This window comes from Bombyx mori, chromosome 17, assembly GCF_030269925.1.
Source record: "Bombyx mori chromosome 17, ASM3026992v2".
Classification (NCBI taxonomy): domain Eukaryota; kingdom Metazoa; phylum Arthropoda; class Insecta; order Lepidoptera; family Bombycidae; genus Bombyx; species Bombyx mori.
The window spans coordinates 8,678,231-8,739,178 of record NC_085123.1 but is presented as its reverse complement, the minus strand read 5'-3'; the positions used below and the strand labels follow the sequence as shown (position 1 = coordinate 8,739,178).

The following is a 60,948-nucleotide window of genomic DNA, read 5'->3' as shown; positions in this document are numbered from 1 at the left end:
GAAACGCATGACTGCTTCACGGCAGAATTACGCAGGGTGGTGGTACCTACCCGTGCGGACTCACAAGAGGTCCTACCACCAGTAAAAGTATTTACCATAAAATCGACATGGAAATTATTTTTGTTAACAATTAATCCTTGATACCGCTTGAAATACAAATTGCAATGCAGTTATTAGTCAGAATAATAAATACATACATCTATTACTTTATCTAATAATTAGGTACATTTTAATTTATTTGCTGTTGTAAAATTAATTAATATGTTTCAGTTTTTTGTCATACGATTTAAGTATACATGATATAAATGCTTTAAGCCTTTTTTAATGAATTCACTTATTAAAATAGTAATCCTTGTATTTTAAATATAGACCTTATTGAATAGTATACAGAGCAGCAATCAATAATACAGAGAATCTAAAATGCACCTAAGTTCCGGGCAGGGATCAGAGCGTTTTGAACTGTGACTTGACTTCAGTTTATGATTGCAGTAACCGCAGTACTTGCCCAGATGGCTTACTGACCATTTCGATTTTATCGGTCTCAATAAATTCCGAACTGAAACTCAAATTGAATTTCTATGTACACAGCGTTCATTTTGCTAAATAGGTGGTGAATACTGCGGAAAAGAAATTTCGATCTTTTTCTGATTCTAAACCACAAAATATAATTGACTGACTCAGTGGTGGAGAAGTTAGCGCCCCTCACAATTCCGCCGGGGGCTATGGGTGCGATTTCCATAAGGGGCAAAACATTTGGGTGATGAACAGTTTTGTTTCCTTTTTGTCTGGGTGTTTATTATCTACATAATTATGTATAAATTTAAACGTATATAAGTATGTATGTCAGTCTCTTTTACTTATAACACACGGAATTCCAATTTAGGGGTGGATGACCGTGCGTGATTCGTTTCCAATTATAAAAGTTATTAAAAAAAACTGATTCTTTTCATGCGTTTACACACGTATATTATTAATTACACATTACATCCCAACATTACAGAAGTACATTATATACTATATAAGGATATACTATATACCTACCATACGTATGTATATCCACAGTCATATTTTTTTCTCGTAGCAAACGGTTAGTCTCAAAAGCATTTTCAGTTATACGGGTAAATTCCGCTGTGATCAATTCAAAAAGTTACCAATTGTCCGAATGTAGCAAGCATCGAATTATAAAGTTTTCCGCCTGCAAAGGCGAGCTCCGACGGCGGATAAAACTTGCACAGCATTCCTCTGCCGGAAGTTGGCGCCTGTTTAGCATATAGAATGGCCGTAGGACGTAGCCATATTTTTCTGCGGGTAACAAACATTAAAATGCAAATACACACCGCACTCAACAAACACTTTAAGTGCACTTAGATCGCAATAAAAAGGTATAACTACCGTATACAACTTAGGTTCATTTACGTAATTTTTCATCTAGCCTTATTCGGTTTTGCCCCTCTACCACTAGAACTAGATGGTTCCTCTTTTTCTAGAAGCTCTTCGTCGATGAGAAGATCGAAATTTCCCAATGCTTCGGCGCTAGGTAATTTATTCCAGCGCACATCCGGCACACCGTCCGGTGGAAACACCACACTCAATATGTTATCAATCAATTTGTATTTCAAAATTCTGTCGTTCACCGTTGTCGAAGTTAATGATGGAGAAGCATTCACTTCGACAAGCCAAGGCTTTAGTTGATTGTCGATAATAATGTCATAACCGTAACATTCAAAACAATGTCGATCATTTGCCATTACCGATGATACGCCTTTTAGGGAATGCACGATTAGCCACTGAATGGCGGAGAATAATTTATCGGTAACAGCTCTTCCTTTAGTGCCTTCTAAATACAGTCTTAGGTTCTGAACTGTCATTTTACCCCCGTGTATATTATTATAATCACCTCCATGTTTCTGGACACTGACGTTTGTAAGGTGCACGTACATGTTGTCCAACTCTGTTACGCTTGTGTCGTATTTGACAGTGCAAAACCTACAGAAGCCGAGTTGGAATAGATAAGCCTTCAGAGGTCGAAAAGAAGTGACCAACACGTAAAGACGGAGATCAAACTTTTTCCCTCCTATTAGTAGAGGATTGTCGATGTACCGAGAAATAACGTAACTTTCTTTACTCAGTTGCGGGTGAAAAGGAGTTTTCGCCTCACGAGACCATTTTTTCAATTTCGAAAGTTTATTTATGAGAAATATTCCTGTTCCCTGTGACTTCCCGCAGGGCTTCATAATCCAGGTGCTTTGCGGTGATTTGCGGTACTCTTCGACGAACATATTGTAATCCGCTGGCAGAACAAAAGTCACTGGTATAAAGTCTAAATGCACATAACGCGTGACAACTTGACCTCCATGTAGAACTACTTCTGCTTTTTCGGCTAAAGGATTGCCTTCTCGCTCGAGTTCTTTCCTATATCTCTTTATGTTCTTCACAAGCAGATCTTTTCTGGACAATTCGTAATGATTGGGAAAGTGATTAATCATTTGGTTGTCATTCATGCGGTATCCGCTTTCTACGCTGAATAGATTTCTGCAAGTCTGCGTAGATGCCCAATAAAAGTTCCATTCGTCGTCTGGTCCGACTTGGTTCCACCCTCGTCGCTCGAAGTTACTCATCAGAACGGACTTTTCCAAATCCGTACAAAAACTGACCCGGCATCTTTCTATAGCGGGCATATTAACTCTTCCATATAAATTATTGGCCACTTTCTTCGCTTCTTGATTCATTGTTGACACTTCGTTTCGCCTGCGTACGCAATATTTGCTCAGTTGTGCTGTATTGACCAAATATTTACGGCACAGGTGCGTAGTTACGTTGTCATCGTTTTCTGCAAATATCGTCCGCTATTGGCCGATATCCAATCTCGTACGTTTCGCTATGACTACGTGTAAACACTGCCGGCAGGTACCTATTGATTTTAAACGAGTTTTTTGTAACAGCACACGGTTTACGAGAACGCTTTGGTGTTGTATATCAAAGGAAATTTTTAAAGCAATCTATTCGTAGTAAATGAACGTATTTTCTTCGATGATGCTTATGCATCTGTAGAGATTCAAAAGATAATTAAAAAGAAAAGTAGCTACGTAACTTATTATTTAGGTGTATGCGTGTACATATTGTTTAAAATTGTTATAATTTCTAAGAAGAAGCCCGTGTCTTACGTGAAACAAATCTAATTATGAGTGTTAATAAATTAAATTTCATTCCAAGTATATTGAATCATGTAAGACAAGGGTTTATTTAAACTTCAGTAATTAAATCCCAAATTAAATATGTCTTCTTGTTTTAAATCGAAAACTTATTATCATAGTCGTAAAAAGTAGGAAAGTGAAAATGAATTAATAAAATTGGAGAAAAATAACAAATGCTGATCTGGTCCTCAACTAAGATTATAGCAACAACTAATGATACATTTCAGATCTCACTAATATCTTATTCTGCTTGACATTTCAAAGTGCAGATCTTTCAGAAACAGTTACCTATAAGTGCATATACAATACATGAGTTTTTTTTTTTTAATGATTGAAAGATTACTGGTGGCCCGGAGGCCTTTTCAGTTTCACCAGGACAGGTGGGCGAGCAAAGGCTCAGCCAGGAGGGGTGGGATTTGCTAACAGCTACCCGAGCGCCTCCGAAGGAGACCTAACAGCTCCAGGTTGCACGGCGAACTCTTTGTCGAGTTCGACGAGTACGGTTACCGAGGTCCCTAAGCCTGCTCCTAGTGTTAGAGCTGAAGGCGTTTAATGCAAAAGTTATTGGATCTGATGGATCCTTAAGGACGTGTCTAGGGCGTCGATGGTGACTGGCTCCTGCGTGATCAGGATTCGGGGAGTAGTCAGCGGCGGCAACGATAAGGCGATTATCATGACGCATAGCCTTATCGAAGTACCGTTCCGACGCTGACTTCATGTATTTCTGGATAGATTCGAGGCCCAGGTCGTCGTGTAGGTCAACGTTCCTCACGAACCACGGAGCTCCGACGGCTAACCTGCAAAAGCGGGATTGTAGAGATTGGAGGGTGTCTATGTGTGTGCGGGCCGCGTGAGCGAACACCACACTCGCGTAAGTCATGACGGGCCTTATGCAAGTTTTGTAAAGTGTCACCTTGTTCCGAAGGGACATTTTACTCCGCTTATAGATCATGGGGCAGAGTCTACCGAGAATAAACGCGGCACGGTCAAGGACTCATTTTATATGTGGGCGGAATGTCATCGATGCATCCAGGGTAACGTCCAGGTACTTGACCTTCCTGGCCCAGGGTATGAGTTGTCTAAAGAGAGTAATCGGGGGTGTGAGATTCCTCCTCCTAATCCGGGAGGAAATCCGTGTGGAGCTTCCCCTCTGAAATAGCACCGCAGTACTTTTCGCTGGGTTGATGTCTATGCGCCATTTTCGGAACCACTGTCCTAGGGCTAGGGCTGCGCTCTGAAGCTTCTTCGCGATTAGGGACTTATTTCTACTAGAATAGTAAACAGTCGTGTCGTCGGCGAATAAAGCTAAATGGGTCGGCGGCGTTCGGGGAATATCGTTGACGAATAAGCTAAATAAGAGGGGTGAGAGGACAGAGCCTTGCGGGACTCCAGCTGTGAAAGGTCGCGGGGAGGAGTGGGTTCCCTCAACTCGATATCGAAAAGAACGGTTCGTCAAGAAGTCCCGTATGATGAGCACGAGACTATCCGGCACGCCCATGTTGAATAGTTTGAAAATCAAACCGTTGTGCCAGACTTTGTCGAACGCTTTTGCGACGTCGAAGAAGAGAGCTCCCGTGTATAACGGTTTTGGTCGATTAAGCCCCACAAGAATTTGCTCCGTGAGGCGGTGCACCTGTTGAACGCATGAGTGATTTGTACGGAATCCGAATTGTTCATCGATGAGAATGCCCTTGGATGAGACGAAGTCTCTGAGGCTTTTGTAGAGCAGACGCTCATACAGTTTGCCTAGAGACATGAGGAGGCTAATCGGGCTGTAGGCATACATGAGTGTTCCCCATCCATCTGTATGCAAATATGGGGATCGACGAGGACGACAACGAGGAGGACATGAAGACGAGGTCTTTTTTTTTTTGGTCAGGAGGAAATCGTCGGACTTCCGCCCTCCACTGGGGATGGAGGGCGGGGCATGTCAGAGTCAAATTGACTAAAACCTCCTGTCGCTCAACAAGCCGCGTCCCAACCTCGCATGAGACAGAACCCATGAAAAGGCAAAGGGGGGAAAGTGAAGCGTTTAGTGCGGAGCACATCTCACCCATCACCCTCCCCCTCGGGACGCCGGACCGACGGTCGTCGGTGCCACGACCAGGCAGGTCGGCAGGCTATCCGAAGCCCGCCTAGATGGCGGTTAGAGTGAGCTATCCCACGGAATACCCCACTCGACCAGAACCAGCGTGGGTCGAGGATAGCCGGCCTTCCATCACCTGGATGCTCTTGCGTAAAACGCGTGCAGAGCAGCTTGCACGTCATCTTCTTAGGCCCCCCTCGCCGGTCCCCAGACCGACATGTGAGGGGTACCCGAAACACTTAGAGGGCCAGGGCTTGGGCGAGATCCGCCTCCCTGGCCGAAGACGAGGTCTAGGATGTTCTATACGTGTCTTTTGACTTAAAAAACAGTTATGATCTTTTAAAAAATTGTAAACCAGAAACGATTTACTTTTTAAGCGAATATTGGATTAATAGGATTGTTATTGAAACTTCGCCTTGTACTATTATTTGGTTTATTTGAAATGCAGCAATTGTCTTGTCCTATAAGATAAGACGCTCGGTGCATTCGTATGGAACAATGCAACTGTATCGGCGTTCGAATCCCGCAGGCAGGTACCAAGTTTTCGAATGAAATATGTACTTCACGATTAGAAGTCAATCGTGAACAATTGTTAATTATGTACGATGAAGGAATAGCATCGTGTAATAAAGATTGAACCCGTAAAATTATTAATTTTCGTTTTTTTTATTGCTTAGATGGGTGGACGAGCTCACAGCCCACCTGGTGTTAAGTGGTTACTGGTGCCCATAGGTATCTACAACGTAAATGCGCCACCCATCTAGAGGTATAAATTCTAATGTCTCAGTAGAGCTACAACGGCTGCCCCACCCTTCAAACCGAAACGCATTACTGCTTCACGGCAGAAATAGGCGGGGTGGTGGTACCTACCCGCGCGGACTCACAAAATGTCCTACCGCCAGTAATTACGCAAATTATAAATTTGCAGGTTTGATTTTATTACACGATGTTATAGCTTCACCATGGAAGTCAATCGTGAACATTTGTTAAGTACGTATTTCATAAGAAAAACTGGTACCCGCCTGCGGGATTCGAACACCGTTGCATCGCTCAACACGAATGCACCTGACGTCTTATCCTTTAGGCCACGATGACTAATTATTGATAGGAGCATCTAGTGAGCCCATACAGGTAGGTACGATGACTACTACGCCTACTCTAGCCACGAAGCAGTATTGCGTTACGGTTTGAAAGGTTATGCACCTGGTTTAATGTAGAACGGAGACTTAAAACACGTGTCCAAAGGGCAGCATTTACATTGTAGATGTCTATGGGATCCAGTAACGACTTAACACCAGATGAACTGGTTTACCTGTCTAAGCAATAAAAAAACTATATTAATCAAATTTCAGAAAAGCCATGACACATTATTGTAATTCAGGTAAACTGTAACAAAATCATAAACTACTTAACGGTAATAGTAACAAGGCTTCTAAAAATAATATATTCAACGCGAATAATTATTAAACGTTACCAAACTATTCAAAATTTAAAACACATAACGAAATAGAGTAAAATAAAATCCAACTATAAAACTGAACCAAAAATTTATCGTATGCTTTTAACAGACACGAAGAATCGTAAACTTTCATTAGTTTGATATTAATACGAATCCTAGCCCCTTTGCATCGTTAAATGCGGGTAGATTACTTCATAACAGCGTGCACAGACTATTAAACGTAGTTTTCTGACCGACCGGTAAAAGGTTTTCCTAATAAAAGCCATACAAATAATACGAGACCCAGGAGTCAGGTAAATATTGTTACAAGCGGTTGAACAGCGGAATATCGTTAAGGTAAGGAGAGTACAGTTTTTGATTAGACAATCGAAAATTGGCATTTCTAATTTTGTTTCCGATTACTGCGACTATGTTTTTTTTTTGAATGCCATTTTGCGTTAAATGGATCCCAGATGAATGTCGGTGTCGATCGAAGGAAATAAAGACTCAGCTGCTTAAAATATTAATAAAAAATATAAAATAATTGAAACTTCCTGCTGACGATATTCGAGCGGTAATGTTTTGTAGCTGAGCATATGGCTCTCCTATTATTTTAGTGGCGTTCATAGTAGTTTAAATATATAATTTTAAGCAATTGCATAGCTTTTATCGCGGGCCTTGAGCGCGGCGACCGAAATCATGAAATTCCGTAACGAAAAAAACCTTACACCCCTCACTCCGCCTACCATGTAGCTCGCGTTCAACACATTCACACGTTGCGCTTGTGTACTGTTTGTGAATAAGCGCGTGGTGTGACGTCATACTGCATGCGCATCATGAAAAGTCTGCCCATCTCTCTCTCTCTAGCTAATGAGTGTGAAGGGGACAGTTAAGGTTTCGCTTTTATTAATGTTTAATATAGCGTGGTCTTGTTTTATTATTGTTTTAATGTGAAATTATCATTGTCTAATTATATATCTAATTATATCCCCCTTCCTCCTTTGGATGTCGTATGTTACGGACGTGTCACAATTTTATTTAAATGTTAATTTATATTCTTACTCCGTAAAATAAAGTGCATAAAATCATAAAGTACCAGGCGACCAAAACTACAAGGAAGTGGTGTCAACAAATAATATGAGTGAGTGAGAACACAAATTCAGACAAATATACGTTTCCTTGCATCGACCCGGGTGCACTGCTCACAGCCCCGCCCACCTGCTTCTGCGACACACGGGCTTACCGGACGTACAGTGTCCAATTACATTGTACCACCTAACATGGCAGCGCAAAAAAATCTATCACCGACTTCTATAAGCTTACACACTACCACGTCTGAACCCTTTCTCCATATACAGTCAAAAGAACAAGACCTAGGGACAGAAAAATTTGTTAACTTCAGTCGGCGCACACGACGTGGACTCGATGATGATCATTTCGAGGATCACGTGACCGAATATCCTAAATTTCTAACCGAACTGACAAAATTATTCTCCGCTTTTGAATGTAAACAAGACCGGAAATTCGATTCCTTAAAAATTAAAATGGATGATATATTAGAACAAAACAACCAGATTCAACAGTCTATTGCATTTTTCTCCAACAAGTACGACGAACTATTAGTCCGTATGTCAGCGGCGGAAAGCGAAAACAACGAACTCAAAAAACAGATTGGCACACTGCATACGAAGATTGATTTGCTAGAAAGGAATTCCCGATCTGCTATGATTGAGATAAACAATCTACCAATCTCGAAACCTGAAGATAAGAACACCTTAAGCGAAAAATTATCTAAAATTGGCACAACTATTAATTATGATATTCCAACTACCCACATTAAAAATATATACAGAGTTAAACCAAAACATCAATCTTCATCTACTGGTACCGTCATCGTTGAGTTTGATACAGCTACTACTAAAGATAATATCCTGAAAGCTTCAAGATTATATAATAAGCAAAATGGAAAGTCTAAGCTCTCGACCGCTTCTATCCAGCTGCCTGGCCCACCAACGCCTATCTATATAACTGAATTTCTGACCTCTCAAGCCAAGCATCTATATTTCCTGGGGCGCAAACTTCAGAAAGAGGGAAAATGTGACAGCTGCTGGCCAAGCCACGGGAAGATTTTAATCAAGAAAACTGCTAGTTCTGTTCCGTATTGTGTAAACTCCGAAAAAGATATTCAAAATCTAATGTCTACTGCTAAATGACTAAACAGTTATGTTCAACCACTGGTTTGTCTACTTTTCCATTATTTATGTTCAAACAATTTTGTAACTTTCTTTTTTATACATAAGATATATCAGATACCCACAGACTATTACACACACATACACACACCTACACTTAATTTCACACACAAAATGATTACACATACGTCTGCATCTACAATAACATGCTATTACTTAAAACATTTATACAGCACATGCTCCCCATTCATAATATTAACATTAACATTTAAAATTAACTATCTGTACACCTATTTTTATCTGTCATATAGTTTAAGCGACTCATATATTATTACTTTATATATACCCTGGGAAAAACAAACATTATCACAATTTAACAAGGCAACAAATTATATTTTCCTCCTAATTAAACTTATAAACTTAATCTTATACTCATACAATATACAAAATTCGATACCCTTAACCATTTACACACTGATTTAGATCGAGTATCGGTGGCCGACGTAGTGACTTGTTCGATAGAAGACTGTCACCATGTTGCCAGTCTACACCAGGGTGCTCTAAAGCTCCTTAACCAAAACATTAGAAGTATAAATAGAAATTTTGATGGATTAACTACCCTTCTTGAACGTAGTGGAACGACATGGGACTTCATTATACTCACTGAATGTTGGCTACTTCACTCTCCCCCTATACCAGTTATGCAAGGTTATAATTTGGCTGCTACTAGCCGTCACCGCACTCAAAATGAGGGAGTTATAGTCTATAGCCGCACCCAGCTTCAAATATATTTTAAAGAGCCGGAAATTCATGACGCTAACTGCCTCGCACTAACGATAAACAAGGATACCGTAGTTATTGCTATATACCGCCCACCGGCTCAACAAAATTTTACATTGTTTCTAGAATCCCTTAATGAACTTTTAAAGTCTTATTCTTCTTATAAAAATATTGTCTTGGCTGGCGATATAAACATTGATATTTCCGAGAAAAATATCGATTCGCGTTCTCACGACTATCTCACGTTGCTAACTTATCACGGAATGTTACCTGCACACGAACTCCCGACCAGATTAAATCGATCATGCCTTGACCATATTATTTTAAAATCAAAAAATCATGCTTGTTGTTTGGTTGCTGATACTTCGCTGACCGACCACGACACGACACTTCTATTTCTTCATACCTCAAGCCAGTATAATAATTTAACTCAAAATAATAAAACAAGAAAATTTATTGACTATGACAAAATTAATGAAGAATTACTTCAAATTGATTTTTCCCTTTTATACAACTCCACTGACGCTAACGTAGCTACCAATTATTTTATTAACACTCTTAATACCATCATTCTTGAAAACACGAGTCTAAAAGTTGTACCACATCGCAAAAGGCTCAGAAAATTGTGGATGACTCCGGGGCTTCTGAGATGCCTCCGAAACCGGGACAACTTACACAAAAAAGTGAAAAAATATCCTAACAATGAAGTTCTTCAATTAACTTTTAAAAGATATAGGAACTACTGTACATCTCTTTTAAAAAGCGCTAAGAGCAATTATGATAGGGCCCAAATAAAAAATGCTCAAAACAATAATAAGAAGCTTTGGGAAACGATTAAAACTATAACACATACCAAAAAACAAAATACCCATGCGAACGACCTTATCACACACGCAGGACCCGCAAACTCTATTAATACGGTCAACCATTACTTTGCCAATGTCGGTAGTTCTCTAGCTCTAAATATTCATGCAAAAAAAACACACTCAAAAGTACCTATATTGTTTTCTCATTTAAGAACTTTTGCTATGCTGGAAACTGACCAATCCGAGATAGAAACCCTAATAAATAGTCTCAGAACAGACTGTGCCACTGGATCGGATAATATCTCTGGGATAATTCTAAAAAAATTTAAACACATCCTTCTAGCTCCAGTTACGTTTTTATGTAATCTGGCTATTTCTACTGGAGTCTTTCCCGACGTCTTTAAGCTTGCAGTAGTTCATCCGATCTATAAGGGTACGGGGGACCGACGTCTGCCGAACAATTACAGACCTATTTCTATTCTGCCAACCCTCTCAAAAATTCTGGAAAAAATTATGAACCATAGACTCATAAAATTCTTAGACAAATACAACCTTCTCTCCCCCTCTCAATATGGTTTCCGCTCTGGTATATCGACTAGCGATGCAGTTTTAAACTTAACTAATGAAATTGTCACAAAACTAGATAAAAAGAACAAAGTAATTGGTATATTCTTGGACTTAGCTAAAGCCTTCGACACGATTTCTATCCCAACTCTCATAACTAAGCTTGAAGCCGTTGGGTTGAGAGGCAATCAGCTTTCTCTTTTCAGGAGCTACCTTACGGGCAGACGTCAATGTGTCAAAATCAGTGACCTTATCAGTGACGAACTCCCTATAGCATATGGAGTGCCACAGGGCAGTATTCTCGGCCCTACCCTATTTTTAATATATATAAATGACCTATGTCAACTAAATATCACAAACGGGTCTATTTACACCTTTTTTTTTTTTTTTTTTTTTTTTTTTTTTTTTTTTTTTTTTTTTTTTTTTTTTTTTTTTTTTTTTTTTTTTTTTTTTTTTTTTTTTTTTAACGCTGGGGAATCCATTTACGGATACCCGGTCGAGGGGGGTAACGAACCGGGTTATGTCGGACTCCGGCGCCTCCTGAGAGGAAGAAGGGGAGAAGAGAAGGGCCGAGGTCCTTCACCTCCCCCAATTTCTCACAGGAGACTACGCCTTGAAAAAGGCGCGCGAAGCACTTGCCCCGCAGAACGACTACCGACTAAACCCCATCGAGCTCCACCACACCGACTACACGAAACTTACGGTACCGCGATGCGCGCCGAAAGTCTCGCCTTAGGCGGTACCCGTACCAATGTTAAGACGGGATTTCATCCCCGGGAAAATCCCGTAGAACCTCGTCTCGGGCGACACACCGTGAGCGGCGCACAGGAGCCACCTTGCACCGCTTCACCACCGGACCAACAGTCGAGTGCCGGGAGCCCCCGCACCCGGCACTCGATAGTCCCTACGAGGGCTGAGCGGCGGCCTCTCGCACGCGCCGTCCACCCCGCCTTCTGCGCTGAGGAGCCGAAGAGGGATCCCATTCCCTTTCGCGCTCCTCAGCCTCACGAAGCGCCATGACCAAGTCACAGAACCCAGCCATGGCCTCCCACGAACTCCGGTCCTCTACCATACGGGCGACGATAGCCCTCAAAGAGAGGTCCTGCCCCAACACCGCGACGAGGTTTCGCCGCGGGTGCTCCCACCGTGGGCACGCTTCTAGCGCGTGCTGAGCGTCATCGTTCGGGTGCCCGCACTGGTGGCAGCCCGGATGTGGCTCCCTTCCGCAGACTCTCCACAGATACCTCCCGAAGCATCCATGCCCCGAAAGGACCTGGGTGAGGCGAAAGGAGAGCTCACCATGTCGCCGGTCCGACCATGCCTCCAGCACAGGCACCAGTGCCTCGAGCGTGCGCTGACGAGTGGCCGAAGTTCGGCCGAGCTCCTCCAACAAGCGCTCTCTCCATTTGGCATACGCCAGACCACGCGCAGCATGCCTCCATCGATCGACAACCGACGGGCCGGGTGTCTGTTCCCGAGTCGAGGACTGTCTTCTCCGTCGGTATGTCGCGGCCAAGATTTCGGCCTCGAGGTCCCACGGTAAGGATCCGGCGAGGGCACAGGCCACATCCTGAGAGATGGTACGGTACCCCCTGATGACCCTCACCGCGAGCGCCCGCTGAGCTCTGAGCAGCAGAGCCGCGTTTCGCGCGGTAAGTGCGGGCGACCACACGGGAGCACCGTACAGGGCCATACTACGCACCACCCCCAGGTACAGTCGCCGGATACCGGCGCTGCATCCACCGGTGTTGGGAAGAAGACGGGTCAGCGCACCCGCCGTCCCCATCAGCCTTGGAACCAGCATTTTGAAATGGTGGTCGAATCTCCATTTGCTGTCCAACACAAGGCCCAAATACTTGAGCTTCGGCTGGACAGCAATGGTGACACCACCGACTACGAGATTCGCGCCTTGAGGCGGCCCCTCCCGAGCCGAGTGGAAGCACACTGCTTCGGATTTATGAAGGGCCACCTCGAGGCCGAGTCTCTTTATTCGACTCACCACAGTCGCTACACCTGCTACAGCCAGGATGGCTGCTGACCGGTAGTCGTCTCCGCGGGCCGTCACCAGCGTGTCGTCAGCGTAGCAAACCACTTCGACGCCACGCAGGTTAGCCCCACGGAGGACCCAGTCGAAGCCTATATCCCACAGGAGCGGACCCAGTACCGACCCCTGTGGAACCCCCCGCGACACTGTTTTCCGTCCCCACCCACTCCGCTCGGGGAAGACTACAGCCCGCCCTGAGAGATAATCTTCGATCAGATTGCGGAGACCGGTAGGCACGCGGTGAAATCGTAATGACTCCATGATCGTACTCCAGGGGATCGTGTTGAAGGCGTTGGCTATATCGATTGACACAGCCAATAGCACGCCCCCCCCAGAGCACGCCTGGTCGGTGAGGTCACGGACGCGCAAGACCGCGTCCACGGTCGACCGACCTCTCCGGAAGCCAAATTGGTTGGACGCTAGATTCGGCCCAATATTCTCCAGGTGCTGAACAAGACGCCCGGCAACGATACGCTCAAGGAGCTTACCGGCCTCGTCCAACACGACTATCGGGCGATACCCGGAGGGCTCATCTCTAGGGCGACCGTCCTTCGGGATGAGCACCAGCCGGCCCGTACGCCACGGCTCCGGGAACCTGCCCTCTCGGAGGCACTTGCTAAAAAGCCTTCGAAGTGCAGGTCCCAAACCATCTTCAGTTAGGGCGAGAGCCCATGCCTTGCTCGACAGACCGTCGGGGCCGGGCGCCGTGCGCTTCGAGCGCATCTTCGCCACCACCGCCTTGAATTCCGCCTGGGACACACCTTCCAGCTCTCCGCCGTCAGCGACCTGCACCGTTGCCATTACAGGAGGGACGAAAGCCGTTCCGGATGAGTCCGGAAATGGGTCTATTTACACCTATGCTGACGATACTGCTCTCGTATTTCATGGCAGTTCTTGGGAGGCAGCTTTTAGTTTTGCTCAATGTGGCCTGAACACCGTAACTGACTGGCTGTCTAAAAATCTACTGACACTGAACGTGGATAAAACTAAGTACGTCACTTTTTCCCTGTCTACGCGTGGTAAAATATCATCTTCGCCTTTTTCACTTATAGCCCACTCCTGTAACGCTCTTGGACAAACTGCCTGCCGTTGCCCCTCCCTTGCCAGGACAAATTGCATTAGGTATCTGGGTATACAGATCGATGACCTATTATCCTTTCATTCCCATATTGACGTTCTGTCGTCCAGATTACGCAAACTCACTTACATTTTTAAAAATCTGCGTCATGTTACCGACAGGAACGTACTTACACTCGTTTATTTAGCGCTCTGTCAATCAGTCACTCAGTACTGCATAGTGGCATGGGGCGGGTCTTCCAAAACACACTTTTTAAAACTTGAACGTGCCCAGAGATGTATTTTAAAAGTTGGATGGCGGCTCCCTTATAAGTTTCCTACAAATGATCTTTACAAAACCTGTAAAGTCCTTTCTGTCCGTAAATTATTTATTCTTAATCTTATTATGACTACACACTCGAAAACTCCATACGATCCGACATTGCTCGTAAGTCAGCGGCGCGGGCATGGTGTGCGTCCCACAACACTTTTTTCTACATCGTTAGCTCAACGCTTTTATGGCTTCCTAAGTAGCTTCATATACAATAAAATCAATAAGCTGATAAATATATACCCCATGACACAGACCCAATGCAAACATGCACTAACAAATTGGCTTCACGACCTAGACTACGAGCAAACAGAGAACTTACTCCAGACTGTGAAGTAATCTGCTTTTTGTTTTCGAGCCCAATTAAGCAAATAATTATTTATACCTATGTAATAGTAATAATAAACACGCATAGATGCAGATACTCACACATACACAATACAACATGCATGCGCGCACACGCTCATATATACACACACTCACACTCACTCACACACACACACACACACACACCCAAATACACACACATTCACACACGCACACACACGTAAAATGACCTTCTTAAAATATAACACCTAATGTTCTCTCAACACTAGTCCGCATCATCTGTTCACGACTTAACCTAACCTAATCTATCTTAAGAAGGAGGGAGCCTGGAGATCAGTAATACAGGTCTTTGAACCTAGTACAGACTTCAGCTCTTTCAAAGGCTTACAAAAGAAATTATAAGGTTAATTTATTTCCATTTGAATTTGTATGTACCTTGTACCTTTAAGAGAGAAATAAATAAAATTATTATATTATTATTATTATAAAATTGCATAAGTTGATAAAAAATGTTATGCAATAGCTTTACCGCGGCAGTTCCCGAGTGCCACACGTTTTTTTTTTTATGAAAAAATATGTTAACATATCTACTAATATACTTCTGAATATCGTAGCTACTAGAATAAAAAAGCTTAGATGGTGCACGCCTTATTGGCTTCCGAAGACTGGTTTTTGAGAATTTTCAAGAGAAGATTTCTAAATTGTTCTAAGACAACAAACGTGATTGGTGTACTCAATATTTCTCTTAGCTCGATCACCCTATTCGCCCCTATGATGTCTGACGATGGTGCTAATAATTGTGGCTTCTTCGACATATATATTAAGCCAACCAATAATTAGATCTGAACAACACAGAACGAATTTCGTAATATGAAGTGAACAGCGTAGCCGCTAAAGATATTTTACTACATTTCTTTTAATTAACCTTTACAATTCTTTATTTAAATTTTTATAAGTCGAACACTTATTTTTTGTAAGTCGAATATAAAAAGAAAAACATTAATAAACATTCTAATCTTAAAAAAGCGCTTCATCAACTCATAAGGGTGCCAACCGCGTTGCTAATTAACGTAAACAAAGACATAAGTCAGTGTTCCAAAGAATTTTTAACCTCAAGGCACAGGAAATAAGGTATTATTTATATTGTAGTTTTTAGAAACTAGTCAGCTTCAGATGCAACTTGAATTTTATTTGTAATTTTCAAGTGAAGTAAGTCTGAATGCTCTATCAATTATGAGCGAGCTTTCATTTTATCTTTTCCGACGAGAAAGAAAAACATGCCTTTTCATGTTTTTTATTTAAAAGAACAGAACTTTCACGATTAATTTCATTCTGTTAGTGTAGCATTCGTAAAACGTTACGTTTTCGTTACAATGGTGTTCTTATGAAATCAATTTTTTGAAGACTCTACGTTAATTCTTGTTCATGATTTAAGGTTTCTACCATTCAATATCTAAACAAATATCTAAACAAAATACCATTCAATATCTAAACAAAACAAAATAAGAGATTTCCTTAAAGAATGACTTTTTTCGATTCAGTATAGGCAATACGCTTATTACAAAAACGATCTATAAGGTAATAAATCAATAAAAATTAACAGAGCAGTATACCCTTACGACAGTGTTGCCAACATTTAATTTATCGATTTCCGAACGGAAAGGAGCAATAAATGGCTTTGTTTTACAGGAGGTTTGTTGGGTAAAGGCCAAGATCACCAAACATATGTAACTAAAATTCTACACAATTAATGGTGTCAAAGCCTTTTATTATTTACAACCTCACCACACTATATACCTAACTCGAGTTGTGATGTTGGTGCTAAAATGTGTAATTTGATAAACTTAAATAAACTTTGTCCAGTATCCACAAGATCTACATTTGAATTAACTTAAACTCCCAGCGAGTTTCATTTTAAATGTGCAAACTTCAAATATCACCATTCCGATCCATTTACCAGCGCGAAGCGATAGTACTGGGTGAACTTTTGGATTACATTACCCCGAGGATTTGGTATATACTGTAATCGGAGAATTTAAAATAATAATAATATTAACCATTGAACATGAACTAATATTATTTTCTATTTCGATGTAGCTAGTTTTTTTAAGCATAGTACGTGTTTTGTGTTCTCCACTTAAAACCATTTGCTTATTATACCTCTATCGAAAAAGGTAAGTACAAAAAATGTATATTCAACTAATCCAAAGTCGAGTTAATTTTATATTTGTCTCAAATATTTGTATAACAACACTTATCGCAGTGAATATTAAGATTACAATCAGAAAAACATCACGAATGCAAAACGGACCAAGTCTAAAGTTTGAGAGTCGTCGAAAATTTAATTCAGACAGTGAAACGCCCGGTTTTACGTGTACGCCTTGTGTAGTTTGTAACGTAAAGGTTAAATTAGAATCCGAAGGGCATTTTCAAAACAGATTTCATCTTGCCCAAATTTAACGGTTTCGTGTCGACGAATATTTTATGAGACGTAGATTTTACGTTCATTGTATCAGTGTCAAGTGGGTATCGTCCTCAGAATGCCGTAAAATGTCCTCGAAGGTTGCCGGCGGAAGCGATCTCGGGATTTATGTCTCATCCCAGTCTCGTATGGGCTCGTTCGATAAAGGGCAACTCGGTACAAACATAAATCCTGTTTAGTTTTTACACGGCTCTGTCGTTTTGCTCGGAATTGCGGCGCTGCGTTTGACATCTGGAACGGTCAAATAAATACGATTTTTTTTTGTTTTATAAAAATAAAATAAAAACGAACCGAAACTAAACGAACCGAATAGTTTCGGTTTTTTTATTGCTTAGATTGGTGGACGATATCACAGCCCACCTGCTGTTAAGTGGTTACTGGAGCCCATAGACATCTACAACGTAAGTGCGTCACCCACCTTGAGATATGAGTTCTAAGGTCTCAGTATAACGGCTGCCCCACCCTTCAAACCGAAACGCATTACTACTTCACGGCAGAAATAGGCAGGGCGATGGTACCTACCCGTACGGACTCACAAGAGGTCCTACCACCAGTAAAAAGTTCGCTTGTTTGTTATCAAATTGACAATATAGAAAATGTTGATTGTTAGCCTCTTGAAACTACCTTTTTTAAATAAAAAACCAGAATAATAACATATCAAAAATAATGTGTACCTATAAAACCCTCGCTTACGGTTTTACGATTGCGTAACACTATAGCCATACAAATTAAGTTATTTTGAATGTAATGTTTGGTTTATCCACTATGTACATTTTATGATTGTTTTAATGGGAGTTCTGATTAAAGGGCTACAATAAAACATTATCAAGGGAAGGTAGCTCTTCGCTGTATCTGAATACGCTATTATCATTATACAGACATTTAGAAATTCTTAAACAAATACATGAGCGGTATGTAGTAATTTTAATTGAGAACTAACTATACTGAGACCTTAGAACTTATATCTCAAGGTGGGTGGCGCATTTACGTTGTAGATGTCTATGGGCTCCAGTAACCACTTAGCACCAGGTGGGCTGTGAGCTCGTCCACCCATCTAAGCAATAAAAAAAACTGACTTTTTCACAAATTGTCAACGATGGCAATATCGCTTATCTATTTGAAACTAATGAAAGGTCTTGTATTATAGGTTAAGCTTCATTTACTTTTATGGTATTTTTTCTTATGCTATGCCATGATAATGCTTATTTTTCATCTGTACCCATAATTGAGATTAATGTTGATGTATTCAGTTATAAATGTTATGTGCTGGTGGTAGGTAGGACCTCTTGTGAGTCCGTACGGGTAGGTATCACCGCTTTACCTATTTCTGCCGTGAAGCAGTAATGTGTTTCGGTCTGAAGGGTAGGGCACCCGTTGTAACTATACTGAGACCTTAGAACTTATATCTCAAGGTGGGTGGCGCATTTACGTTGTAGATGTCTATGGGCTCCAGTAACCACTTAACACCAGGTGGGCTGTGAGCTCGTCCACCAACCTAAGCAACAATAAAAAAATGTGCTTGGCGAACAAATGAAATAAAGAAATGAGTTCAAAAATGTTCACAAGACTTCACCGATAAAAAAGTAAAATGATCGAAAAACACAATGTTAAATACCGTATAATTCAATAAATGAGATACTTCCGCGACTCCGGCAACCTAAGAAATGAACCCAAAATACAATTTTGATTTTGATGAATAATTTCATTATCGAGTATGACTGATGGTAAAACAAAGAATATACCTTATTATTACAATATGTTATTAGTATATAAATATTATATGAATTAATTCATAATTAATTAAAATACTAAAGTAATACATGTAAATGAATGTTTTGCATCAAATATGACTTCATCAGGTTCAGCTTGAATGTAAATGAAACAGTCCTAAATATGGATCCTCCCGATCCACTAACGCTGCTTTTAGGTACCTCAAGCACCGGTCATCGTTCTCGTCGAACCCGTCGCTCACGATGAAGGGTTCGACGAACAAATTAACCGACAGACAGCCCACTGAGTTTCTCGCCGGATCTTCTCAGTGGGTCGCGTTTCTGATCCGGTGGTAGATTCTGCGAAGTTCTACTCTGCTCTTACTAGAGCTAGTACTAGCAACGTCCTCAGGTTAGAGCCCCGTGAGCTCACCTAATGGTTCGGTTACGCTGGCATATCCCTCTAAGGCAGCGCTCGGGGAACCGGGGTAAATTACCCCAAATGGGGTAAAATGAAATTTAGCGGGGTAAAAATGAAACTTTTGTGAGTAAAAAGTATATATTGAAATGAAACTTCTTTAGAATCGTTAAATTTTTAGTTATTGTTTTCTTTTCAAAATTATCATGGGAGCTATAATATTAAAGATGCTAAAAAGAAGCGATTTCGTTTTTTTTTTGTACTTCCCCATGGGGTAATATCAACTTACACAAAAATATTTTGAAGTAATAATTGAAAAAGTTCCCCGACCGCTGCTCTAAGGCTACCAGATTAGGTAGGAAAAAAAAGCAAATGAATAGATGCCGGCAACCGCATATTTTATACCTTTTAGCACGTTTTTAGTTTCCGCTTCGTTTTGAAGTGACTGGTGACAATAACCACTGATGCAGTAGACGCAAATGAATGTCGCACTACATCGTTAGTAATCATAGCGCTGTTCCCAGTCACGCATGACGTCAGATCATACAGCTCAGCTCTCTGAAATTGCGAATCATTTTAGATTTGAAATCATTTTCTATTATTTTCATGAACTATGGAACTAACGCAAGCCTGTCCAAGTTAATTGTGAATGCAGTAATTCTATTTCTATTAGTTACAATTTTTTTTTTCTGTAGCAAGATAAACTTATTAAAAATAAATTTCAATTTATAATAAACAAAAAATATAACATTTTTTTTTAATTCTTACTATGTTACTTTTATTGACGTTTCTTTGAATTCAGATTATTCTTATAAATATTATTTGATGTTATTGTTGACGAAAAATTTACAACATTTATCATACAGGAGTATACATGTAGTAGTGAAATGTGGATTGGTTATTTCAGCCTGATTCGGCACTGGCTGGTATCTTTCTGCAGTCTATTCTTGACGCAAATCATGAGTCTTAGTTGAAGGGATGATGACAGCTTTCTCAAAGCAGTATTTTTGTAGTTATGGTTCAGAAAACTCGTTAACACATGAAGGGACGTAAGCTTCGTCTACTGGTCTTCGCAAATAATCATTAATTGTAAATTGTATTCATGTTTTAGTCTAAATATTTTAGATAGAGAAAATAGGTATGTATTTACGAAGTTGAGTAATTTTAATAAAGACGTAATTACCTAATTGTCTTTAATATTATTAGTAAGCTTCGTCTACCGGTCTTCGCAAACAATAACTAATTGTAAATTGTATTCATGTTTTAGTCTAAATATTTTAAATAGAGAAAATATGTATGTATTTACGAAGTTGAGTAGATCTAATAAAGACGTAATTACCTAATTGTCTTCAATATTATTATTATAGAATGCGAATTCTTAACAAACATTGTCTATGTAACATAAAAATAAGCAACGGCAATGCGGTCTCTCAATATTGTTGAAGTGTTTTGTTTCCCGTGTCGAGAAATGTAGCTTGAATTTTGTAATACCGAGGCGGTTTCGTTCCTAGAAATTCAATAACTGGCCAACTTGTACCGCAGTATGGCTTCATCAGATATTTATAGCTTCTGCGTTTTTCCGTGATTCAAAAGTTTAGGTTTTTTTAGCTACGTGATTTTAGCAAACATTAGAAAACAATGCAGTAATAGGAAAATGTCATAATTTTAAATTAAATTTATCAATATCAATTTGGTTTTCACATCAATTGACACTTCGAGAGATAATACCTATATATAGTTATATATACCTAGTCAGGTCATAAATTCTGTCACATGTTTAATGTAAAATAATTGAAACAAGTTTATTCATTATGTAACCATGTATATACCAAAATGAACTTAACAAAACATAGATTCTTATGACACTAAAATTTATTTAAAATGACCTCCGTGATTTTGAATACAGGCCTTCAATCTGCGCGGCCAGTCGTCTATCGCAGCACGAACGAGGTCCATGTCAATATCGGCGGCTGCCTTAATCAAGGATGTCTTGAGTGACTCCAAATTGGGATGAGGCTTTGAGCACGCCTTTTCCTCCAAGTGTTGCCATATCTTGTAATCTAACGGATTCAAATCTGGACTGGAGGAGGGCCAGTCTTCGTGCCGGATGAAGTCGATTTCACGCGCCGCCAGCCAGTCTTGTGTGCTCTTCGCTCTTGAGCTGGCGCCGAATCTTGTTGGAATACCCAGTGCCTGTTATTGAACATGGTATGAGAAACAGGTTCCACAAGGTTCATCAGGACTGTATTTTGATACACAACTGCATTCGTTTTTACACCCTTCTCACAAAAATGTACCTCTGTTAAGCCCCAATAAGAAACTTCCAACCATACCATGAGCGAGGATGGAAAATGACCTCGTTGGACACGCGGAATACGGTTGCTCGCTTCTTCACTACTGTGTGCGTCACCCCGATAGAAGTTAAAGACTTGATCAAAGACCTACGTCCTCGCAAGGCTCCCGGTTCCGACGGTATATCCAACCGCGTTATTAAACTTCTACCCGTCCAACTCATCGTGATGTTGGCATCTATTTTCAATGCCGCTATGGCGAACTGTATCTTTCCCGCGGTGTGGAAAGAAGCGGACGTTATCGGCATACATAAACCCGGTAAACCAAAAAATCATCCGACGAGCTACCGCCCGATTAGCCTCCTCATGTCTCTAGGCAAACTGTATGAGCGTCTGCTCTACAAGCGCCTCAGAGATTTCGTCTCATCCAAGGGCATTCTCATCGATGAACAATTCGGATTTCGTACAAATCACTCATGCGTTCAACAGGTGCACCGCCTCACGGAGCACATTCTTGTGGGGCTTAATCCACCAAAACCGTTATACACGGGAGCTCTCTTCTTCGACGTCGCAAAAGCGTTCGACAAAGTCTGGCACAATGGTTTGATTTTCAAACTATTCAACATGGGCGTGCCGGATAGTCTCGTGCTCATCATACGGGACTTCTTGTCGAACCGCTCTTTTCGATATCGAGTCGAGGGAACCCGCTCCTCCCCACGACCTCTCACAGCTGGAGTCCCGCAAGGCTCTGTCCTCTCACCCCTCCTATTTAGCTTATTCGTCAACGATATTCCCCGGTCGCCGCCGACCCATTTAGCTTTATTCGCCGACGACACGACTGTTTACTATTCTAGTAGAAATAAGTCCCTAATCGCGAAGAAGCTTCAGAGCGCAGCCCTAGCCCTAGGACAGTGGTTCCGAAAATGGCGCATAGACATCAACCCAGCGAAAAGTACTGCGGTGCTATTTCAGAGGGGAAGCTCCACACGGATTTCCTCCCGGATTAGGAGGAGGAATCTCACACCCCCGATTACTCTCTTTAGACAACCCATACCCTGGGCCAGGAAGGTCAAGTACCTGGGCGTTACCCTGGATGCATCGATGACATTCCGCCCGCATATAAAATCAGTCCGTGACCGTGCCGCGTTTATTCTCGGTAGACTCTACCCCATGATCTGTAAGCGGAGTAAAATGTCCCTTCGGAACAAGGTGACACTTTACAAAACTTGCATAAGGCCCGTCATGACTTACGCGAGTGTGGTGTTCGCTCACGCGGCCCGCACACACATAGACACCCTCCAATCCCTACAATCCCGCTTTTGCAGGTTAGCTGTCGGGGCTCCGTGGTTCGTGAGGAACGTTGACCTACACGACGACCTGGGCCTCGAATCAATTCGGAAATACATGAAGTCAGCGTCGGAACGATACTTCGATAAGGCTATGCGTCATGATAATCGCCTTATCGTTGCCGCCGCTGACTACTCCCCGAATCCTGATCATGCAGGAGCCAGTCACCGTCGACGCCCTAGACACGTCCTTACGGATCCATCAGATCCAATAACCTTTGCATTAGATGCCTTCAGCTCTAATACTAGGGGCAGGCTTAGGGACCCCGGTAACCGTACTCGTCGAACTCGACAAAGAGGTCGACGTGCAACCTAACCCATGCATCAGCCCGCTGAGTTTCTCGCCGGATCTTCTCAGCGGGTCGCGATTCCGATCCGGTAGTAGATTCATTCGCGAAACAATTGCTCTTGAGTTGTTAGGTCTCCTTCGGAGGCGCTCGGGCAGTTGTTAGCAAATCCCACCCCTCTTGGCTGAGCCTTTGCTCGCCCACCTGTCCTGGTGAAACTGGAAAGGCCTTCGGGCCACCAGTAAACTTTCAATCATAAAAAAAAAAAAATAATAATAAAAAAAAAAAACTACTGTGTGCGTACACCTTATCATTTTGTTTGTTGTAGCTCTCTTCTACGGTAAAAATTTTTTCATCCGAAAAAAGAATTTCCCGATATTTTTTTCCCGCGTACCGCTTCAACAAAGCGCGGCATCTCTTCAGTCTCAGGTCCATTAGACGAGCATTCAAACGATGTCCTGTTTTTCTTCGATATGCCCGAAGCCCTAAGTCTTCATTTAACACCCTTTTCACCGTGGTTCTGCTTAACCCCATCTGAAGGGCCAACAGTTTCTGCTTACGTTTGGGATTTCTTCGAATTCGCGCCTTCACAGCTTTTATCACTGCTGGAGTCCTAACAGACCGAGGGCGACCACTTCTTGACCTGTCATCTACACTAGAGTCTTCATTGTATCGTTTGATGGTACGATAAACGAATCTTTTGGTTATATTCAAATTTTTCAGTATGTTAAAAATTTGAATTGGCGCGTAACCGCAACGATGCAACGCAATAACTGCAACACGGTCTTCTTTAAGCGTCCACTCCATATTTAAAAATGAGTAAAATTCTAAAAGTATACATTTCTATTTTCATGAACAACTCGAAATTCGAATTCAATAAACTTTTTTGTGGCCAGCATTCTAAAAGAAAAGTTTTTACTGTGTGACAATACTTATGACCTGACTAGTTATATTCAGTCACGTTGTAGTAATATATGTAGAGTTTGAAGTCATCGTGGCCTATAGGATAAGACGCCCGGTGCATTCGTGTTGAGTGATGCACCGGTGTTCGAATCCCAGGCGGGTACCAATTTTTCTAATGAAATACGTACTCAACAAATGTTCACGATTGACTTCCACGGTGAAGGAATAACATCGTGTAATAAAAATCAAACCCGCAAAATTATAATTTGCGTAATTACTGGTGGCAGGACCTATTGTGAGTCCGCGCGGGTAGGTATCACCGACTTACCTATTTCTGCCGTGAAACAGTAATGTGTTTCGGTCTGAAGGGTAGGGCAGCCGTTGTTACTATACTGAGATCTTAGAACTTATATCTCAAGGTAGGTGGCGCATTTACGTTGTAGATGTCTATGGGCTCCAGTAACCACTTACCACCAGGTGGGGTGTGAGCTCGTCCTATCATCAAAGCAATAAAAAAAAAACTGTCACCGGACCGGAATCGCGACCCACTGAGAAGATCCGGCGAGAAATTCAATGGGTTGAACTTATTGCATCGTGGCAGAAAGATGGTGGCAATATCAATGCGGGCTTACGCTATATCCTGTAACTGATGCTTCTGTGCTTATATGCTTCTGTATCGGGAACATTTTTTAAATTGCATTTTTCAATTGGGAACGTCACTATTTTTATTATTTCATGCAAAATATTTTCCCTACCTATTCTGATAGCCTTGAGAGGCTATTTCAGCGTAACCTTAACTAGTAGGTGAGCTCGCGGGGCTCAGACCTGACGACGTTGCTAACACGAACCCTAGCAAGAGCCGTGCTTCGCAGAATCTACCACCGGATCGGAACCGCGACCCACTGAGAAGATCCGGCGAGAAACTCGGTGGGCAGTAAAATATGAAACAACGTGACTGGATATTGCTAATCATAAGCATCCTACATAATAATTTGCAATACTGGCGGCAATACAAAATCGAATCGTCGGTCGTAATTAAAACAACTATACTGATTGGGTTTCGATTAATTCCAAAATGAAATGTATTAGTGATTTCAAATTTAAATTTCAGCTACATTAACTAATTTCACTACAATTGCTGATTCGTAGCAAATTTAGCATAAGCTGTTTATATATTTCCACAATATCGGAGAGCATTCAAATAAAAAATCGAAATATTTCGTATGGAATAAATTATCGGCGGTTAATTTATTATGTTACACAATGTTACGTGGTCGTATAATACTGGTTTGTTTCGGTTAGTTGCATATTAGTTAATTATCCTGGGAATCGGTCATTATTGTCATATGTAATTATAGTGTGAAATGTAGGAGAATTTGAATAATTAATTTGACGTTTTATTAGAAGTTATAACGCATTAAGATACGTTTTAATAAAACAGGACGTCCTTTAATTTGAATGTAAAAAAGCGCTTTAGTTCTTACATTTTTGGAATTGTATCTGTACGTATTCGATTTTGGCTTTTCATAAAACATGAGACTAAATAAAATGAATCACAATATAAATAATGCTACACAATAGAAACTTATAAAATGAATCACAAAATAAGCAATGGTACACAATAGAGAGCATTTTTTCTTGTGCAATATGAAACCTGTATGACAATAAACAATATATTGGCAAGTTACAGAATTATTAACTTAGTTTGCTAATGACATCGATTAGGTTAACCACAGCTTGTACCGACAGATATTAATTCGCGCACATATTATAGACGGCCATATTGTATGCAGGTAAATAGTTAAACGTTTTGAATTACATTTAAAACCATTCGTTAAGTACACAATAAGTAATATAATAATAAAATGCAATCTTTTCGGCGTTCCCGGGGGCTTGTGTTTTTTTTTATAAATATTTGAAAAGAAGCTTTAACAGTAGGTTCCGATTTGTTTGTGCCTCTGATTTTCTTAACATATTTTTTTTTTCTTAGATCGGTAGATGAGCTTATAGCCCACCTGGTGTTAAGTTGTTACTGGAGCCCATAGACATCTACAACGTAAATGCGCCACCCACCTTGAGATATAAGTTCTAAGGTCTCAAGTATAGTTACAACGGCTGCCCCACCCTTCAAATCCCGTAGCGTATTGTAAATGAGATTATAATGGTTGTTTATTTGCAGAAAACTAATTTTCGGTATTCTCTGCGGAATACTCGGAAGATCGATAATTGATTATTAGAGAAGGCCGCTGTCACCGACGGCTTACAAAGTATTTGAGCTTCGGAGAATATAAAAAAAAGTACTTATTATCATGGATGAACGTAGTTTGAAGTATTGAAAGTTGAGGGAGCAATGGAACTGGAAGCCAAATAAAATGTTAGCAAAAGGATTTATGTCTCCTGAATTTTTAGACAATTGCGTCGAATAGTGTTCAAGAGGGACGATTATTTTTGTGATATAATGCTCACCTTTCATAAGGTTTCAAGAAATTTGGAATACCTATCCGCCAAACAGTTCGTAGTTTGAACGAAGTATGGAATGAGCTCCCCTCCACGGTGTTTCCCGAGCGCTATGACATGTCCTTCTTCAAACGAGGCTTATGGAGAGTATTAAGCGGTAGGCAGCGGCTTGGCTCTGCCCCTGGCATTGCTGAAGTCCATGAGTGACGGTAACCACTCACCATCAGGTGGGCCGTATGCTCGTCTGCCTACAAGGGCAATAAAAAAATAAAAAAAAGTAAGTATCAGATATAGTTCTCATTTTGATAATTTTATTTAAAATGAATTAGTTTCACCAAAGCAGCAGCGCAACGGGTCTACAAGTTCCATTAAGAGTACCTCGCCTGCCTGAATGTGGATTAAGTAAAGAAAATCGGATAAAGCCAGAGATGCAAAAGAAAAAGTAAGTAATTCGAATAATGCTATCCAGGCGCATTTAATTTAAGAACGCTCGGGGTCTAGAAGCCTTTGAGTGGAGGTAATTTTCTATCATGTTTATTTTAAAAGTTTTGCTTAATAATACTGATACATCGCCGTAGTGCTTAATAATAAATATTTTTGCATAACCGTGGCGCTGTTAACTTTAGCTTTTAATTTGATTAAATTGACTAAATTTGATTCATAAAATAATATTCTAGACTGAAGAGTTTACAACAGGAATTTTTAAATTTAACTCTTCAGCGTTTTAATTAATATCATAAGAATGAAGATATCTAAGGTATTCTGAATTGAATGGTCAATCCACTATCTGTCCATTTTAAATTCTCTTAATATTTAACGCAATACGTTTAGTCGCAGGAAAAAATAATCAGGTACAATGTACGTGGAACATTTAAGTTTGTAACCAAAATAATAAAGTGCTAATAATTTTTACGTTTTTTTATTGTATATATATATATATATATAGAGAGTATTCTTTATTGTACACCAATAAAAGAAACAATGCGAAACTTAATGTTAATACAAACGTAACTACGTAATTGAAAATTAACAAAAGAGATAACCGACAGAAAACTCCGCATATATATTTATGAAAAAATATATTTTTTTTAAACACAAATATGATATTACAGATAGGTACAATATTAAATTATTAATATAAAGCCATTAAATTATTTCTTAGCAAAAACTTAATTCGTACTAAGCTTAAGGAAATAAGTAAATTAAATTCACATTTCTATTTATCATATTAAGTCTACGTTCGGAACGTTTGTCATTGAATAAGGCCGTTAAAGTTGTCGATTCCGTACAAAACACTGATTTATGCTCATAAATACTTGTAGGTTCGCTTACGTAAAAGGGATGTAGAGTGACAGTTTCGGAAATTCGACATAAGCTATGTTTAGACAGCAGCGTGCAAGTTCATTTTTATGTAAATCTAACAAAAAATTCAAACATAACGTTAACAGTTTTTTTTTTGTAGAGTATGTTTAAACGACTGTAAGATCTGACGTGATATATTGTTAAAAAAATAAATAAGTACACTCAGATTCTGTTTCTAAGTGCATTTTTTAAACAATAAAATTTAAAGTCAAGATAGACAAATCAAACAGTAACTTAGAACAAATAGAGTCTAACCGGAAAAACTACCAGATGCGACTGTGTCACAAAACGTAGGAGTGCTTCGAACCATGGTTTCTATAGTATATACAATTATACATATAGGCATAGCATAGGCAGCAACAACCTACTCGCTCATAAAAAAATATCAAAAAACGTAAACAATAATATTTAATCCATACTGATGTATATTAAGTGAAAACCGATGAATTTGGGCTAACAAATCAAAATTGGAGCGCTCTTGTTAGCCTTTGTTATTATTTTAGCATAGCTTTTATCGCGGGCTTTGAGCGCGGCGACCGAATAAAGAAATTCCGTAACGAAAATAAAACCTAACACCCCCCTCCACTCCGCCTACCACGCGTTCACACATTCACGCCTTGCGCTTGTGAATAAGCGCGCGGCGTGACGTCGTAGGTACTGCATGCGCATCATGAAAAAACTGCCCATCTCTGAAGGGGACAGTAATTGTTTTGCTTATGTTAATGTTTATAAATATAGCCTGGTCTTATTTTATTATTGTTTTAGTATTTAGTAAATTGTGCACCAAGGGAGAAAAGTAGGACATTTCCTCTCGCGTCTAAAATCGGAAAACATGCGGGATGAGATGTCCTACTTTTTTCCCGCGGTGCACATACAATTTTTCTCCTACCAGGCCGAAAGCTCGTGGAGTACCCGACCGGGATCCAGGGGCGTAGTCCTGCGGGGGGGGGGGGGACCCCCATACTCATAAAAAAACAGTTTAACTGTTTTTTGAATTTGAAATAAGCTACTACTAATTGAATAAGAACTGTCTGATGAACTGATGAATGACTCATCTTTGTTTAATGCTTCACTTTTAAATTTTATTGCCTTTTGTTTATTTCACTTTTACACTAAATACAATATTACAAATTACCCGAGCACAACAATGGCGGAGAATTTTAGGTGCATGAGAGCAGACGTAAACACTACACTACCCCCAGGGAGGAAAAGTTACACTTTCTTCCCTGTACAGCGGGAGAAAAACCGAACTTTCGGCGTAGGTAGGAAAAAAATATATTATTGTCTAATTTTAATTGCATAAGTTGATAAAAAATGCTATGTAATAGCTTTACCGCGGCAGTCCCCGAGTGCCACACGTGTCTTTTTTAGGATTCAAGGGTTACTGGTGACCCAGAGGCCTTTCCAGCTTCACCAGGATAGGTGGGCGAGCAAAGGCTCAGCCAGGAGGGGTGCGATTTACTAACAGCTGTCCGTGCACCTCCGAAGGAGACCTGACAACGCGAGAGTAGCTGCTTCGCGAATGAATCTACTACCGGATCGGAATCGCAACCCGCTGAGAAGATCCGGCGAGAAACTCAGCGACCTGATGCACGGGCTAGGTTGCACGTCGAACTCTTTGCCGAGTTCGATGAGTACGCTTACCGGGTTAGCCTTCGTCAAATTTATTAAAACTGTTTAACAGCTTAAACAGAGCATAATAACGTTTGAATTAAATTAATATTAATTAAATTAACATTATATTACGAGTAGATTACAGTCTTCCTCCAAATTGGGAAATATGTGAAGCATTTCACTATATAATAAAAAAATATCGCTACCGCCTCAAGTGGTGGTAGGACCTGTTGTGAGTCCGCGCGGGTAGGTACCACCGCTCTGCCTATTTCTGCCGTGAAGCAGTAATGCGTTTCGGTCTGAAGGGTGGAGCAGCCGTTGTAACTATACTAAGACCTTACAACTTATATCTCAAGGTGGGTGGCGCATTTACGTTGTAGATGTCTATGGGCTCCAGTAACCACTTAACACCAGGTGGGCTGTGAGCTCGTCCAACCATCTAAGCAATAAAAAAATAAATAAATAAAAAGTGATCGCAAAAGTATCAGGAGTGTATATTGTTGAGCAAACTAATCGGAGAGTTGATGGCGTATTAATAGCGTAAAAGTTAATGAGCATATCTATTTTAATCATAAATTCTATTATACAACTGAATCAACTCCAACAAAATATTTTTAGTTCTGTAACTTTCTGTGAGATGACAAGACTCTCATATTCATTTAACGAGATAGGTACATCATTAACGAAGTTTCAATTTCAACATTTGTTAGTTAATTAAAATGAATTTGTTAGCTTTCTCATTATCCACATTCAATTCTGCACCGCTAACCTTTGCAAATATTCGCAAAAGATAGCGTAAAACTCTTTCAACAAGCGTTTTCGCTTTATCTTGCCCGCATTAGAATGTGCAAATTCAGCGAACAATATTTTTTGGTACCCACAATGGTTTACGTAGAGGTACAATGCGGTATACGCATTATTAAGCTCTATAGATTAATTGAACTAACTTAATAGGCTACAGATGTATATACTACATATGTATATGCATGTCGGAGAAGCCACATTTATTAACACCATCGTCAGACATCGTAGGGGCGAATAAGGTGATCGAGCTAAGAGAAATATTGATTATACCAATCACGTTTGTTGTCTTAGAACAATTCAGAAATATTTTCTTGACATTAGCAAACTAAAACGAATGACAGTTCTTAGGACGGAGGCACCGCTCTTCAAGAAGGCTGGTTGGTAAGTGTGATAGCGTCTACGCGCCTCCATGGGCTAGGCTCTGTCGTAGCACGAAGTCAGCCGAGTTCTGCCGATACCGCAATCGTGCTGCCATCTTTCGGGAATCGTGCTGCGTTTCGTTTACCTACTAAACTAATGACCGTTTTCGACATGCATATTATTATGCTGCATATGTATATAAAAGGTGATGTGTGTTTATGTGTATGTTCCATATAGACTTTGAAACCGCTGGATTGATTTCTATGAAATTTTCTGATCTTCAGGCTGGCCTAATGGGTGATCTTGTGGCCAAACCCCACAGAGATCATAAGTCAAACCAAAGATTAGCCAAGCCGTTTGGGCTTAAATAGAATTACCATAACCTTAGTGTGTACTAATTACAGCTTTATATACAGATGATTTGAATACAAAAACGGAACGATCAAAAATCGTGACCTATGACTTTATTTGCATACAGAAAAGCTGCTATTCCCCGCTAAGAACTCGTTTTGAAATCATTTTGAAGAAATACAAAAATGGAACACAAAGCACCGATTCTAATAACTCAGAATATGAAAACACTTTGAGAAATTGTGATCTTAAATCTCATTTATTATTAAAATATTATTGAGTGAAAAGTTTTAGTAGTACACTATATTGTGAGTGCCGATGAGTCGGAAACCTTTTATCTTCACTTGGTCAGTACTTCAAGTTTTCAATCAGTCACGCGATTATAGTTGTATTTTACTCAAGTAGGTATAGATACTCACAATAGAGTTTTATAACATTAAGGTACAAGTAGCATGTTTAATGATTTCCTGATTTTATGATTTAAATTTAATCTTAGTTTCGTTTATTATTATTGTTACGCGCTGTGGTTCGGGATAAATAGAATTCTACCGAATTACAATTTACCACTGTATTAGCACTTAGAACGCTTAAAACATTTCACAAACACTTTAAAATTCTCAATTCACTTCTTCTGCTTCACTTCAAGTGATCCGTTCGCTGTTTCGCTTCGAGTTTTCTGGTTTCTAGTTCCGGAACTAGATTGTTACAACATTAGGATTATAAAATTAACGGAGGGTATTTTTTTTTATTGCCCTTGTAGGCAGACGAGCATACGGCCCACCTGATGGTGAGTGGTTACCGTCGCCCATGGACTTCAGCAATGCCAGGGGCAGAGCCAAGCCGCTGCCTACCGAATTAATATGTATGTTCTGCGATGAAATATTAAAGTAAAAAGTTAAACGTATATTTTGGTAAAATACGGTGATTCAGAAGTTTAGGATCCTGGGTCTATTGATGTTACACCAGTTCCTTCGCGTCAGACAGAAAGTACTCAGATCAGGAGAATATTCCGGGACGTTACGTACCACGGAGCGTATTCCAATTTAGAAAAGTCACGATTTACGGGACTATCGAAACCCTATAAAGTATTAATTATTCACAATAAGTTACATGATATGTTACAGATTACACATATGAATAATTAAACACTTACCGATAAATCAAATCGGGCACTAATAATTAACTTGAATGTGAAATATTCTTATACAATTAATTTTTGGCGTGGCTTCTGAAAGAGTGGCTCCTAGCGCATGCGTGCCTATTTAAATAAAATCGGAACAAAGGATGTTCCGATGAAGGGAGCACGCGCCAGATTGACTTACAACAAATTATTTATACTAGCAATACGGTGTTACACCGGCGTAACATTTTTTTTATTTTTATTTACCTATTTATTAATTTTATTTTCTATCCTATATCTTTATATTCTATCCTAGTGCAATTTCTGTTCTTTAGCGGTGGCCCGAAATTAATTGAAGTCGACGCTGTCTAAAGGATAATACGCTTGGTATTATTATAGTACTCGCATTGAGCGATGTGACTATGTCGGTCTTCAAAATCCTGCGGGCAGGTGCCATTTTTTGTAATGAAATTTTGTCCTACTTAATACATTATGTTCATAGATGACTTTAACGATGAAGGATTAATTAATATCGTCTGATTAATATAACACCCGGAAATATTCCAAGTTGTGTAATTACCGGTCGTAATAACGCTTTTCGACACACCGATGGGCTTAGCGTACTATACCGTTCGGGCCAAGTCAAAATCAGGGAATCAGTAATTTTTATCAACGTGAGATTTTCATTCTAAAATTTATAAAATGCGATAATTTGCACGGAAGATAAAAATTACCGACTTTTATTATTTCTCACCCCCACAAATATTCTCATCATTAACGCCCCGGCAACTTGTGTAGGGAGTCCAACACTCATATAAATATTAGCCTATCCATTAAGTACATGTATTTTCTACATGGATACCAAGTTTCAAGTCAATCGGATGCATGGTTCAGTAGTTATAACGGAACATCCGAAAAAAAACACTGTAGATTTATATATTAGTATAGATATTAGTTGATGAAATTTTTCGCCTTTCTTTTTTTTTGCAAGAAACGAAGACGTCTTTATCTGGCTACTTTCCTGACGGTATTACTATATAAGTCAAGCTAGGAACAGGAAATTAAATTTCTCACTCGAATACCCACACTGGACCTTAGCCACTTAACTTTATTAAATAAAACCATTTCCATAATCCGAAATGTAAATAGAAAAGAAAAAAAAGATTCAAACCATCCATCTTAAGCCCCGAAGAACATTGAAACAAAAGAATTGGCTGGAACAGCGACAGCAAAGAAAATATGACAATGAGCTTTCATCGCCTTTGTTGTACTGATTGTCTGTTTATGTAAATAAAAGCGTTAAGAACCTAGATCTGAATCCGCATTTCAGCGTCGCTGCCATGAAACGAGAGAATATATTCTTTTAGTTTATTGAAAAGTTACATAAGTAACTATAATTGGACTGATCAGCTTCGCTTTTATAAGGGACAATATTAGTAATAATAATGTATTCGTTAATTAATTATAAATATCATATATTTTTTCTAATGGAATAACATATTTATTTTAAACTAGCTGACCCGGCAGACTTCGTAGTGCCTTAATCTATAAATAAAAGACCTAAGCTTTTGTATAAAATAAACTAAAAACAAACAAAATGAATCCGTCCGACGGGGGACACATCAAAAGAAAAAGAAAATTGTTATTTTTATTTAATTCCGAGCATTTTCATATTTATCTACCTTTTAAACCTTTTCTGGATTTACACGAATAATTCAAGACCAAAATTAGCCAAATCGGTCCAGCCGTTCTCGAGTTTTAGCGAGACTAACGAACAGCAATTCATTTTTATATTTATTTTAAATTTAAATAGGAACTCATAGTGACAAATAATAGAACAAAATTTGGAATTCGTTACAAGTACAACAATAAATACTATTTGGTACGTATTTTATGTTGACGGTTAATAGTTAGTGTTGAATTCAAGCCCTCATTATTCGCTCAGTGGACGTTTCCATTAATTATGATGTAGTCCGAACACGACCGTACCCTTGACAAAGTTTCCGCGTGTGATTAATGTGCGGTTTAATATTTTAGTAAATTCCGTTTGCATATAACGAATTTCCATGAAATATCAATGTAAGTATTAATTGAGGCCGTCAGTGCAATATAGCCCCTAAGCTTAAGCATAGTTAGTAATGGAGGAAATAAGGTTTGAATTTACTTTTAAACTGCTTCGTAGGAAGATACAATACGCGTTAAAATAACGTTCACAAAGACATCGGTAATCTATCGGTGAAACTCGGGATAGGCCTTGTTTTAATAGGTTTTAAATAAATTTCAATAAACTTAAACTATATACTGGTGGTAGGACCTTTTGTGAGTCCGCACGGGTAGGTACCACCACCGCGCCTATTTCTGCCGTGAAGCAGTTATGCGTTTCGGTTTGAAGGGTGGGGCAGCCGTTGTAACTGTACTTGAGACCTTAGAACTTGATATCTCAAGGTGGGTGACGTATTTACGTTGTAGATGTCTATGGGCTCCAGTAACCACTTAACACCGGGTGGGCTGTGAGCTCGTCCACCCATTTAAGCAATAAACAGATAATATATAAGGACGAATATAAAAAAATAGAGGGTTAAGTCACTTTTACGCTAACTGCCTCAATTATGAGCCGCATAAATCTCTTGCAAGCAAAATGTATCAAATACGAAACGACTATCACACAATCTCGAAATATTGATGTTACTTTGTTATAAATTTAAAATTGTTCTTAAAACGATTGGATACTCCAATACTGTGGGCTCAAAAATAAAATCGGCTATTCTTCTATAATTTGGTGAATATTGTTGAGATGATTCATTCAGCACTTTTCCAGTACTGTACATGCCAGCGTCTGAACGAACGAAGGAGTATTTCCATCTCTCATATAAAAAACTACTTCAGTATCAAATACATTTAAACTTGATCTCTTTTTTGATAAGTTTTCTCGGTCTGTCATTGATTCGCTGAAAGAAAACGCGTTAATGAATTAAATATCTATACTAATATTATAAAGAGGAAAGATTTGTTTGTTTGTTTGTTTCGAATAGGCTCCGAAACTACTGGACTGATTTGAAAAATTCTTTTTCCATTAGATGCCGACATTGTTCCTGATGAACATAGGCTACTTTTTTAATTTTTTTTTTTTTTTGGTTTCATGTGTTATGTTTCCGAAGCGAAGCGAGGGCGGGTCGCTAGTGCCTTTATAAATGCATTTTTGTTTCTCTACACAATAAGAACAAAAACCAACTAACTCAAATGAAATAGTTAAAAAAATCAAATTGTTCATCATTTAAATTACTATTAAATAAAGAATAAATTATATTGGAGAAAAGCAAAACATTAAATACAAACAACAAATTTGTGTAAGTATTGAATTATAATTATCATTATCAAACATCAAACATCTCTCGTTTAAAGCTCTAACAAAAATATTAAACCAATGAGATGAACCTTTAACTGGATGAAACTTTAGTAGGCTATCCAAACCAATGAATAATAGTTGAAGTTCCATTACGGATATTTAATGGGTTTTATAAATCTGCAAATGAATTTGTCTCTCGATCGATTGATTACTTTTACGGAATCAAATATTCGCAATACCGATTGCCAATTAACGTAACGCACACAACGCCAGTCCAAAACAAATTTGAGAGTTTTTGTCCTCAATTGTATTTGGAATAGTTTTTGTTCATTTTTATTACCTAGATTTTTTATTACCTAATTGGTTGATTTAAATACACAAATATACTTAGAATGCCCGTTAGCGACTTTTAAATTATTATTATTTTTTGGGTAAGCCGTCGTATAGTCCCTCGGATTGCCAGTGGACATTAGCAATGGCAGGGGAAGATCCAGGCCACTACCTACTGCTAACATATATTCGATGATAAATACAGTTACACAACAACTTATATCTATATAGCGGTAAATATGAATCTAATATAATAATTTTATATAAAGGACATTACAATACAAATATTTGTAAAGATATTCGAGCCAAGTGAAACAGTTAAGCCGGGAGCTTCCTATTAGCTGCATAAGTTTGACAGCGTACAGCGGAACTATTAGCTCGGTAAAGTCATAGTTTAGTTTACAAAGTTTCAGTTTCTCGGTGGCTCTTGATTTTGGCATGGACTCTTCTGAATTTAAGTACACTAGAGTGGAATTTAGCCTTCACTTCCAATAATGTCGACTGGTTGCCTTGAGCTGTGTTCAACAGATTCTATTGTTAGAGGATTGAACCATTAATTTCTGCATTAAATTGCTTGATATTTCGAATTGATATCCCGAGTTGAAAGGCGGTGTTTATCAGTCTACTTTTTGCCGTTAAGCAGTAAGGTTCGATTTGGACGATGGGACAGATGTACTATAGAACGAAAACTTAGAGCTCATATTTTAAGGTATGCAGCGGCAGTTACGTTGTTGTTGTCTATGGGATAGACTAACCACTTAATAGGTAGGCCGTGACTACGTCCATGCATCTAAGCAATTAAAAAGGCCTTCAAATATATTAAGCGACCAGGCTGGGAACGATTTTAGATACAGAAGTTTCAGTAGCATATATGTATGTCGTGGATAACGACTTTTAGTTGTCGTGGATAACAACTTTTAGTAATATTAAGACGGTGGTTTTGATTATTATTTTAAATGATGAGATGTTGTTTTGATAAATATCACAAAATGAAGGGTAGACTACGTAACGCCACAGTATAAAATGGCGGTACGTGGACAGAGTCGTGGCATTCCGTGTCAGACAGTCATTCCGTCCGTCTCAGTCAGTCAGTCAGTCAGTCGGTCTGTCGGTATATGCAACGAAACTGTCGGTTTATCCTGTCATTGTGAAAGTTGTGTGAGTTGAGTTTCAATAATTGTTATTCAAAAGGTTTTATTGACTTTTTATAAACTGTGTTCAACCAAATACGAGTGATGACGGAACCTACCGCTCAGCCATCCCCGCCGTGTGCTGACATCAGAAGTGAGATCAGGACTCTACTCTCACTGGCGTGACGTGTTTGAACATGTTCGAAGTACAGCAAAAAAACATGATGCAGATCAGAATACTAGTAGTGGTACGCCACAAGAGCGTGAATGCAGCATACGTAAGTCGTGTAATAACGTCTCTGTTACCTCGATGGAAGATCTGAGCCACGAAGAAATCGTCACATCTTACGTTCTGGCTCATGATGCCCAGTTTGACTGTCGACTTCATCACATGGCATTTACTAGCGGAAATACAACACTTAACAAGCTATTGCAAGAACCTTAAGTGCAAATCTCAAGTGAAACTTCGATCGCAATCATGGATCTGTCATGACGAGTGGGTAGTTCCGACAAGAATTATTTTAAGCGGCTGACTTCTGCTAGAGTTACATGGCACTAGTGCAGTAAACCAGGACATGAGACTGTGAATTGTCGTTGAAATTTTAGAATCTACTAGATTTAATACCAATAACACTACACGTTCGATGACTTCGGGCTCCAGCAAGCAAGCAAATAAGAAAGCAAGCAAGTTTCCGTGGGGAAGAAAAATTGACACATCTGAAGTCGTCGTGTACCTCGATGGAAGATCTGAGCCACGAAGAAATCGTCACATCTTACGTTCTGGCTCATGATGCCCAGTTTGACTGTCGACTTCATCACATGGCATTTACTAGCGGAAATACAACACTTAACAAGCTATTGCAAGAACCTTAAGTGCAAATCTCAAGTGAAACTTCGATCGCAATCATGGATCTGTCATGACGAGTGGGTAGTTCCGACAAGAATTATTTTAAGCGGCTGACTTCTGCTAGAGTTACATGGCACTAGTGCAGTAAACCAGGACATGAGACTGTGAATTGTCGTTGAAATTTTAGAATCTACTAGATTTAATACCAATAACACTACACGTTCGATGACTTCGGGCTCCAGCAAGCAAGCAAATAAGAAAGCAAGCAAGTTTCCGTGGGGAAGAAAAATTGACACATCTGAAGTCGTCGTGACCTGTAAGATAAGACGTCCGGTGCGTTCGTGTCTGGCGATGCGGCGGTGTTCGGGTTCCGCTGGCGGATGCAGGTTTTTCCGGTGAAGTGCGTGCTTGTGCGTGCTTGACAAGTGTTCGCGGTTGGCTTCCTCAGTGTGGGAGTAACATCGTGTAGGAGAGGTGGAACCCGTAAAATTGTAGTTTGCGTGGTGGCTGGTAAGATTTGTTGCGGTAAGAAGTTTGCATGGTGGTAAAATGTCTTGTGAGTCTGCACAGGTAGCCGGAGGTGAGACTTCCGCGGTCACGGCCCACCCAGTCCGCGAGAACCGGGCAGATCGCCTCGACGGTACGGAGGCCGGCCGACGGGTCCGCCAAACGACGAGACCACGCCTCCAGCACGGACTGCCGAGATTGGAGCCTCCGCGCTCCGGCTGCACTTGCGCTAGGGCGCGCCTCCTCGTAGGAGACTGTGAGGTATCCTTGAATAGCTCTGACTGCGATCACGCGCTGCCGGCGTCGCAGCGCGGCGACGTTCTCGTGGGTAAGGACGTGGCACCAGACCGGTGCTCCGTATAGTGCCATCGACCGCACGGGTACCGTCACCCTGCCTATTTCTGCCGTGAAGCTGTGGTGTATTTCGGTTTGAAGGCTGGGGCAGCGGTTGTAACTATACTGAGACCTTAGAACTTCTATCTCAAGGTGTGTGGTGAGTTTGCGCTGTGGATGTCTATGGGTTCCAGTAACCACTTAACACAAGGTGGGCTGTGAGTTCGTCCACACATTAAATCGAAGAGCGTAATCAAACGAAATTAGATACGAAGTTTAAAGGGCCGTTTAAAGTAGTTGAAGTATTGGATGGTGACCGTTACACATTGAAAGCTTAAATTCAAAACGTACTTACAAATACCCACATGATAGGCTAAGAAAAATGCCAGCATGACACATACCAGTCGAGGTTGATGTAAATGATGATGATGAAGAGCAAGCTTAAATTGTGGTGAAAACTCGAGTAAGGATAGTCTATCGGCCGTATTGTGTTCGACCGTACCAGTAGCTATTACGTAGTCGTAGCCCGGTAGAAATCGGTGTCTCTTGAGGCAACTCAAGTAGTCCGTGGGCGCGCGGTGCGCGTTTGGCTCTGGCGGAGGTCGGGGTCTGTAAAGACCATCGTGTGTAGTCAGCGGGTGATGCACACGGGCGATCCACGCGGTGGATGCGCATCATGAGGGCAATTGCGATTGCTGGTCGGCTGGAGAGCCGTGGCGTTAGATATTTTTACTCGGAAGTTTTCTTTGATCTGGGTTCCTGTAAGCTATGCCTGATTTGTACAGAGTAAATTTGAAGTTTGATGAACGACTGTGGTACGTGCTCTGGCTGCTGAATAGTGAACTTTGTATACCCTATTGTTTGATTTGGTTAAAATGGTATTAAAACAGTTTAAAGCTTTGATGACTTTAAATTTTCCGATAAGTCGTAAAGTGTAGTCAGGAGTGATCGAGCGGAACAAGTGTTCTCGTGGATGTTTTTGATTGTAGGTTAACCATCACACGAGGACGTGTACAGTCAAGAAGGCCGTGTCGCAATCGACACGTGATTGCTGCAGCCAATACGAGATGTGGAACGCAAGCGCCCTCGATGGGTCAACTATTCACCGGCCGAGCGGAGCGACGTGCCGGTAGCTGCGTAATATCGGGCAATTTTGGTAAATAAGAACAATCTGGTGAGTCGTATTATTTTTATTTGGAATCTGGTGCCGAATGTTCTCTTGTCGAGAAATCTATTAGTAGTAGCTTCATAATTCAGGAATTTTATGCGAAGGTTCTCATAAAGAGTCTGTTGTTTTGACCAAAACTGTACGGAACAAATCCTATGCGATGGTTTATTGCTTACTCATTTTTATGTCACGTACTACCCGATAGTTGTTTTAATCGGTTCAGTGGGATTGAGCATTCAGCGAAATAGAACACTTAAATCTAGTGTCCTCATTCGAAGCCCAGACTTGCGTTATTGATGACCAAGCTCGCGATGAGCTCATAGAATTGTTCTTGACAAGAAGTGCTAGAAGCCGTACATCTTTTTTAAATTGTTCTACCCAAAGAATAACAGAGGCGAGCCCCTTCGAATTCTTAATAGTTCGCGTGCCATATCCCTAAAGGTTTTTCCTTAAAATGATACTGAAAGTAAGAGATTAACTTTGACGAGACCAGAACATTGGAAAGTTAGTAAAATTTGATGTTGAATTTTGTTGAAATGAAGATAGATGGCTTTAACTGGTAATAGAACCTTTGCCTCTAAGTAGTGCTACTGACGAGACTGATCAGTGAGGTGAGAGTATCTCCATCGATTGGTACAGCGAAGACCTGGGTCTCAATGGACACTATTGTTTTGTTGGTCTAGTAATGACCTTGACTCTATATTGTGAAGTTATGTGTATTGGTTTTATCATTTGTTTTAATGATAATGTGGGTGGCAATGTCACTAGCTACGCCGGCAGCCAGGCTAGGAGCGTTCTATATGATTTTGTTGACACTAGTGATGTAGTAGATGTAGGATCAAATGACCACGATACAACTGACTGATTAAAGTAAGGATTTTGTTGTCCTATTTTGTGTGATTAGTAAAGAACAGTATTCGGTGTCATTTATGACTGGTAATTGAACACATCGCTCGGTTTAGGTGATGTGTTCGTTTTATTGCCGGATGGAGGCATTGCGATGTGTTTTATGGTTGAAGTGGGTACTGGATGGAAGATCCATTTGCGTGCCAGGTGGAGGCATTAGTGTTTTGTGTTGAAGTTGGGTACCGGATGGAGGTCCCACTAATTTGCCGGATGGAGGCAATAAGTAGTCAAGAGCTATTCGATGGAGGTGGCACTTGAATTGGTTTATCGTCACTCGATATAGGTGGCATGAGTTACTCTCACTAGATGGAAGTAATTGTAACGATAGTTTGTGGTTGATACAGAATACTGATGAAATACTGCTCAGATTGAGTTGTTTTGTAATAAATGGGGTTTCTAATGCTTATTGAGCATTAATGAAATTTTTCAGTTGTATATTGTATCACTAATAATTGGGTAATTAAGTTATCTACTCACACAGGTTAACATGGTCTGTTAAAGATCTTGTTAAGAGCTAACGTTATGGTTTGTAATGAAAGGAATCCCAATCCTCAATCGTGAATGTATCAGGATTGGCCGAGACGAAACCTGTTTGATATTGCAAAAGGTTGTTTTTCTTGCAGGAGCGTCACACAGGGACGTGTGACATGTCAGAATGGCCGTGTCGTGGATAACGACTTTTAGTTGTCGTGGATAACAACTTTTAGTAATATTAAGACGGTGGTTTTGATTATTATTTTAAATGATGAGATGTTGTTTTGATAAATATCACAAAATGAAGGGTAGACTACGTAACGCCACAGTATAAAATGGCGGTACGTGGACAGAGTCGTGGCATTCCGTGTCAGACAGTCATTCCGTCCGTCTCAGTCAGTCAGTCAGTCGGTCTGTCGGTATATGCAACGAAACTGTCAGTTTATCCTGTCATTGTGAAAGTTGTGTGAGTTGAGTTTCAATAATTGTTATTCAAAAGGTTTTATTGACTTTTTATAAACTGTGTTCAACCAAATACGAGTGATGACGGAACCTACCGCTCAGCCATCCCCGCCGTGTGCTGACATGTATATATTTTTTAATCTATATTATGTTACACCCGGACACGACAAAGGAAGCGAAAGTGCGCCATATTCCTCAAACATCGGTGCACTTCGGATGGTGTGCTTCGGCAGAGTCGAGGTGTCATCGCTCGGGTTGAATCGAAATACATTCATTGCCTAACTTAGAAGAGCGAAGACGTCTCTGTCATATCGTTTCGTGCTGGGCAAACTCTTTGCATGACTACCCATCATACGCCCACCGTGTCAAAAGATAATGATGATATCAGGCCCTTCTGCGACATGTACTATATCTGAATTGTACGTGATCAGATTTAATCTTAAAATAATCCGGCTAACTTTAATTTAAGGTTTCAGGTTTATGGCGCATCGAGTCCTTTGTAACGGTTAGGAGCTAATACAGCGGTCTTAGAGGTACCATTCAAAGCTCATATAAAGTTGGCCAAGTTATAAAACATGGATGCTGACATTTTCATACGGCAGTTTCAACATCAAAGGAAAACTTGTTCGATACTTCGGAAACTTAATGCTCTTCATAAATACACATTAGTTTGTAATTAAAACATTAAGTTTGTTTGTAATATCATTTCATGCCACATAGATGGTGGTGATATTATGTGCAGGACATTCAAATTTTCTTTTAAATTGTTCAGTCTTTCTCAATAAGGTTCATAGCATAAGGTTTTATATCTTTACCTTATTACTTTTTTCATTTATCATCGACTCGAATACAACCTCCCACCTTGTTTATTATACTACATACATCGTAGAAGTCATTCTAAAGCACATGCTAAGAACGTATTCTTAAATAAAAGTTACTGCATACGGGATTTTAACATTCCGTCCTACGACATTAACGCCACTAGCTACCAGAACCCATTGGCTATATTATAAGGTGAATGCCATTATTAATTGTATTTTGTACGCCCGCCCGTGCAACGCCCACAATACTAAACATTTATTTCAAATACATTAATTGTTTATATTCATTAATTTATTATCGAAGCTATATATCCGTTTGACCATCTAAAATTTTATAAGTTTATAGAGAATATGAGTGCAGTTACCATATATTTTTTTTTGTTTTTGTTTAGATGGGTGGACGAGGTCACAGCCCACCTGCTAAGTGGTTACTGGAGCCCATAGACATCCACAACGTAAATGAGCCACCCAAAAAATTCAGACCTGGAAGAATAACGTCCGTAACAACGAAGATTATATACGGATTCCCTCCCGCATTAGGACATAGACACCCTCCAATCCCTACAATCCCGTATTTGCAGGTTAGCCGGCAGAGCTCCATGCTTCGTGAGGAACGTTGAATTACGCGACGACCTGGGCCTGCAATCGATCCGAAAAAACCTGAAGTCGGCATCGGAACGTTACTTCGATAAGGCAAACTGCGTCATGACAATCACCCTATCATTGCCGCTGCTGACTACTCCCCGAATACTGATCACGCAAGAGCCAGTCACCGTAGACGCCTTCAAATCTAACACTAGAAGTATGCTTAGGGACTCCGGTAACCGTACTCGTGGAACTCGGCAAAGAGTTCGACGGCAACCTAACCCAAATAACAGCCGCTGTGTTTCTCGCCGGATCTTCTCAGCGGGTCGTGATTCCAATCCGGTAGTAGATTAATTCGCGAAGCAGGTGCTTTTGAGTTGTTATGTATGTTTTGAAGGCACTCGGGTAGCTGTTAGCAAATCCCTTCCCTCCTGGCTGCTTTGAAATTGGAAAGGCCTCGGGGCCACAAGTATTGCCTTATTCATAATAAAAACACGAAGATTGTAAAGTGTCCGAAAATTAGGAAAAAATGCAATGAAAGAATAAGCGCGAGTATAAATCTCAAAAGTAGTATTTTATGCTTTCAACTCACTAAACCGAAGAAAACCTTTAATATCTCGGTATGTTAATATTTTTATAATAAGCGTTGATGGTACAAGACCGCGCGGGAGACCACCAATGCGGTGGACCGACCAAATTAAAACTGCAGTGGGAGGTCCCTTAAATGAGTGCAGTAGAATGGCCTCGAGCAGGGAGAGATGGCGCGACATCGTGAGACGCATCAAGTCTGCCCCTTCCAACACTACATGACGATTACGACCACTCTGTCAAGAGTGACACGACTGAGAAGAAGAAGAATACAAGAAGATTTTATATGTTTCGTATTTTATTCTATTGATATATTACGATTACGTAACACAAAAACCGGTGTTATATCGCTCGTATTTACTTTCATTACATTCCCATTCAGAACGGTAATTTAAGAAAACTTCTCGTTTCCATTAAAAGCCTCGGTAATCCAGAAACCCATTAACGCGAGCATCTTAAACTTGTTGCTACATTTTCTCGGTGTGTGGTCGCAATAATTCTCCTAAGTATTTCGCATGTAGGAAATTATTTTCGTCGGTAAAAGACCGAGGTAAATAATATATGTTATTTATTCGTGATAAGAAATCGAGTGCTGATATATATATTTTTTTGTAATAATTGTTATTGGGACGATGAATAATTTTAGATATCAATACGAGTTAAGTTGAAAGACGAGTAATTCACTAGTTTGAGTACAAGAACTAACTAAACTTGTAACTAAACTTGAGACCTTAGAGCTTATATCTCAAGGTGGGTGGCGCATTTACGTTGTGGATGTCTATGGGCTCCAGTAACCACTTAACATCAGGTGGGCTGTGAGCTCGTCCACCCACCTAAGCAATAAAAAAAAAAGAACACATATCTCGAGCAAACGAGCAAACACGAGTTTGTTGGCTATATAACTTTGCTTTGTGCGGTTTTAGGAAATGTAAAGCATCGCTGCATCGCTTAGCACATGTTCGTGTCTGACTTCCGCTATGAAGGTTTTGCTTACGAGTAATTTATTTATTTATTTTTTATTGCATATATGGTGTTAAGTGGTTACTGGAGCCCATAAACATCAACAACGTAAATGCGCCACCCACCTTGAGAAATCATTACTAAGGTCTCAGTATAGTTACAACGGCTGCCCCATCCTTCAAATCGTAACGCATTACTGTTTCACGGCAGAAATAGGCGGGGTGGTGATACCTACTCGTGCGGACTCACAAAATTAAATTAAATCGTATAATAAAAATTGAAGCCGAAAAACGAATAATCTGTGTGATTACTGTAGTCAACGCGAATAAGTTATTTACACGATACGATGTCTATGAGCTGTTAATTAACATAAGACAACCGTGTGTTCATTCACCCAACAAAAGAAAGAAAAGAAAATGAATTTGCTAAAACAAATATTTATTAGCTTAGCTTAGAGAAATGAATAAAATTGTTTTCTATTTACGTAAGAATAACATTGTTTTTATTATTTCGGGAATAGCTAGCTAGCTACCTTACGCCCTATAAAAGCGATAGCGTAAATTATGCTCGGACTTAAATAGCTTCGGAATGAATGCATGAATTGCTCTAGATTTTAATAAATAATGCCCATTAATGAGTTGCAAAGTAATGACTTGTTTACGTGAGTAAGTATTTGAACGATATTAACGTGAAATGGTGCGTTCAAATACTTAGTTTGCTTTAGATGTAAGGGGCTCTGTGAAAAGAAGCTTAAGATTCATATCGAGCTCGTATTGCTAGTATATTTTAAGGAAATTTTGTGGTTAGTTTAGGTACTTGTGTTTTGTCCATATTTATAGTACGGTGTTTTTGGGAGTAAGCAATGTATTATTAAAATATTTGGATATCTAATTGTATTTATACTTATAGTTAATCATTACAAATGTTTTGGTTTATACTGTTAATTTGTAAGTAGACTAATTAAATAAATAAATAAATTACAATTAGTAACAGTACGGTACTAATTATAATACCTATATTTATCATAATGAAAAAGTAAGTACATACATTACATTAACACTTATATTGTCGAAATTATAATGTACTATTTATTCTTTATTTACAATTTATGAATGTTCTTGCGTTGTGTACTTTTTACAATAAAATTAATTGGTTACTTAACAAACATTTAAAGTGTCTAATTTCAAAGTCAAAAATCAAAATTATAAAACAAAAAAAACTCAATAAAAAAATGGGATTACAATGTAATTTGAACACGATGATATTCCAAGTTTATTATAAAAAAAAGAACACAATATTCCTAACCTAAAAGTACATGTTATTATCCGCAACATGCTTCGTCAGATTACAGAAATAAAGTTATCAGCAACATGCTTCGTCAAAATTTGAACACGATGATATTCCAAGTAATTTACAACTTATCCATCGTTACGTAAATGAGAGCATTCCCTAATACTATTAGATCTAATATAAGAGATTCAAACGTCTGCCTATGTAGAAAATAACAGTCACTTACTTCCAAGATGAGATCGCGGCCGCAAATTACGAGTGTTCGCTGAAATCTATGAATTCAGACTTTAGTCGTCTCGCTCGCACTTATCGCTGACATTGACAGTGTAAGCGAGACAGATTTCGCACGACTCAATTATAGCTCTAAAACTTTATACTGCATTCACGCCGAAGAGAACACGGCATAAACAAGTCGATGGAAGTCTTTCGCTCGATTAACTTGTTTTAATTACAAATTGAAATGATTCGTTGTGAAGTTGTGATTTTACTTTCAAATAATAAGAAAAGGTTTTATTGAATGAAAATAAACAAACCTGCGATACAATTTTCAACAGTGTCTGTAGTGTTTTAATTTCGAAACAATTTGAAATAGTATTTTATTCGGTTTTCGCGAGATGAAGACATAATTAGTAAATTCATGGAAACGTCTGAGACACTTAAATTACTATAAACGAAAACTACTATAAACAAAACTGTTAAAGTATTTTAAATTTAATTATAATTTGACTTTTAGAAACATTAGAATCTTCGTCAACGTCGTGGACGACTATATTTATATCGTAAAAGACCGTACTTCTTTTGGATATGCACGAAGAGATAATGTACCTCTTACATAAAGAAAAAATCCAGCATTATGCAATGAACAGTTTTAACAGTTTTATCGTTAGAACCGATCTTCGTCACAAAACCGTTTGATGTCATTAAGATATTAAGGATTTTTTTATTACCCTTGTAGGTAGACGAGCATACGGCCCACCTAATGGTGAGTGGTTACCGTCGCCCATGGACTTCAGCAATGACAGGGGCAGAGCCAAGCCGCTGCCTGCTGTTAATTCTTAAATATTCGTTTAATATTTTCATAAATAATGACTTTTATTATAAACTAGCTGACCCGCCAGACTTCGTAGTGCCTCAATCGATAAATAAAAGACCTAAACTTTTGTATAAAATAAACTTAAAACAAACAAAAGGAATCCGTGCGACGGGGACACATCAAAGGGAAAACAAAATTGTTATTTTTATTTAATTCCGAGCATTTTCATCTATCTTTTAAACCTTCTCTGGACTTCCACAAATAATTCAAGACCAAAATTAACCAAATCGGTCCAACCGTTCTTGAGTTTTAGCGAGACTAACGAACAGCAACTTATTTTTATATATATATAGATTAAGCATGCGTTAGCTCTCAAAAGAAGAACTTCATCTATGCTGGTATAAAAATGTACTACAGTTGGTGGGACAAACAAAATAAGCTGCTCATTTGAATACGAGTACTTAAATTAGTCGTGCTAGTCGTGGTGCTCCCTGCTAGACAACGGACGAGGCAATGGCGACCGAACAGTGGCGGGATAACCATATCCCCAGCTGGACAATCAGCTGGTTGAGGCTGCAGCGGCCTAGGGGGCTAAATCCCCTCTAAAAAGTTCTGGGACGGAAAGGAATGGGAAGCTACCGTTACTATTTTTCCCAAGAAAACCACCATGAGAAAAGTCAAAAAGAAGTTTAGTATGTCGAGCGCTCCGACTGACTCTCGGCGCCAGGACGAGTCCGGGTCTCCTGGTGTGAAGTTGGTTACCGGCTATAAGCCAGTGCGTCATCAGGCTGCTTATAGAAATTGGGTTACTGTTGACTCAAATACTAGTACCACAGGGCGATTAGGCCATAAACAAATCCTTAATGTTGGCACCTGGAATATTCGCGGACTCTTGAGACCTGGGAAAATCGAAATAGTTTGCAGGGAGATGGAAAGTTGTGACCTGGATGTGATGGGCTTAAGTGAGACTCACCTCAGAGAGTCCGGTCATCTTGTCATGGCATCGGGTAAGCTGAGACTCAGTGCAGGTAATCCAGAAAACAGCTTCAGCGGCGTTGGGTTTCTAGTATCAAAGAGAATGCGTGGCAGGATGATCGGGTACAATGCAGTCAATGACAGAATCATTGCACTAAAACTATCTGCCCACCCTTATCCCATCAACATCGTACAAGTATATGCACCGACCTCGAATTCAAACCAGGATGAAATAGACTCTTTCTACAACAGCTTGGGGAAAGTCTACCAAGATATCCCAAAGAAGGAAGTCACAATTCTCATGGGAGATCTCAATGCCAAGATAGGCAATACGCTAATGGATGACCATGTTCGTGGCATAGTCGGGAAATTCGGGCTAGGGACTCGTAACGAGCGAGGGCAGTTACTCCTCGACTTCTGTGCGGAAAACAATGTTTCAGTCATGAACACCCAGTTCCAGCATCATCCTCGAAGGTTGTATACATGGATCTCCCCTAACGGTCAACATAGAAATCAGATTGACTATGTCATGATAGGGAAACGATGGAAATCATCTGTCCTGAATGTTACGACGAGACCAGGTGCAGATTGTGGCAGTGACCGCCAACTACTTGTTGCAAAAGTTAAAATCCGTCTTAAGTCAATCAAACAGCAGAAACCTAGGAAGGTGGTGGACATATCGGGTCGAGCACAGGAGTTGTTTGCCAATGCCATTAAGGAGCGGTTGCGTGATTTTGCCGTAGATCCCTTCGACTCTGCAAATGTTACCTGGGAACAGTTGAAACAGGTAACCTTGCAGACAGCGAGCGAAGTCGTCGGAAAACAAGCAATAGAACAACCTAAATCACCTTGGATGTCCGAAGAAACATGGTCAGCTATCGTCAGAAGAAAAGCCCGAAAGGAGGATGGTCTTACGACTGACGCAGATAAGCATGAGTACAGACTGCTGCATCATGAAGTCCAAAGACTTTGCAGACGTGACAGAGATGCCTATATAAATGCTGTCTGCGATGACATTCAAAGGGATTCTGAACGCATGCATTCTAAGGACATGTTCCGCAGAGTGAAGCTGTTGGCCAAAGAGTACAAGCTGAAAACCTGGACTATTGAGGACGACCGTGGTAACCTCATCATTGACAGGCAGGCTGCGCTAGACAGATGGAGGAGATACAGCGAACAGCTATATTGCGAAAAGGGCTGCAATGATATCGAAGAAAGGGTGGACTATAACCAACATGAGCCAGATATCCTTCTACAAGAAGTTGAGGCAGCAATCAATAGGCTGAAGCAAAAAGCATGCGGAAGGGACAGCGTAACCGCTCTAATGTTAAAGAGCCTAGGCTCGGATGGTACCAAGATTTTACACTCCATTTGCCAGAAAGTATGGCGTACTGGCCAGTGGCCTGAAGACTGGACGGAATCAATATTAATTCCTCTCCATAAAAAAGGCTCCACACGCAAATGTGAGAACTACAGGACTATCTCCATAATCTCGCATGCCAGTAAAATTCTCCTCCATATTATCAATAAAAGACTGGAGAGTTTTATCAGTAGGCAAATCGCAAAAGAGCAAGCAGGTTTTGTTAAGGGTCGAGGAACCAGAGAGCAGATCTTAAACATAAGGCAGTTGATCGAAAAGGCAAGGGAGTTCAACGTCCCGATGGCTCTCTGCTTCATTGACTACGCCAAGGCTTTTGACTGCATCAACTGGAAGAAAATGTTCGACGTGATGCAAGAGATGGGAATACCGGACCACCTCGTCTCCCTTGTTCAGACTCTATATATGGATGGAATTACGAGAGTCAGAATGAACAATGAGTTTTTCCATCCATTTAAGCCCGAACGTGGAGTCAGACAGGGGTGTATTCTCTCCCCACAACTCTTCAACCTCATCGGTGAACACATTATGAGGCTCGTTCTGGAGAACTGGGAGGGGGGTATTCGTGTAGTAGGCCACCGAATTAATAATCTTCGTTTCGCTGATGATACCACTATAATCGGTACCTCGGAGCGAGAGCTGCATGAGCTTCTGAGGAGAGTGGAAGTCGTTAGCAAAGATTACGGACTTTGCATCAACCGATCCAAAACGAAATTGATGTTTGTCGATAGAGCTGGCACAATGACACGCACTCACGAACTGCGTGACCTGGACGTGGTGCAGGAATTTGTGTACTTGGGGTCATTAATATCCAGTGACGGTGACTGTGACAGGGAGGTGGTCAGGAGGGCCCAGATGTCAAAATCAGCCGTGAAGCGATTGGAGAAGATTTGGAGAAATCGCAGCATAAGCAAAAAAACTAAGATAAAGCTCATGAGAACCCTTATCTTCTCCATATTCTTGTACGCTTCTGAGACGTGGACCCTCAAGGGCCGTACCCGATCGAGAATTGACGCATTTGAAATGTGGTGTTGGCGCAAAATGTTGGGCGTATCATGGACCGAGCGCCGAACAAATGTGTCAATTCTCGAGGAGCTAAACGTCAAGACCCGTCTATCTACAATCTGTATGCAGCGTCTCCTCAAGTACTTCGGACACGTGGCCCGACAAAATCCTGAGAACTTGGAAAAATTAATAGTTGTAGGTCACGTGGAAGGAAAGAGAAGTCGAGGAAGATTGCCAACCAGGTGGACGGACATTATCATGGAGGCCACAAACACCAGCGTCCCGGACGCCATTAAGCAGGCCGAGTGCAGGCAGCATTGGAGGAAGCTGGTGCAAAAACTGGACCAAGGTGGTCACGACCCTCAGTAATGAGGAAACGACAGAGAAGAAGAAGACTTAAATTAGATACAAGGCATATGTCACATCGTGCATTTAACGAAGTCAATCTCTAGTCACTCGTTGCTAAAATCGATACCAGTGAACTAACAGCACACTAACGCATTTGATGAGTACACTGTGTAATGGTTCGATTGATGAACAGCAAACACTGCGAAGAGGAACGCGACAATTTGTTTTTCCGAACGACGTAAAGAAAACAAAACCCATTACTTCTGCGTTAAGTAAAGGGTGTGCAATTTATTGAATTTGTTACGACATTAGTATTTGTAATCTATATATACCTATATAAATATGAGTTGCTGTTCGTTAGTCTCGCTAAAACTCGAGAACGGCTGAACCGATTTGGCTAATTTTGGTCTTGAATTATTTGTGGAAGGCCAGAGAAGGTAGGTAAAAAGGTAGATAAATATGAAAATGCTCAGAATTATATAAAAAACAAACAATTTTGTTTTTTTTTTATGTGTCCCACGTCGGACGAGTTTATTTTATACAAAAGTTTAGGTCTTTTATTTATCGATTGAGGCACTACGAAGTTTGCCGGGTCGGCTAGTGTTAAATAAAAAATATTTTTTAAAATAACTAGCTACCCCGCCATGCGTCTATACGTGAAATTTGTCAAAAATCTTCTTTGAAGGACCCAAAAGAGGCTAAAAAAACTGTATAAAGGTTTATAATGATAATGAGTCTGATAATGATCAGATGAATGTTTTAGGAAAGTATACAGAACAAACATACAAATAAATATTTGTTTACATATATAAATAACATTTTGCCAAATAGACTAACTAGGTACTAATTATTATACGTTATGTAAATAAAAGTAGACTAGTTTCTGTGATAGTTCATATAGCAAACAATTGTTCTTTTAGTCTGATTGGGTAAGGCATGAGTGAATGCGAAAATAGAATCACGTATATCGATCGAAATCCTTCGTTTGAGGACGAACGTGCAATCAAGTCCTTGTTAATACCAGTAGCGCGAGGTCTTCCATCGTCAATTTTATATAAGGTTCAATTTTACTATTCATAACTGATGTAACAATTTTGAGTCACTCGCGTAATCTGTTCTTTTTTTGTTTTTGTCTCAAACAGGAGTGTTGCTAACACTGGCAATAGCAAGAGCAGTGCTTCGCATAATCTACCACCGGATCGGAAACACGACCCACTGAGAAGATCCGGCGAGAAACTCAGTGGGCTGTGTCTATGGGTTAATTTGCTCGTCGAGCCCTTAGTCGCAAGCGACGGTATTTGAGTCACGCATTCTGTTTGATATACAATTTCATGAAATGCTTCGGTTTCATGATTATTTTTGATTGCCCTTGTAGGCACAACTTGTAGGAGCATAGCACCCATCTGATGGTGTTTGGTTAGCGTCGCCCATGGACTTCAGCAATGCCCGAGGCAGAGCCAAGCCGCCGCTTAAATTTAAATTTAGTGAAAATATTTTTTTTACCGAACATATTTGACGAGTATGCTTTTATGCTATATACAATTGAGATTTAAGCCTCATTGACTAAGTGCCTGGTGGCGTTCACATTGTAATGTGAGTAAATGCGCCACCCACCTTGAGATATAAGTTCTAAGGTCTCAGTATAATTACAACAGCTGCCCCACCCTTCAAACCGAAACGCATTACTGCTTCACGGTAGGAATAGGCTGGGTAGTGGTATCCGCGCGGACTCACAAGAGGTCCTACTACCCGTAAAAGGACAGATTGATTGTGTAAAAAAGACACAATCGATCTAAATCATTATACAATTAATTCACACACACAATAACATAATAATAACACCTATCAAATGGGACTTCGTAATTGGAGTAGATTATAATAGTGTATTTAAGGTTACGTAAAGCAGACGTGCTTGGTCCTTGTAGGCGACATAACAGACTTACATCCGGAGCAGGTTGGCTTTGAGCGGCAAAACGAACGATATTGTACACGACCAAAGCCCCAGCTAAGCGGTGCACTTTTGTATAGTTTTATTTATCGTCTTCTTTTTTTTTTCTACTTAAGCTGAGAGCTTTGAGAGGCTATTTCAGCGTAACCTTAACTAGTAGGTGAGCTCACGGGGCTCAAACCTGACGACGTTGCTAACACGAGCTCTAGCAAGAGCCGTGCTTCGCAGAATCTACCACCGGATCGGAAGCGCGACCCACTGAGAAGATCCGGCGAGAAACTCAGTGGGCTGTGTCTGAAGGTTAATTTACTCGTCGAGCCCTTCGTTGCAAGGGACGGGTTCGACGAGAACGATAACCTACTTAAAACAAAATATAGGAACAATGAATTTCGCCGTAATTGAAATGTTTGATTCTTTTTATGATTTTTTGTAGACAAGGATGTTGCTTTAGTTGTTATTATTTAATGTAATAACTTTGTTAGATAATAAATCTTGATTTAAAATTGCTTTCTTCATGAAGTTTTCATTCCGTTTTAGCCTTGCATATAATATGCTCAAATATAAACCAAGTGTAAAGTGAACGCAAACTTCATTATTGTACATATCAAAATTAAAGTTATATAAATCTTGGAATATTTTTAATACTATAACCTATTAACATATCTCATGTAAGTTCAAGAATTCTATATTCCGATTTCTAAATTACAGATCCATGCCAACAATTTAGAAAGTTTTATTAATAAAAAACAACAACTTTAATACATTTATATGCGTCTTATTGCGATTATTTCATTTCAAATTCAAATCCCTCTGGGTCTATGGTCTCGCTAACAAATGGTGACCCTATGTTAATCCGAGATTAGAAGCTTAGGCCGTATTCATATTTGCAATGCATTGTTGTAGTGTGACTTCTTTGCTTGTAATTCTATTTAATTATAAGAATATGATAAAACGACTTAACATTGTCGGTTTTTTTTGGTTCTTTGTTTATTTAGGACAACAATATGTTAGCTCTGCAAATTGTTTAATTTGAGTAATTTTAATTTGCGTACATAATATGATGTTCGAAGAATAGTACATTTTATTTATTTATTTTGTTACCTTATTTAATAAGTAAAACAGAAAATCAATGCCCATCTAATTTTGAAGTTATCAGAGCCCGAACAACTCTTTGACTTAATTTTTTTAATTTCGTCAGATTTATTACGATTACATGGCTCAAACAACTTTAGATGAACTCTGAGCTCATTTACCTATATTCCGAAAACAAATCACTAATACGAACAGATCAAATATTAGATGTAGGTGAGACTGTTACACCTCTACCTGCACAATTTGCAATAAAAGATCCTTAAATAGTAAAATTAGTAGTGAAATTTCACTTTTTTGTTGTGACTTTTCTCAAACGATCTCCATTCATTTACTAAAACAACTTTAGAGGCAGATTTATATTAGAAATTCAAATGCCAACATCAACTGAATAATATCTAATCAAATGGAAGTAACACTGTCTGAAGTGGAAAGCTAGTGAACAAATTATCTTATAAGCACACCTCTTATTTCTTAAACACGTAAAATTTGTTATCCAAATATGTTTTAGTGTGCGAAATGCAGAGTAATGAACGCACAACAACTAGCAGTTGAAAATATTTTTTATTTCATACTAGCTGACTCGGCAGACTTCGTAGTGCCGGTAACCGTACTCGTCGAACTCGATAAAGAGGTCGACGTGCAACCTAACCCATGCATCAGCTCGCTGAGTTTCTCGCCGGATCTTCTCAGCGGGTCGCGATTCCGATCCGGTAGTAGATTCATTCGCGAAGCAATTGCTCTTGAGTTGTTAGGTCTCCCTCGGAGGCGCTCGGGCAGTTGTTAGCAAATCCCACCCCTCCTGAGCCTTTGCTCGCCCACCTGTCCTGGTGAAACTGGAAAGGCCTCCGGACCACCAGTAATCCTTCAATCATAAAAAAAAAAACTTCGTAGTGCCTCAATCGATAAATAAAAGACCTAAACTTTTGTATAAAATAAAAATAAAACAAACAAAAGGAATCCGTCCGACGGGGACACATCAAAAGAAAAACAAAAGTGTTTTTTTTTATATTTAATTCCGAGGATTTTCGTTCATTTATCTACCTTTTAAACCTTCTCTGGACTTCCACTAATAATTCAAGACCAAAATTAGCCAAATCGGTTCAGCCGTTCTCGAGTTTTAGCGAGACTAACGAACAGCAATTATTTTATATATATATAAATAAAGGTTTTAAATTAGTGAAATAAATAATGAAACGTGTTTTCATATTCGTAAAGCAGTGACGTAGATAACGTTTGGGGAAAGCCAGTGAACTTTAATTTCCTGTCAAAAAACTCATTCCGTCGGCTTTAGTCGCTACCGCACACAGATGTCTGTGTATATTATGTTACGAAATGTAAACAGACAACATAAATGAGGTGAGCAATAAGAAAAACCACGTTTTCTTTCATCCAGCTTTCTATTTGAAGTTATTTAATATGTTTTATTGAATTTATTTTGGGACGGGTATTCGAAAATGTATTTGTTAGATTATTATGAGTAGGTGAAACTTCAAACATATAATTAAAATTATTTAATTCCTGTGGTACTATTATTATATTGTTACCGAGTCCAGGCAACCCCCGACCGAGAGCCAGCGCTAAAACTATAAAAACGATCCCTTGCTGCGCCTTTGCCTCTTTTTGGTGCGTGGCGTTCGTGTGTGCAGTTCTTGTTGAAACATCTTTGGTTCTTGTGTAATTTTAACAGTTTTCGTTAATAGTAAATTGACATCATTTTGTTAGAAGTTTTGTTAATTCAGTGAAATATAATTAGGCCAGTTCTGTGTTATTTATTTATTTTTGTTAACTACCTCACTTCTGGTCGATAATAATATTATTACTTTTATACGATGATTTACTCCTAAAATCAAATATCTAAAATAAAAAAGATGTGTGGTGTCGTGGGACATCGGAGAGAAACGAAGTTCCTTATTATAAAAATATCAATTTTAAGTTCTATTCGAGGTATAAAGAAAATAAAACTGGAGGTTATGCAACAACCCACAGTCATTCGGTAACGTGCGAACTTATTGTGGTACACTTCATTCACGGTTGTTTGCATAAGAGTTAGTGTATTGCGCAAACGAACGCTCTGAGATCGTGGTCAATGAATGATAAAAATATATGTTATTTTCTGTACGTTATTACAAACTTAAGTCGTACACTGTGTGCATTACTAATAAAAATCTTACGTTACGGACGTTTTTTCCCGGTTAGGGTACCCCTCCGCATCGTCCCATAAGGAACTTCGTACCAAAATTGTATTACATAAAATATATAACTTTGAAATGATATTATCATAAGATAATCTCAAACAGATATTTAATTTAACACAGTACATACCTGGTTACTTTTAGCATATCGCATTCTAATATATTGGATTCGTGAAAATCGAAAGGGCTTAGCCAAAACCAAATATGCTTAGTTCTCTCCTAAATGGAAAATGCGAACGGGGAACAAACAAAAAGTTTGTCGATATGAGAATATATTTTACCACAAAGTAGAAAATTATCTCATACAAGTTCGTCATTGTAAAACACAAGGATAATAAAATTAAACTACATATTATATTATGTATATGTATTTCACTGGAATGGTACACCACGCGTAGTTCGTTTCCAAATGATTCTTGTCCACCTGATGGTTGTCTGGAAGAGATCGCTCTTAGCGATAAGACCGCCAATTGTACTTTTTTGTTTTAATGTATCGCATTGTTTATTTGTTTTTTGGTGTACAATAAAGAATACTCTCTCTCTCTCTATTTCCAGAAATTAGTAAATTTTAACTAAACAGTCATTTATTGCTTAAATGAGACGACGAGCTCACAGCCCACCCGGTGTTAAGTGGTTACTCGAGCCCATAGACATCTACAACGTAAATGCGCCACCCACCTTGAGATATAAGTTCTAAGGTTTCAGTATAGCTACAACGGCTGCCCCACCCTTCAAACCGAAACGCATTACTGATTCACGGCAGAAATAGGCGGGGTGGTGGTACCTACCCGTGTGAACTCACAAGAGGTCCTACTATCGTACCTCGCCTGTTTCTGCCTTGAGGCAGTAATACGTTTCGGTTTTGAAAGTCGATGTATTATTAAACTGTGATTTAGAACTCATGTCTCAAGGTGGCGGCATTTACGTTGTTGATGTCTGTGGGCTACGGTAACTACCAGGTGGGCTCTGAGCTCGTCTACCAATATTAAGCCAATAAGCAATAAAAAATGCTATTTTACACTAGCCCTACATTGTCAAGTATCAAACTTATATAATACAAAATCATTAATGCTTGAATCTCAGTTAATTATAACTAAATTTATATCCTTATAAATTAATTTTACGGCAGCGCAATAAAAGCCTGCTGGGGTGAGTACCACTATCCTGCCCATGTCTGCCGCAAGCCCGTCCCGACTTGAAAAATGGAATAGAAACTAATTATCAGTAACTAAGTAAATATTTGGAATAAACTAATTTTTAAGTAAAGCATTTTTATTTATTTTGATTATTGACCATACCTTATTGAAACATAAGCTTTAGGAAATAAGAAACAACTATCTTATTACACTTTATATTAACAAAAAAAACTTTAATTCCATCAGTTCAGATTCTATCAGTACTAGATGTAATTCAAAGGTTTTTTTTACATATCATTAAAGCTTTTTAATACCTGAAAAGTGGTATATATAATGGAATCATTATCCATACGTCTTTTTCTGCTACTATTAAAACAAAGTCAATAATGAAAATAAATATCACTAGTAATAGAAACATTTGAATTAATTATCATTCGATGCTTTCTTTGTTCACTTTGTTGCGATTTTCTTAGCGAAGTGGTAACTATAAACACCCTCATTTGTCCGGAAACCGAACCGAACCGAATCCTTCGTATCCCCCAAATTTCATTACGAGCTGAAAGGGTCATTGAACCGTCGCGTGCAAATGTGCGTTTTAAGGTATATACCTACATCGTATGAGAGAATTTAAGCATTGAAAAAAAATATGCTGTGAGATAAATTATGTAAATTGTAATGTACCAAAACATTAATTGATGGATAAAATTCTCTGTTTGATAAAATGGATTCTCTGTTAGATCAAATTTTTAAAATTTAAGGGTTTTGTGTTTTTGTAGGTTCTGAGTCGGCGGTGAAGTTCACCATATGAAAGGAGTTGTAAGAACCTACTTGAAAAAAATAATTGGGTGATATAGTCAATGTAGTTTTTATAATTTTTATCATAAGACATAAATTAATAATACCTACAGAAAAAAATCGTTTTTGTTTTTTTTTTGAATTTGGTAACACTGAGTATCTGTCTGTCCTTAAGTCAATCGTATACGAACAAAGCTTTAGAGATCGACTTAAATAGGGAACTTTGTGGAGTTCACAGCACCGTGCATAAAACCTTTGTGACAATAAATCTTTTTGAATTCCATCAACAGCACAATTGAATCCCGAGTATTACGTGCAGGAATCCATTCAAATTTCCAACGGATCAACTGACACCGCAGTAAATTGTTGTCTGGTTAGATTCGAATCGCGTTTTCATTTCTGTGGCTTCACTTTGTTCCCGGGGAATTATTTTTACTAAGTCTTTATCGGGCGATTGGATTTTTGAGCTGTCACAATGGCGGTTTAAAAATGTTATTTGGTTCGAGAACGGTTTTCCTGTTTTGAATTATAATAAAAAAAGGGATTATCAATAGCGTCGAGTGATTGGGAAAATCTAATACAAACTCTGCAGCCGTTATCCATTGTTAAATTCGTAAACGCAATTACGGTGGCCATTTCGGAAAATGAATTCAAAATTTCGAGTAAAGTGAAATCAAGATGAGTGAATTCAATAGATTAGCGAACAAGCTCAGAGCCACCTGGTGTTGAACCACCATAAGCGAAGTCTCAATTTTATTTTATGGCAACCATCGCTTCAGTCAGAACGAAGCGCATAATTTGCCTATAGCAGAAATAGGTAGGTTGTTTGAACGTACCGGCTCACAATGCGACCAAGATTCGTAATTACGCAAATTTTGGGCTATTTTATTATTAAATTACTAAATTTTATTCCTTCATCGTGGAAGTCATTCGTGAATACGTCTTGGGGAGGTATTTCCTTACAAAAATTGGTTGTATCGCTTTTAACGGGTACACCGTGTGTTTTAACCTTCAAACTACAATGACTTAAATCTGGAGAGACAGACAGAGAACTACCGTCACCGGTGCCCTTCCCATTACGACAGGCCACTTAAAGTATTCCATGAAGGTGACACCAATTAAGGTTTTTTTTTTTATTGCCCTTTGTAGGCAGATGAGCATACGGCCCACCTCATTTGACGAACATAAACAGAATTAAAACCATTCCTGTAAAAACATATCGAACTGCTTATGTTTAAGAAAGTAAAACTGCAATGATATTTTACATAATTGACAGAATAATAATATTTTTCCTAGTACAATCATTTGTATGAACAAACGTTTTCAATGTTCAAGAGACTACTAAGTAATTCCATATCCGTGACTGGATTGTACGAGTGTTGCTTTGACGGAATTCTTGAAACTTTACGTTTTCTGTACACTGTTCATATAACCATAAAGACAGTTGTAAAATATTTGTTTTCTCGAAACGCCTTTGTGATTTGAATATTAATCAACTCCTTTTCTTTGAGCGTAGAAAGTGACAAGTAAACCAATAATAAGGGACATGATAAAAAAATATAAAGTAAATGCACTTTTTATTTATTTTAATGGAATTTATGTATCAACCGATCTGTAACTGGTGTTTATGGACTAAAGAGCGAAACAGGCAGCTTTTTTTTTTTCGAGGGACAATGCACGTGTTTCATTACTATCAACTTAAGATAAATGGCCCGCAGGGGTGACAATCACAGCGGAGCGTGATCGAGTTTTACTAGTATAAAATAAGTTTAAGTTTAATGAGTTTTGTAATATATAACTTATATACTTATAGTTATATAAAGTATATAAGTAGTTATATAAGTTTAATAAGTTTTAATTTTGGTTTTTATTGTAAAAAAATACTTTCGCACGGATACAAATATATTTATCCAACTGAGTGTAAATTTTCCGTACAGCGCCCCTGAAGATTATCTCCGTCAAATCACAAAACCAACTTAACGTCCTTATTGAGTTACCTGCCAGCCCCCTTTCGATGTCTCCTTATTTTATTGTTTCGTTATTACGAAACATCTTACATTTGAGACTTTAAGGAGGAAAATAATTAATCCCTCCTATTTTACATATATTGTTGTACTAGGGAATTCCACGCAACGCCAAATAAAACCTATAGTTACTTACACGAACGGACATAGAATATACTAAATCTGATTTCAATAATAGTTCAGTCAAATTTAGTAATCTAAATATAATTAATATTGTGTTAAATTTGAAATATTTATATAATGGTATTTACGGTGTTTAAATAAGAAAAGACGAAATTGCGTTTCTTCTAAACAACAAGAAACAACATTTAATGCCCTTTCTTCAATAATTCTATAACACACATTTCACAACGTCCATTAACCGAAAAATTATTTAAACAACTATCAATTGTCATATGACAGATTGACATTCAATCATTCATTACATCTCCCCCGCTGAAAAGACAATTGTAAGAGGCAGTGAATGGTTTTACAATTGTTTATGATATCAGATAGACACTGGAGACAACTTTGTTATATGGTAGAGGTTTGATTCTGCTTTTTTGTGTCCGGTGTCAACTTCATAGATCGATTCTGAAATCTTCTTTAGTATTTTGTATGGCCCTGTTCTCAATTCATCCATTTTTTTCCTGTTTAGTTTATTTCCATTCTCCACATAAACACTATCTCCTTCTTCCAATTTATACCCTTCTCTGTACTGGTCAAATATATTTTTATTATAATTGTGAGATTTTATTGTGTTTCCTAAGGCTAATTTTCGATCTCTTCTCAAATCTTCTGTTGTACAACTTGTTTTCAAATGTAGTGGTAGAATACTCACATTTTCACCCTCTAGAAGGTACCTGGGAGCAAACTTTGTAACTGTGTGTTCTGTTTCATTATATTTTTCTACGCATTCTTGTGCAATTGTTGTCCAAGATGTCTTCTTATCGCTTTCGTTTATTTTACATCTT

The 60,948-nt window shown here is 39.3% G+C and overlaps 2 protein-coding genes and 1 long non-coding RNA gene across 3 annotated transcripts; 1 reads left to right on the top strand and 2 right to left on the bottom strand.

The window, feature by feature from the left end:
* Positions 1-943: 943 nt before the first annotated feature.
* Positions 944-2,874, bottom strand: LOC101741885 (polyglutamylase complex subunit TTLL1). The gene has a single exon (XM_012695753.4). The coding sequence runs from the start codon at positions 2,727-2,729 to the stop codon at positions 1,425-1,427; it is 1,305 nt and encodes a 434-aa protein (XP_012551207.1). The 5' UTR covers positions 2,730-2,874; the 3' UTR covers positions 944-1,424.
* A 14,147-nt stretch (positions 2,875-17,021) lies between these two features.
* On the bottom strand, positions 17,022-32,454 carry LOC119629817 (uncharacterized). The gene is made up of 3 exons (XR_005245709.2): positions 32,356-32,454; positions 19,833-19,985; positions 17,022-17,531 (listed from the first exon to the last, which is right to left on the bottom strand). It is a non-coding gene; the product is annotated as an uncharacterized LOC119629817 (long non-coding RNA).
* Positions 32,455-48,030: 15,576 nt separating this feature from the next.
* LOC110384710 (LINE-1 retrotransposable element ORF2 protein) lies at positions 48,031-57,984 on the top strand. The gene is made up of 2 exons (XM_038016973.1): positions 48,031-50,449; positions 57,953-57,984. Exons 1-2 carry the CDS (start codon positions 48,031-48,033, stop codon positions 57,982-57,984), a joined length of 2,451 nt encoding a protein of 816 aa, XP_037872901.1.
* The last annotated feature ends 2,964 nt before the right edge of the window (positions 57,985-60,948 follow it).

What these genes read in the sequence shown, in the direction of transcription:
- LOC101741885 (XM_012695753.4), bottom strand. Translation starts at nt 2,729, where the DNA reads ATGAATCAAGAAGCGAAGAAAGTGGCCAATAATTTATATGGAAGAGTT.
- LOC110384710 (XM_038016973.1), top strand. Translation starts at nt 48,031, where the DNA reads ATGGAAAGTTGTGACCTGGATGTGATGGGCTTAAGTGAGACTCACCTC. An exon ending in GACGTGGACCCTCAAGGGCC is followed by an intron (nt 50,450 to 57,952) that starts GTACCCGATCGA and finishes GTGTTTTTGTAG; the next exon opens with GTTCTGAGTCGGCGGTGAAG.